The 60,948-nt window shown below is 43.8% G+C and overlaps 1 protein-coding gene across 2 annotated transcripts; it reads right to left on the bottom strand.

The window, feature by feature from the left end:
• Nucleotides 1-2,515: 2,515 nt before the first annotated feature.
• Nucleotides 2,516-49,944, bottom strand: E2F7 (E2F transcription factor 7). Of its 2 annotated transcripts, none has more exons than XM_033953487.1 (13): nucleotides 49,853-49,944; nucleotides 49,246-49,341; nucleotides 46,584-46,865; nucleotides 35,713-35,875; nucleotides 34,254-34,538; nucleotides 32,530-32,688; nucleotides 28,023-28,160; nucleotides 20,648-20,842; nucleotides 19,495-19,579; nucleotides 10,216-10,756; nucleotides 9,527-9,776; nucleotides 7,493-7,914; nucleotides 2,516-5,984 (listed from the first exon to the last, which is right to left on the bottom strand). In XM_033953487.1, the coding sequence occupies exons 2-13, from the start codon at nucleotides 49,339-49,341 to the stop codon at nucleotides 5,811-5,813; spliced, it is 2,790 nt and encodes a 929-aa protein (XP_033809378.1). In that variant the 5' UTR covers nucleotides 49,853-49,944; the 3' UTR covers nucleotides 2,516-5,810. The 2 variants fall into 2 exon arrangements, with proteins under 2 accessions (XP_033809378.1, XP_033809379.1); XM_033953488.1 differs by having other exon boundaries at nucleotides 20,648-20,839.
• Between the last annotated feature and the right edge of the window lie 11,004 nt (nucleotides 49,945-60,948).

Below are 60,948 nucleotides of genomic sequence, written 5' to 3'. Positions count from 1 at the left end.
CTTTCAGTTCTAGCCGGTTTACAACAAGAATTGACCTGGGCATTCCCAGGGAGATTACAAGGTTGATAGATATAGTATGTGTCAGGATCTGGGGAGGGTCGATTAGGTTTAGTTAGATCATTTGACAAATTTCTTGAATAGTGTAGTTTTCTGTTCTTTCCTGAATGTTTTGTAGTTGGGCGTCATGGTCAGCAGATTGGAGACAATGCTTCTAAGTCTCCCACCCTGCAACCTCATGAACTCTTTTCTGCCATTTCCCTATCTCTGACAAAGATTAGTTTGCATATTAATACCTTTTAAATAATCAATTATGTGCCACCCTCCCCCTAGGGGTGGCTCAAAGCCCTACCCTCACATAGTTAAGCACCTTCCTTTCTATGCGGTCAGCAGCTCATCACACCTGGAACTGGTTGCAGGCAGGAGTGATCTCCTGTGGCAGCCATTTTGTCTGCAGAGCTAATGATGGCAGGAGTGATTGATGTTTGCTCCTGCCCTGTAGAGGCTGACCACAGAGGTTTCTAAAGGTAAGCCCATAGATGGTGGGAGGTGAGACACTGTGGTTGTGTGTGTGTGTAGGAGGTGTTCCCTCCAAACCTGGATTTTTGGCCAGTTTTAGCATCGGAACCGACATTTGAAGATTGAAGGTACTAGATTCACTGGAACTGTAAACTGCCAGAATATAAAAGGAAAACTATTCTGAGGTTAAGAGGTTCAGGGACAAAAAGTGTTAAAACCCTTGAAAATATAGGCACACCAAAAGAGACTTTAAAAAAGGTCAGTTGAATGTATGTGTGTTTGTATTACTAAAACAGCAAAATAACTAAACCCTTTCAAAATATACAGCCAATATAAACCAGTTCCAGTGTCTTTGATTTTTGTACGCTGTGTAATTTTGATTCCTTACTTTTGACCGACAAGTTTAGAAATTACTGTTGGTTTCTCCACTTTTTTCATTGTTTCATTTGTATCCCGCTCCTGATGAAGACGCGAAACGGAGCTCTGTCGAGTGGTGATATTCTTACGTTTTGATTGAGTGGTGATGTGTGTGTGTGTTTGGGGTTTTAACATTTTGGGACCCTGGATGTATGTTGTAGTGCTTGTGCTTTATTATCTTTACCAGTTGATTATTAAGGTTTTGGGCATTTGCACTTTATATTTATTCTTATTAATGAATTCTTGGATTGGCACTTTATATACACTTTCATAGTTTGATTATTTAGTGTTTAGTTTGGCCTTTGTATATCAGCTCAGGCAACGTTATTTACTTTATTATGATAGGAACTTTTGCCCTTGCACTTTATATCAGCATGTTAACAATTCTCTCAGGGCTTTTTTAAGGTTTTTCATATACATGTTATTTATTCAGTAAGACTTATGTACTAATTTACAAATGTCAATGTATGTATTCACCAAAAAATTCAAAATTATGTGTGATTAATCTATTAATTTATTACTTCATTAATTTTCTCCTTCATTCCCACCCCACATACTTTACCTTATTCATTTTGTATTGGTTTAGTCTTTAGGGAGTGTATGTTGTTTACATGCCTTTATTTCCCTTCTTCCTGAGTGCTAAGCCTGGCACTTTTCTTTTGGGAGTGTTATTATTTTCACAGGTGATGAATTTTGTTATGGACTATATGATGTATGAGGCAACTCTCATTTAGACTGATGTCTGGTGCTGGTCACCTCTGAGATTTTGCCTGAGCCAGAGGTTTACGTTATCTGCGACGGGCTCGTACTGATGTCCACCACTTCAAACCCTGTTTCCTCCCATTGAGTAATTGTTTTGTCAGACTTACCACTTTAGGTTTAAGGCGTTTCAGCCAATTTCTCAGCAGTATCTCTGTTTGTATTACTGACATTCCAACAATAAATCAGGAATAAAAACAGTGCAACTCACTGGTTTTCCATGTTGAGTTTTTTATTGCTACTCAAATTCATTTTTTTTCTCAATATAGACAAAAAAAACCTCTCTCAAAATTGTAGTTATATGTAGACTGCTACAAATAGCCAAGTAGAAAAGTCATATCTAAAACAGCATACAAAAAAAAGGGTATAAGTAGCAATAAAATTAATACCTATATAAAAAACTAGCAGTGCAATGATACAACAAGAAGCAGCTTTACATAAAAATACATCTTTTTAAATATAGGAATAGCACCATTTTCTTTTGAGGACACAGATAATGTAAACTTAGGTAGATTCAAGTATGTAAACTTATACCAGAACATAAGTTTCAGAAAAATCAGAACAGCGTATGCACTTTCTTCAGTGCAAAACCCAAAAATTCCTTTTCCTTCCACCATCATAACCTTTTCTATATATAAAAATTAAGAGTGCCATTTGTATTCTCTGCCACCCAGAAAAAGTGTTAAGAAAGAAAAAGCATCAAGTTGCTGGCTTCTCACACTTTCCGAGGCAAGAGGATCCAACTTCCAGGTGTCCTATACTATTTAAGTGCAAGTTTTCATACTTTTGCTAAAGTAAAATAATTTACCACCCAAGAGTTTGCAACAATAAGAGGTCAAGTCACAGTACCATCATTTTTTTTTTTTAAATTGTAGTGTTTCATAATCATTTGTGGCTTTGTAGAATTTCCTCCTCTTGTTCTTGCCAATGTTTAATTACTGCTCAGATTATGACAGATGAAATAGTTTCATTGTACTCTCACCAGCAAAGATCTAGCTAGCCTATCTTCTGGCTCCATTAAAAAAAGCACCTGTATTAGAAAAATGACCTTCAATGAGCTCTGCAGGAGTATAGGTGGTCTTTCCACGACATGGGGGCCGGTAGACAAGAGTTCTCATTACATAAAACAGGCATTTTATCAGCTACCTTGGATTGAAACACACAGTCCTATTTGTAGTCTTTTTGCAAAAATGCAAGTCATGTATCAAATCCATATAGCAATGATGTAGGCAAAATTTATTGTGACAAATAAAATATATCTAAAGGGTCCCCTGTTTGGTAAAAAGGTTTTTAGATATATTTTATTTGTCACAATAAATTTTGCCTACATCGTTGCACATATCTGCAGTTTTGGTTTGTTTGTTCCTGGTTGGTTTTTTAACTGCAGACAAAGTTGGACCTTCCCTCTCCTTTGGTTTTGTTGCTTCAAATCCATATAGCCACAGAAATTAGATCCTATTATACACTTTCTATCAAAACACAATCATCAAAGTCTCCTACTTACCAAGCCAGCCTTTCATAGACTTGATGTCTATTGTTTGAGAGTTTGTTATAGGGTTGAATGTGGGAGAGGCAAAAAGACCAGGTAATAAGTTAAGCTTAACATTTATGTCAAAATTCAGCCATGTTTTATGTAATTATGCCTTTGGGCTGGCCAATCTTAATAACCAGAAGCATGCTCTAGTTCTCCGAGTACAACATGAAAAGCTCTGTTTTCTGTACTCCCACCGGCCTGCAACATACTTTTGGTTAATTCAATATAAGGCCAATATATTCAGCATGTACAGCACTTTCTATTCAGTCAGTAAAATCCTTTCCACTGCACTTTTCCAGGCTTGATTTTGTTTTCTTTTCATAAACCTAGAAAGCTATTGTTCCCCTTGTGGTTTCATGCCGGTCAAACTATCCAAAACAAGCATGTGCTCTTCTGTTATTTTCCTATTACTTTTGTCTTAAGAGATTAGGAGAAAATAAAGCAGTCCAACTGCCCTCCCCTCCCCTCCCTGGGAACAATTAGAGAACAATAAAACAAAACACCTCCCTGTCCTTATACACAGCACACAAACCGGGAGGCGGGGGTCTTCTACCATTCCAAGCAATAGACGTGCATTTTTCAATGAACATTCATATCAGATAAGCCAAATCAGGACTTGATTTACTAAGGGTTCTTGTTTTTCAAGTGTCTACGGAAAATGAATATAGATTTAGGAAACGAGGCCTAAGTTATCCCTACTCTTCAAGATCCCAGAAAGAACATCCCCCTCCTCCCAGTGAGTCTGCTTTAGAGGATTTCCATAGTGAATATATTAGATAACTGCCAACAAAGGCAATTTGAGACCCTTTGGGATTGCCGTGTACATACCTCTTTAAAGAAAAAGATTTAAAAAAATTTACCTACAATGTCCTCTTGGCTTTAATATCCTAGGTAAAATAGAAAAAAAAAAAAAAAAAGCAGCAGGAAAACGGGGTGCTGTATACTGAACTTGTCATGAGATCCTTCACAGTCAGGCTTCCAACCACATCCATCCAAATGTCAAAAAGCTGCCAGTCTTCTCACAGTTGAGAGAACAGCTCACTAGTTATCAGCATTCACTGATCCCACATGTTTCATAAAACATTTCTGAAGGGCACTTTTCATAGGTCAAGAAAAGGCTGGCTAAAGGCAAAAAGCAAGCAGTAGCAGATCACCTCCCCAAAATGGCACAACCGATTCCCAGCAGCAGGAAAGTAAAACATAGGAAGTGACTTGCAGTAAACATTATGAAGCTTCCAACTCTGCTTTTAAACAATTAACATTTGCAGCAATATTGGAATTGGAGGAGGGAATGCTAAACTTAATGTCTAGGAAGCCCTGGATTAGCTAAACACATCCTGCCGAACCCTCTGCCAGCTGAATTTTCAAGTCTCAATACTTGTAAATGTACTTCATGCATATTCACTGAGCATACTCTAAAATCCCAAGTGGTTCTGAGGTCACCAGACAGGTTTGGAAAGCCCCAGGTTCCAAGATATTGCTACTGCCAACCAACATTCAAGTGTATGTTCATGGCAGGGCCCTTTAGTTTGGCAATATAAGATTTCAGGTACTCAAACATGAAAAAAAGTAGTTTTCATTATTTTCCAAACTTGCTGGACTGCTGACCAGCATTTAAGTAGTGTCCTGCCCTGAGAGAGAAAAAAACCAGGTATATATAAAATGCTAGTTCTGTTGAATTTTGGTGGAACCCTACATTTTTCTTCTTTGCAATATAGCTCATTGACAAGGCGGTCCATGCCTCTTCAGGTAGGAATGCTGCATTGCAAAGAAAGAAGCTTGTGTAGAAAGGAATATGCTGGATCACTGGGGTCAGGGCTCTGTCAAGCCACAGTAGAGAAAGCAGTGCTGGTATCTGCATCACCATGGCACGCACAGTTTACTTTGAGGTCCTGATTTTATAAACGGCGCTACTGATAGATGCCTAGATCAGGACATCTACAGATGCAAGCACTTAACTTATTTTTTTTAATTGGTTCAATTGGCGCTGTTAATTGAACCCCATTTAAAAAAATTAAGTTTCAGGTAGGCACCTTTCTGAAAAGTAAGCATAGTTAGGGGGCAGAGTTTGGGTGTGGATTGCCTTAGGCACTGGTAGGTGTTGAGGTTAGGCACTGAGTAAATTGGACCAGAAAATCCCTGGCCTAATATGCCAGCACCTACCATTATGATGCATTCCAGTGCCAAAGTTGAGTTAGGTGCAATTCTACAAGCAGTGTCTAGTGGTTGATTGACAATAATCAGGGCCTCACCCTAGTTAAGTGTTAGATATATTACCTTATTCACACCATTATTCTCTTTGGAGTCTGCTTAGAAATTGCAAAGGAGGTGGTCATTGTTTATATATAAAAACTAAAAATTAAATGTTGTGACTACAACCCAACTCATACTTAAGCATTTAGCTACCTTAAGATCAACTTTACTGATAAATGATTCAGGGGTGAAAAAGAAAGTTATAAGGAGTAGTGGACAGGCAAGTGACAATAGTTTAAAGACTAAAGGATTATCATTTAACAATGATCATTTGTAAAAAGAAGAAAAAGGCAACTAGGAGTTTCAGTTCACACCATTTTCCAGAGCTAGCTCAGTCCATAGCACCATTGGGGATTTCCAATCTTCTCTGGGCAGAGCTGGTGTTTCTGTTCTGAATCCCTTCACTTTTTCTCCAAGGGATAGGACCGTCCAGGCTCCCAGGTGTTTTAAAAAAGGTTTCCCGAGGTGCAGAATGAGGATTCTTAGGTGTCTGAGGGGTGGGCGACTGTTTGAAAGAGAGAACACACAAGCCTAATTAGAGTCTGCTGTAGAGACAAATCCATAGGCACTATCACCCTCATGGTTACAACTCCAACTGTAATATCAGACCTAGGATGTAAGTTACCATTTTAATCAAACATTAGGATGAATGACTTGAGTTCATTAAAGCTGGATTTCCAGGTTCCATGTCCTAAGCAGGACCACTAATGGCCATCTTAGGCAGCAATTAGGAATGTTAAGGGAGGGGTAGGAGGACAGATGAGACATAAGAATGTGCCCTCTTCTGCCCTCTACAAGTAGCTTGTCAAAGATATTTCTACTTAGGTTTTGAAACAATTTCCAAAAATGATAATAACAGTAATTCTGAACTGATCACTTGGTTGTTTGAATTCATACTCTAATCCCAGCGAGACTTTAGTGTGTAGCTTCAGTAAGGTTTTTCCATCTAGACTCAGACCGCCTAATTCTCTAACCAGATGCCACATTTACATACCCCTTTGAACATGTAAGTTTTATAGAATACTTTAATACCAGGTGTACAATTAACCTGTGAAAGTGCTTAAGTGCTATTCTGTAAGGGCATGACCACATGGGTGCAGATGCCACTTAGAGAATACAGTAATTACATGCCCCCTTGCCCCATTCAGGTGCATGCAATTCCACCAAGTCTACAGCTGGCATTAACTACAGGTATGCCAATGCTGGGTTACACCAGTATTCTCTACAGCAGGGGTAGGCAATTCTGGTCCTCTAGAGCCAGAAGCAGGTCAGGTTTTCAGGATATCCACAATGAATATGTATGAGATGGATTTGCATGCATTGCCTCCTTGAGATGCAAATCTATCTCATGCATATTTATTGTGGATATCCTAAAAACCTGACCTTCCTGTGTACCCAGATACTGTTATACAATAGGCTCTCATTGCATGGCAGAAGGGCATCTAAACGGAACCATGTTGTCATAAAATTGCCTCCAAAATGGCCTTGATACCAAATATACTGTGCTAATCTATACAGAATTAGTTTCGCCCAACTTAAGAGAAGGTATGATCAAGAGTCATCTACTGACTAAAAAAAAATCATAAGAAACAAAAGCTCAAGAGGGAGGATGGTCAAAAGAGAAGGACAAGGATCCACATCTGAAAAGAATCAAGAGGCAGATCACTATTTTGAAGAATATAGCCAGTATAGAAACAGAAAATGACAGCAAATTAAAACACACATAGCATATCCAGTTTGGCTATCCAGCACTGTTGGTTTTAATATGCAAGTGTCCAGCATAAGGATAAAAATGACTCTAGTTGCTAAATGAGGCAGTGGGGACCTCTGAAGGCAGTCGGTGTACTTGCCTTGAGAATTGGTGCGTTTACATCTAGGGTAACTAAGCAGAAATCATTTTTATAGCAAGAATGGAAGCAACATGCCAACCTTGGAAGACACATGAATGTTTCTGATACATCGCCAATATTTCCCGGTCATTATGTAGAACTCCAGAAAACAGAGCAATTTTACCTGCTGTAATTTCAGGACTGCGACAGGCTGCCCCTGTGAGCACACTGGAGAATCAGGTTTAACAGACACACAAGACTTTTCCAGCCCAGGGCTTGAGCATATCGAGGACCAGGAATGTTGTTGATATGCTGGGGACAAATCCAGTGCTTGTGGAGTCATCATTGCTGCAGTGCCTATAAGGAGATGCGTTGCTGGTCCCAGAGTAGGCAGGCCATAGTTCAGGGGCCCAGCTTTTGGAACAGAGCCCAAAGGAGGAGGCAGCGGCCCTGTGACTTGTGAGGAGCAAAGGACAGGAAGCTGTGCCAGTGATGTGGATGGCACCACTACATAAGGAAGATTAAGTGAAGCCAACTGACTGGAAGAGAGGCCAACAGCACCAGGGGGCTGATTTGCTGACAGCAAGACATTAAAGCCTTTCAAGCCTAACAAGAAAGAGATGAAGGGAAAATAAAGACATGTTACTAATTAACTAAGTTTAATAGTTTTTATTTTTACATTATACCCATCTATTTCTGTTTATAGATACAACAGCTAAGGAAATCCTCCAATCCTGTCTGTGCTAACTTCAGTACATCTCCCTTGGTCTTCTTTTAAATTTGCAAGAGGGGGGGAGGGGGAAGGAAGGAAGCATGAAGAATTTCTCTCTGAACTCCTGTGAAGTCCTTCCTATACAATGATTATATTTTTACATAGTGCTTGCTGGTGAAAGATAAGATGTAAACCAAATCCACATTATCATGGGTGTACTTCCTGTATAGCTTGAGGTAAGTCTAAAAATATTTAAAAAGAAAATCCTTAAACTTCTTTTCCAGCTTCTCTTTCCAACAGAAAATGAAAGCTCAGTTACAGGGGGCATATGCTTAACTATGTAAGCTAGAGAAGTCAGAAACAAGTGTCTCTTAAAATGGGTATAATGTCAGCATATCTAGAGGCCTATTTCCTATGCCGCTTTAGCTATTGGCATGTTCATTTATGGCAGGGAATGAATTTAGCTTATGCCCCTTGTGGTAATATTTAACATGGCAGAGGGGATGGGGATGGGACTTGATATACCACTTTTTTGTGTGATTACATATTTTAGACCATTACTTATATTGTACCAGGGACAATGAAGTGTTAAGTGACTTGCCCAGGGTCCCAAGGTGCTGCAGTGGGAATCACTCACAACCTTGATGCTGAGGCAGCTGCTCTAATCACTGGGCCACTCCTCCACTCCCAGTGACCTATGTTGCTAACTTCCCCCCTTTAGTGTAGAGACCTTCAGTCTCTCGTAACCAGAGCTGAGACTGTGATGTCATAATGCTTCATTCCACTAATAAGAGTCAATCTCAATGATGTCTTGCTATTCTGCTTTTTCTATGTGGTTACAAACAAAGTGGTTTACATATTTTAGACCGACATATATTGTACATGGGGCAATGAATTGTTAAATGATTTGCCCATAATTAAAAGGAGCTACAGAGGGAATTGAACTCACAACCTCAGGGTGCTGAGGCAGCTACTCTAACCACTAGGCCACTTAGTCTGTACGCTTTACCTGTAAAGCTCAGTAATCACCCATTACCATGCTCCCAGTCCTAGTGTTAACTTGCGGTAATGACTCTGTATTAATTGCATAGCAAACTAGAAAATGACATGGGGACAAATTTATCCCCGTCGGAACTCAATTTCCTAGTCCTATCCCCGTGAGTTTTGTCACTGTCCCTGTCCAGTAAGCTCTACTTTAACCACACAAGCCTCAAACACTTATGATTTTAAAGTGTTTGAGGCTTGTGCAGATGAGGACAAAGCTTGCAGGAATGGGGCAGGGATAAGAAAAGAACTTGTGGGGATGGGAAAATGAGTTCCAACGGGGACAGAGAAAAATATGTCCCCCGTTCTCTATAGCAAACTTCCCAAAATACTAGGAACACCATGCTACTATTAAGTCAATTTTCAGTTACTGCATGTTAATTCTGGCTAATATCATCCAGCTACTGCAAAAAAAAAAAAAAAAAAAAATCTTTAGGGCACCAATGATTAATTAAAACTTACCAGAAGCAGAAGACGGCACATACAAGTACTGTGGAATGGATGTCTGCACCGCATTTTCTGGAGCACAACAGTTTTTGAACCCTTCCTTTAAGTCCCCATTTCTAGATGCATTTTGCTGCTCTACTGCATCCTTCTCTGTGGATGACAAAGAGCTAGGATTACCTAGCTCAAGGCAATGAGGTGTCCGAAGCACTAGGTTGGGGCACCTGCTTTCCTGAAGATATTCCCCATCTGCTTCTTCTAAGGATTTCTAAAAAGAAAGAGGAGGAGAGCTCAATTTAAGATGACGAATACAGTAACCAAAGAGCTCCCTCATGTGAAAAGTTGAAAAAGGACACTTCAGTAGCAAGAGAGGACTTAGTATGTGGAAGCATGCATTAACCAATTCTATTTACACAGTATCATTGTGAAAATGAGACAAAAAAGGAACCCGACAGAACCCAGGACCCAAAAATAAAATAGACAACACCAAACACAAAAGATTATAAATGTCATTTATTCAAAGGAACAAAGTAATCCAAATTATCTTTGTAGCATTTAGTGCACCTCAGTAAAAGGAGCCCTTAGATTTTGTGCCTATAGACATACATACATTTTCACAGGGTAAAAAACAGAACAGCAACAGTTATAGATATGAGCATTAATAGAATGTTTTCTACTCTTCTGCCTTGAAGTACTCTTTCTCCTACCTTGGTTAGAGCCAATGGCTGAGGACTGCTTGCTGGTTCAGTTTTCAGCTTTTTAGCTAGCACCAGTTCCTCATCTTCAGTAAGTACAGGTGGCAGCTGGGAGCTAGGCTCAGGAGGATCCTGCATGATCACAGATGAGATGGCTCGGGGAATTTCTGGCAAGACTTGTTGCTCAGCAATTCCATGGTGGTTTTCTACTGCTTGCGGACCATCATCTGTGAAATTCTCTGGCAGGCTGCTACACAGCATTAACACGGGAGCAGAACGAAGACAGACATAAGGCTGGTTGCTGATCAAGGCAGGCGCTGTGGTTTCTGCCTGGGACACAGATGTTGGTATGATGGTTACTTCTCTAGTCACACCACTCTGCAAAGAAGCCTGAGACACCATCTGTGATGGACCAACAGGAGGCACCAAATGCTGGAAGGATTTAAGACAATGATCAGAGTCCAAAGGAGCAGGAAGCATAACTGAGAATGGTGGCACAGATTCAGTATTCCCTGCTGGCTGTGTCCTTTTTTCTTGTGAAAATGTTCTACTCCTAAAAGAGAAGTGGTGGTGGGGGGGTGAGAAATCAATAAGGAGAAAAAAAAAACCCCTAAAAATAACTTTTTCTTACATCACTTTCAATTCACAAAAACTGAGTTCTAACAGCTGTACCAGATTTACAGACTGAGATACCCTTTATTGCTAAGCTGAAATAGAAATGCAGGAGAGTGGGGGAGGGAGCATTGATAGCAAACCATCGGGCACCCCCCCTGCCGTGATCGGGCACCCCCCGCCACGTCCTGAAGTCCCCCAGAGCCCTCTTCTTACTTTAATGTAGCACCGGCATGTCGGCCTCCTCTTCTGTGCTGGCCTTGTGCATGTGCGCATGCTCAAGGCCTGTGAGTTTACGTTCTCTCCGAGATTCTCCAAGATTTTTATTTCTCTTGATACTTATTTATTATCTCTATTTTTTTTAAATTTATTTTACTTATTTATTTTTAATTCTATCTTTAAATTTATTTATTAATTACTTGGTGGAATATTCATTTCTATCTCTATCTCTGCCTTTATATTTTATCTTTATTTTTCATAAATTGTCTCTTCAGGTACTTTAGTTAGATTGTGAGCCTTTGGGACAGTTAGGAAATTTCCAAGTACCTATCTTATTTATTTTTATTTATTGTATCTTTTAATGCATTCATTTTTGTAAACCGCTTAGAAACCTCACGGTTATTAGCGGTATATAAGAATTAAATTAAATTAAAATTAAATTAAATTAAAACATTCAACCTAGATAAAAAGTCATTCCAATTAATAAACCAGAAAGCTATGCCATCTTTCCTTCTTCCTCTTCATGACATACCAACAAAAGTAGCAAAGAAACATATCATAAAATACTACTTCACTATGCCAATAAAATACAGGAATGTGCAAAAGTGGCATTGAGACTCAAAGATGAAGGAGAGAAATATGCAGAAGCTGATAAATGTAAGATGGAATTGATAAAAAAATATTTCTTTTCTGTATTCACAGCTGAAGGGCTTAGAGCAGGACCACAGAACACACGCAAAATAGAAATGGAGGTGTGGTAGCCTCGGAATGATTTCCAGTGGACTGTATTCATGAAGCTAGTTAAACTCAAGTTGGACAAAGTGATGGGACCATAAGGCATACATCCAAGGAACTTAGGGAAGTCCTGGCAGCTCTGCTGGCTTACTTTTCAATGCTTCTTTAGAGCCAGTAGTGGTCCTGGAGAGCAGCAGAAGTAAGGAAGAAGTTGGGAACTACAGGCCAGAAAGTCTGACTTGTGTGTCAAGTAAACTGATGGAAATGCTTTTAAAAACAGAGAATAGAAAGGATTTTGGACTCCAGTGGATTACAGGACTTGAGGCAACATTGTTCCACTAGAGCAGTGGTAGGCAAACTCATTAGTCAAAAGAGCCAAAGATCAGCAGTACAACGATTAAGATTTCTTTTGAGAGCCATACCCCACGCCCGCTTGCGCTACGACGGCTACGTCAACCCGACTGACACCCCGCTCGCCCGTACATAGTCAAAATCGATTCGTGGCAGAGCCCAGAGAATGACACGGGGAAAAAAAATTTGTCTCCGTCCCCGCAAGCCTCGAATAGTTTTATACTGAAATTATATTAAAGTATAAAAAGGTACAATATTCTGTACAATTGTCATTTTATAAATCAGCGTCTTCTTCCCACTCTCTCTCCACTTCCCTTCAGCGCACGCACATAAAAACAAGCAAGCAATTTTATATCATTTTCATTCTATTCATTCATAGAAATTAAAGTCTAAAATAATGCAGTCACATAACAAAACATGATTTTACAAAAATAATTCCCTGCACAGTCACGCTTGTGAGGATTACTAGATGTCTTTCAGCAGCTCCCCTCCCTCCCCTTTACTTTCATGGCCAAGTCAAAATGATCTACCAAAAATAAAATAAAAAAACCCACCCCCCACAAAGCACACTGTACGCTGAGAAAGGAGAAATTAGGTTCTTACCTGCTAATTTACTTTCTTTTAGCTTCTCCAGACCAGTAGAGGTTAATCTTTACAAATGGGTATATATCCAATCATGACCAGCAGGTGGAGACTGAAAACAAAACTGTGGGACAGTATATAATATACTCCCTTCTCTATTTACCTCAGTCTGCCGAATAGCCAAGCAGAACCAAGAACTGGAAAACAGAAAGAAAACAATACTCCGAACAGGAGTAACAACTAACATACCCAAATGCTGTTGGAAAATGCAGAGGAGAAATACCCGAAGGAAAATGTTCCCACAGCTCGCCAGCTAAGCCAGCCAAGCCACAGCCGCTGTTCTTTAATTCTCCCCGGCCCTAGAAAAATACTAGAACCCGCAGCAAAAAACAAAAACTGCCCGCGAAACAGCCTCAACAACACAACAATAACAACAACAGACAGGGTGGGGACCTCTACTGGTCTGGAGAAGCTAAAAGAAAGTAAATTAGCAGGTAAGAACCTAATTTCTCCTTCTTTAGCACTCTCCAGACCAGTAGAGGTTAATCTTTACAAATGGGACGTACCAAAGCAGTCCCTCTCACGGGCGGGACCCCCGCAGGGCCGATACCAAAACACGCTCACCGAACACCGCGTCCCGACGCGCCTGAACATCTACCCGATAATGTCTAACAAAGGAATGCAAGGAGGACCAAACCGCAGCCTTACAAATATCCACTGGAGGCACGAGTGACGACTCAGCCCAAGAAGCTGCCTGACCTCGAGTGGAATGAGCCTTGAGAAACTCCGGAACAGGCTTCTGTCTCAGAAGATAAGCGGAAGCAATCGTCTCCTTGATCCAGCACGCAATAGTAGCCTTAGAAGCGCCAGCCCCCCGATGAGGACCCGCCAGAAGGACAAAGAGATGATCGGATTTCCGGACTTCCTGGGTCCGCTGCACATAAGAGTGAAGGACCCGACCGACATCCAACTTGCGCAGCTGCCGTTGCTCAGAAGAGCCCTCCCGACTACCCAAGACTGGGAGGACCACCGATTGATTGACATGAAAAGGAGAAACTACTTTCGGCAGAAAGGAAGGAACAGGCCGCAAGACAACCCGCTCCCTAGAAAAATCCAAGAAGGGAGCCCTACAAGAGAAAGCCTGTAGCTCAGAAACACGCCTAGCGGAAGTAATGGCCACCAAAAAGACCGCCTTCAGAGTAAGGTCCTTCAAAGAACAGCCATCCAACGGCTCGAAAGGCGGGCGCACCAAAACAGAGAGAACCAGATTGAGATCCCAAGAGGGAACAGAGAGCCGTAGGGGAGGCCTGAGCAACTTGGCCGCCCGCAAAAAGCAAATCACATCAGGAATTGCCGACAAACGCTGACCTGTCACCAACCCTCGAAAAGCCGACAGGGCCGCCAGTTGAACCCGGAGAGAAGACCAAGCCAGGCCTCTATCCAGGCCATCCTGCAAGAACTCTAGAATGGTAGGCAGGGAAGCACGAAAAGGGACCATTCCCCGCGCCCGGCACCACCCCTCAAAGAGACGCCAAACCCGCACATAAGCCTGAGAGGTAGAAAGCCTCCGGGACCCCAAGACCATAGAGATCACCTTATCTGAATATCCCTTCTTACTAAGGCGACTCCTTTCAAGAGCCAAGCCGTAAGACAGAAGGGAGACGGGTCGAACATGGGAATGGGACCCTGCGTCAGAAGATCGTCCAAGAGAGGCAGAGGAAGAGGATCCGCCACCAGATGCCTCATCAGATCCGCATACCACGGACGTCGAGGCCAATCTGGAGCCACCAGAACCACCAGACCCGGATGGTGAACAATGCGAAGAAGTACTCTGCCCACTAATGGCCAAGGAGGGAACACATACAACAGCCCCTCCGTTGGCCACGGTTGGACCAGAGCATCCAGACCCTCGGCCAGACTATCCCTGCGACGACTGAAGAAGCGGGGCACTTTGGCGTTGCCACTCGTGGCCATCAGGTCCATCAGGGGCTGCCCCCAAGCCTGCACTATCAACTGAAACGCCACGGAGCCGATACACCACTCTCCTGGATCCAAGAAGTGACGACTGAGGAAGTCCGCCTGAACATTTTCTACCCCGGCTATGTGAGAGGCCGAGAGGTCCAGAAGATGGGACTCCGCCCAAAGCATGAGCTGAGCCGCCTCCTGCGCCACCTGAGTGCTCTTGGTGCCCCCCTGACGATTGACATAAGCCACCGCCGTGGCATTGTCCGATAGGACTCTGACCGACTTGCCCAACAAAAGGGAGCGGAAAGCTAACAGCGCCAGACGGACCGCTCTGGTCTCCAACACGTTGATCGACCAGGAGGCCTCCTCCGTGGACCAGGTGCCCTGAGCTGAGTGACCCAAACACTGAACCCCCCAAACGAGGAGACTCGCATCCGTAAGGAGCACCGTCCACTGCGGGAGATCCAGACCCACCCCCTGAACCAGGTGAGGGGTCCGGAGCCACCAACGTAGACTGCAGTGCGCCACGCCTCGCAGGGGGACAGGAACCTCCAAACCGTGCCTCTGGGGTGACCACCTCCGGAGCAGAGCATACTGAAGAGGACGCATGTGGGCCCGCGCCCACCTCACCACGTCCAGGGACGCCGCCATCGACCCCAAGACTTGGAGGAAATCTCGCGCCCGAGGACACCGGGACGCCAAAAGCAGGCGAATCTGAGATTGCAATTTGCTCACCCAGGCCTCTGGAAGGAAGACCTTCCCCAAGGAGGTGTCGAACAGAACCCCAAGGTACTCTAGACGCTGAGCCGGGACCAACCGACTCTTGGAAAGGTTGATCACCCAGCCCAGCGACCGGAGAAACTCCACCACCCGAGCCGTAACCCGGGAGCTTTCCTGCAACGACTTTGCCCGAATCAACCAGTCGTCCAGGTAGGGGTGCACCAGAATGCCCTCCGAGCGCAAGGCCGCCGCGACGACCACCATCACCTTGGTGAACGTCCGGGGAGCCGTGGCCAGACCAAAGGGATGCGCACAGAACTGATAGTGCCGACCCAAGATCGCAAAGCGAAGGAAGCGCTGATGAGAGGCCCGAATGGGAACATGCAAGTAGGCCTCCGTCATATCGAGAGAAGTGAGAAACTCCCCCGGCTGAACCGCCAGAATGACCGACCGCAGAGTTTCCATGCGAAAAGAGGGAATCTTGAGAGCCCTGTTGACCCCCTTCAAATCCAGGATGGGCCGAAAGGTCCCCTCCTTCTTGGGCACCACAAAGAAAATGGAGTACCTGCCGGTGCCCCACTCCGGAGGGGGCACTGGAACAACTGCCTTGATATCTAGCAAGCGCTGAAGGGTCTGGCGAAAAGCCTGCGTCTTCCAAGGAGTCTGACATGGAGAGGCTAGGAAAAGGTCTGGCAGAGAGCGGGCGAACTCCAGGGCATAACCGTCCCGCACCACCTCCAGGACCCACTGATCGGACGTAATCTCGGCCCATTTGGGGAAAAATTTGCGCAGCCGGGCCCCCACCGGAACCAAAGGGGGCGCCGGCAAGGAGTCATTGTGCAGGATGGGAAGCGGGGGAACCGGCGGAGGGATTCCCTGCCCCCCGACGGGCCCCCCGAAAAGGCTGCATGCGCTGGAAGAACCGACCCCGGGAAAACCCTGGAGCTGGGAAAGAAGCAGCCCCACGCCCAGGGCGATACTTGCGAAACTCCCGCAAACGCCCCTGGGCAGTGCCACCCCGAGACGCAGGGCGGGCACGGTCCTCAGGCAGACGGGGCACCTTTGAGTCCGTCAGAGTCTGAAGCAACTTATCTAATTCCTCCCCAAACAAAAAAGACCCCCGGAAGGGAAATTTAGTAAGCTTAGCTTTGGACGCAGCATCCGCCGACCAAGCGCGCAGCCACAAAATACGCTGCGCGGACACGCCAAAGGCCATAGACTTAGCCGAGATCCGCACGAAGTCATAAAGAGCATCTGAGAGGAACGAGGCAGCCATCTCAATCTTCGCCACCTCCTGATCCACCAAAGACCAGTCAACAGACTCCCGATCCAGGACACGCTCAGCCCACCGAAACACGGCGCGAGCCACCAGCCCCCCACAAATAGCCGCCTGGACCCCAAAGGCAGAGACCTGAAAATTTTGCTTAAGAATGTTCTCCAACTTACGCTCCTCAGAGTCCTGCAAGGCAGAACCGCCCTCAACAGGCACGGTATGCCGCTTAGAAATCGCCGAGACAGCACAGTTACTTACCTTAACAGGTGTTATCCAGGGACAGCAGGCAGATATTCTTGACTGATGGGTGACAGCACCGACAGAGCCCCGGTACGGACAATTTTAGAGTGATTGCACTCTAAGAACTTGGAAAGTTCTAGCAGGCTGCACCGCGCACGCGCGAGTGCCTTCCCGCCCGACGGAGGCGCGCGGTCCCCAGTTAGGATAAGCCAGCTAAGAAGCCAACCCGGGGAGGTGGGTGGGACGCAGGAATATCTGCCTGCTGTCCCTGGATAACACCTGTTACGGTAAGTAACTGTGCTTTATCCCAGGACAAGCAGGCAGCATATTCTTGACTGATGGGTGACCTCCAAGCTAACAAAAGGAGGGATGGAGGGAAGGTTGGCCATTAGGAAAACAAATTTTGCAAAACAGATTGGCCGAAGTGTCCATCCCGTCTGGAGAATGCATCCAGACAATAATGAGATGTAAAAGTATGAACTGAGGACCAAGTAGCAGCCTTGCAGATTTCCTCAATAGGAGTTGAACAGAGGAAAGCTACAGATGCTGCCATAGCTCGAACTCTATGGGCCGTGACAGAACCTTCCAGTGTCAGTCCGGTCTGAGCATAACAGAAAGAAATGCACGCTGCCAGCCAATTAGACAACGTACGTTTAGAAACAGGACGTCCCAATTTATTCGGATCAAAGGACAGAAAGAGTTGGGGAGATGATCTGTGGGGCTTAGTACGGTCTAAATAGTAAGCCAAAGCCCGCTTACAGTCCAAAGTATGCAGAGCCTGTTCTCCAGAATGAGAGTGAGGTTTCGGAAAGAAGACAGGCAGAACAATAGATTGGTTGAGATGGAATTCAGAGACAACCTTAGGGAGAAACTTTGGATGTGTACGCAGAACCACCTTGTCATGAAGAAAGACTGTAAAAGGTGGATCAGCAACTAGTGCATGTAGCTCACTGACCCTCCTGGCAGAGGTAAGAGCAATAAGGAAAAGTACCTTCCAAGTGAGAAACTTGAAAGGAGCGGTAGCCAAAGGTTCAAATGGAGGCTTCATTAAGGCGGAAAGAACCACATTGAGATCCCAGATTACAGGAGGGGCTTTGAGCGGTGGTTTCACATTGAAAAGACCCCGCATGAATCTAGACACCAAGGGATGAGCCGAGAGAAGTTTTCCATGAACTGGCTCATGAAAAGCAGCAATAGCACTGAGGTGGACTCTGATGGAAGTAGACTTGAGGCCAGAGTCAGACAAAGAAAGAAGATAATCCAACAAGGTCTCCACTGCAAGGGAAGTGGGATCATGATGATGAAGAAGACACCAGGAAGAAAACCGTGTCCACTTCTGATGGTAACATTGCAGAGTGGCCGGTTTCCTGGAGGCATCCAGAATGGAACGAACGGGCTGAGACAGAAGAGTATCATGAGAAGTCAGCCCGAGAGAAACCAAACTGTCAGGTGCAGAGACGGAAGGTTGGGATGCAGAAGGGTCTCCTGATGTTGCGTAAGCAGAGAAGGAAACAGTGGAAGAAGAAAAGGCTCCCTGGAACTGAGTTGAAGTAGAAGGGAGAACCAATGTTGCCTGGGCCACCGTGGAGCAATCAGAATCATGGTGGCTCGTTCCCTCTTGAGCTTGAACAAGGTTCTTAACATGAGAGGCAGAGGAGGGAAAGCGTACAGGAACAGATTGGACCAATCGAGGAGAAATGCGTCCGCTGCCAGACGGTGAGGAGAGTAGAGTCTGGAGCAGAATAGGGGCAGCTGGTGATTGTGAGGAGCTGCAAAGAGGTCTATCTGAGGAGTGCCCCACTGAGCGAAGATGGACTGTAGAGTTAAAGGATCGAGTGTCCACTCGTGAGGCTGGAGAATTCTGCTGAGCTTGTCCGCTAAGGAATTCTGTTCTCCCTGAATGTAGATAGCTTTCAGGAATAGTTGGTGATCTGTGGCCCAAGCCCAAATCTTCTGGGCTTCCTGGCACAAGAGGCGAGAGCCTGTCCCACCCTGCTTGTTGATGTAGTACATCACAACTTGATTGTCTGTGCACAGCAGTAGGACCTGAGGAAAGAGAAGATGTTGGAAGGCCTTGAGGGCATAAAACATCGCTCTGAGTTCCAAGAAATTGATGTGATGTTTCATTTCCTGGGTTGTCCAAAGTCCTTGAGTTTGGAATTCGTTCAAATGAGCTCCCCAGGCATAAGGGGAGGCGTCGGTGGTGATGACAAGTTGCCCCCTGTGCCTCCTTCCCATGTCCTTAGTGCCCCCAGTGCCTCCTTCCCATGTCCTTAGTGCCCCCAGTGTCTTCTTCCCATGTCCCCCTCACTGCCTTCCAGCCTTTGTTCCACCCCTCCCCCGAAGCTAGCCAGCCTACTTCCCTCCCTTCCTCGCTAAAGCCAGCCTGCCTCCCTCCCTTCAGCGCCGAAGCCTGCCCCCCCCCGGACTAGCTCCCGCATCTGCTGCACCCTCTCCCCTGGTCTGCCGCTGCTGCTGACCGCCGCAACTAAAGCAAAGGAAGGTCCAGGCGCCTGCCCACAAACCTTCTTCCCGATGTCAATTCTGACGTCGGAGAGGAAGTTCTGGGCCAGCCAGGCAACAACTCCACTTACTTGGCATTTTCTTCTGTTTTCTCTCTGCAAACAGCTGCTAGATGTGTCATCTTTGCAGAATATTCTTCTGTATCCATGATAAATGCTGGAAACAAAAAAAACATTTACTAGAAATATGAATACTCTGATTACCTTTCAGGAAGCTATTAAGTAGAAAACAGCTCTCTCAATCCAATGCACTGTCTCAAAGACAGCCGTATGAAATAGCACCAATCTATTGAGTATTCCTTGAAAATTCAGTGAAAACAATCAGGTGTCAAAAAAATACACACACACTCATATATACTGAGTTCTGTAATAGACACTATGTGCAATTCCTGGTCATCATCCTACGAGTATCAATCAGGAATTAAAAGTTGGTGAGCGAGAACGAGACCAGATGTACAGCAGGAATAGGAAGGACACTCCCCCACACAGTCTATTGATCAGGATCAGATTATAACGTGCCTTAGACCCAGAGTGAACTCCAGCCATGAGTTCGTCTTTTCTTCCATTAGCCTTAATCCTTTATCTGAACATGATTCCCCTGTAGTTACAGGCAATCTTTCCTCAATCCCTTTAAATCCATCATTACTATTAACTTCCAATTGCTCTTACTTAAAACAGACAAAGAGGTAGGAGATGCAGTGGCTTCAGCCTATTCATCCTGTACCACCAGCACTAGGCAAGTAGGAAAGGGCATGAAGAGAATACAAAGGAAAGCATGCAAGGCAAGCTGTGCTGGAAGCCAGGACCTAGGGCAGGATGCTAAACACAGCACAAGTAGATTCAAATTAAAAAGGAGGGAGGAAAGAAGTTGGGCATTATTCCATATTTTCTCAGATGTGAGCATAGAACATGCATGTGAGGTGTATGTCTGCAAAAACTGCATGTAAGTATCATCTTCCTATTTTCTTTGATGGTTTCTACCTGTTTAAAGAGGTGCATCGGTGTCTGCACAGTAACAGAGATTACAAGCAAATGTACTTGAAAACAATGGAATTCTTGCTCCCTCCCTGCCAGCCAAACAAGTAACTAGTTTTACATTTATTACATCTGATCTATAATTTTATTTGCACGAATGTAATTGGCTCTTCTATCCTGATTGATCACACCATGGTCACGTGAACCTACAATGCTCACTGACAGCCAAAGAACTCCTGGTGGTAGTTACCTTTTCTCTCCCTCTGGGGGCTGTTTGGCTCAGAGTTCACTTTCCTCTTGACCCCTTCAGAAGATGAAGCAATATTGAAGGAGGCATGCCGTGACAGTCTCTGCTTCCCAGTCATGGTAACAGTTAGCTGGTTAGCTGCTTCACTTCTGAAATCCAGCAGAGCATTAGATGCCGGGGTGTCTACCTTCCTTTCTTCTTTAAGAGAAAAAAAAAGTCCAACATCAGTAGGTGCACTCTAAAAAGCTTCTGTGTTCAGTATTTTCAACTGTGTAACTAGTCGAACTCTTCCAATACCACCACATCACAAGAGGAGTCATTTAATTTATCCATTAAAGTTTTGTTTTACATAAGCAATAAGGCCCATATTCTATAAATGGTACCTTAAGATGCCAGTAGGCGCCCTGAGGGTGCCTGTGAAAAACACCATTTAAAGGACTTTTAAAATGAATTTTCAAGGCGCCAACCAGCACCTAAAAAATGGTGCCGGAATCACATCTACTTAGGTGCAATTTACGTCAAAGGTGGGCATGGGAAACGTAGGCCTTGAAGACTCTGGCCTAAATTTCCGGTGCCTACCTTTGCCAGAGGTGTGATTCTCTAAATGGCACCGTGATTGACATACGGTCAGCAACTGCTTTTAAAGGCGCTGTTTAGAGAATCTAGGCCTAAATGACCATCACTATGGGCTTACCATTACTCCCTTTCTGCAAGGTACCATAGTTAGAATAATGAGCTTCCTAGGACACATAAGGAGAAATTAGGTTCTTACCTGCTAATTTACTTTCTTTTAGCTTCTCCAGACCAGTAGAGGTTAATCTTTACGAATGGGTATATATCCAATCATGACCAGCAGGTGGAGACTGAAAACAAAACTGTGGGACAGTATATAATATACTCCCTTCTCTATTTACATCAGTCTGCCGAATAGCCAAGCAGAACTAAGAACTGGAAAACAGAAAGAAAACAATACTCCGAACAGGAGTAACAAATAACATACCCAAATGCTGTTGGAAAATGCAGAGGAGAAATACCAGAAGGAAAATGTCCCCACAGCTCGCCAGCTAAGCCAGCCGAGCCACAGCCGCTGTTCTTTAATTCTCCCCGGCCCTAGAAAAATACTAGAACCCGCAGCAAAAAACAAAAACTGCCCGCGAAACAGCCCCAACAACAACAACAACAACAGACAGGGTGGGGACCTCTACTGGTCTGGAGAAGCTAAAAGAAAGTAAATTAGCAGGTAAGAACCTAATTTCTCCTTCTTTAGCACTCTCCAGACCAGTAGAGGTTAATCTTTACGAATGGGACGTACCAAAGCAGTCCCTCACACGGGCGGACCCCCGAAGGGCTGACACCAGAACACACACACCGAACACCGCGTCCTGACGCGCCAGAACATCTACCCGAAATAGTCTGACAAAGGAATACAAGGAAGACCAAACCGCAGCCTTACAAATGTCCACTGGAGTCACGAGCGACAACTCAGCCCAAGAAGCCGCCTGACCCCGAGTAGAATGAGCTTTGAGAAACTCCGGAACGGGCTGCTGCCCCAGAAGAGAAGCGGAAGCAATAGTCTCCTTGATCTAGCATGCAATAGTAGCCCTAGAAGCGCCAGCCCCCCTAAGAGGACCAGTCAGAAGGACAAAGAGATGATTTTATTTCCTGATCTCCTGGGTCCGTTGCACATAAGAGCAAAGGACCCGACCAACATCCAACTTGCTCAGCTGTCTTTGCTCAGAAGAGCCCTCCCAACTACCCAAGACCGGGAGGACCACAGATTGATTGACATGAAAAGGAAAAACTACTTTTGGCAGAAAAGGAAGGAACAGGCCTCAAGACAACCTGCTCCCTAGAAAACTCCAAGAAGGGAGCCCTACAAGAGAAAACCTGTAGCTCAGAAACACGCCTAGCGGAAGAAATGTCCACCAAAAAGACCGTCTGCAGAGTAAGGTCCTTCAAAGAGCAGCCGCCCAACGGTTCGAAGGGCGGGTGCATCAGAATAGAGAGAACCAGACTGAGATTCCAAGAGGGAATAGAGGACCGCACGGGAGGCCTGAGAACCTTGGCCGCCCGCAAAAAGCGAATCGCATCAGGAATGGCTGTCAAACGCTGACCCGTCACAAACCCCCGAAAGGCTGACAAGGCCACAAGCTGAACCCGGAGAGAAGCCGAAGCCAGGCCTCTATCCAGGCCATCTTGCAAGAACTCTAGGATGTTAGGCACAGAAACGCGAAGAGAGACCACTCCCCGCACCTGGCACCACCCCTCAAAGAAGTGCCAAATCCACACAGAAGCCTGAGAGGTAGAAAGCCTCCAGGACCCCAAGAGTGTAAAAATCACCCTATCTGAATACCCCTTCTTACCAAGGCGACCCCTTTCAAAAGCCAAGCCGTAAGACAGAAGGGAGACGGGTCGAACATGGGAATGGGACCCTGCGTCAGAAGGTCGTCCAAGGGAGGCAGAGGAAGAGGATCCGCCACCAGAGTGTCACCAGATCTGCATATCACGGATGTCGAGGCCAATCTGGAGCCACCAGAACCACCAGACCCGGATGGCGAACAATGCGGAGAAGAACTCTGCCCACTAATGGTCACGGAGGGAACATGCACAACAGCCCCTCTGTTGGCCATGGTTGAACCAGAGCATCCAGACCCTCAGCCAGTCCATCCCTGCGACGACTGAAGAAGCGGAACACCTCAGCATTGCCACTCGTGGCCGTCAGGTCCATCAGGGACTGACCCCAAGCCTGCATTATCAACTGAAAAGCCACAGGGCTGAGACACCACTCTCTGTGATCTAAGATGTGACTGAGGAAGTTCACCTGAACATTCTCCACCCCAGCCATGTGAAAGGCCGAGAGGTCCAGAAGGCGTGACTCCGCCCCAAAGCATGAGCCGAGCCGCCTCCTCCGCCACCTGAGCGCTCTTGGTGCCTCAACGATTGACATAAGCCACTGCCGTGGCATTGTCAGACTGGACTCTGACCGACTTGCCCATCAAGAGGGAGCGGAAGGCTAACATCGCCAGAGGGACGGCTCTGGTCTCCAACATGTTGATCGACCAGGACGCCTCCTCCATGGACCAGGTGCCCTGAGCTGAATGACCTAGACACTGAGCCCCCCCAAACGAGGAGACTGGCATCCGTGAGAAGCACCGTCCACTGCGATAGATCCAGACTCATCCTCTGGATCAGATGAGAGGTCTGGAGCCACCAAAGAAGACTGCAGCACGCCAAGCCTCGCAGAGGGACAGGGACCTCCAAACTGAGCCTCTGGGGTGACCATCTACGGAGCAGAGCATACTGAAGAGACACATGTGGGCCCGCGCCCACCTCACAACATCCAGGAACGCTGCCATCGACCCCAAGACTTGGAGGAAATCCTGCGCCCGAGGACACCGGGACGCCAAAAGAAGGCGAATCTGAGATTGCAATTTGCTTACCCGGGCCTCTGGAAGGAAGACCTTCCCCAAGGAGGTGTCGAACAGAACCCCAAGGTACTCCAGATGCTGAGCGGGGACCAACCGACTCTTGGAAAGGTTGACCACCCAGCCCAGTGACCGGAGAAACTCAACCACCCGAGCCGTAACTTGGGCGCTCTCCTGCAACGACTTCGCCCGAAACAACCAGTCATCCCAGAAGGGGTGCACCAGAATGCCCTCTGACTGCAATGCCGCCGTGACGACCACCATCAACTTGGCGAACGTCCGGGGAGTCGTGGCCAGGCCCAAGGGAAGCACACAGAACTGATAGTGCAGACCCAATATCGCAAAGCAAAGAAAGAGCTGAGGAGAGGCCCGAATGGAAACAGGCAAGTAGCCTCTGCCAGAGCGAGAGAAGTCAGGAACTCCCCCGGCTGAACCGCCAGAAGGACAGACTGCAGTGTGTCCATGCGAATAAAAGGGAATTCTGAGAGACCTGTTGACCTCAGTTTAAACCAAGGATAGGCCGAAAGGTCCCCTCCCTTTAGGGCCCCATAAAGGAAATGGCGTACCAGCCGATACCGCACTCCTGAGGGGACACTGGGCAACTGCTTTGAGATCTAGCAAGCGCTGAAGGGTCTAGCGAAAGGCTAGCGTCTCCCATGCCACCTGACATGGATAGGCTAGATATGATCAGGCAGAGAGCGGGCAAACTTCAAGTACATAACCGTCCCGCACCACCACCAGGACCCACTGATCGGACATGATCTTGGCCCACTTGGGAAACAAGTTACGAAGCCGGGCACCCACGGGAACCAAAGGGGGCGCCGGCAAAGAGACATCGCGCAGGACGGGCAGCAGGGGAACCGGGGGGGAACTCCCAGCCCCCCGACGGGCCCCCTAAAAAGACTGCATGCGCTAAGCCAACCGACCCCGGGGAAAAACCGGAAGCCTGGAAAGAAGCAGTCCCATGCCCCAGGCGAAACTTGCGAAATTCCCGCAGACGCCCCCGGGCAATGCCAACCAGAGATGCCGGGCGGGCACGGTCCTCAGGCAGACGGGGCACCTCAGAGTCCGTCAGAGTCTGAACCACCGGATCTAAGTCCTCTCTAAACAAAAAACAACCCCCGAAAGGGAAATTTTGGGAAGTTCAGTTTTGGACGCGGCAACCGCCGACCAAGCGCGAAGCCACAAGGTACAGCGTGCGGCCACCAAAAGTCCCAGACTTAGCAGCACCAAGTCACAAAGAACAACCGAGAGGAACGAGGCAGTCATCTCAAACTTCACCACCTCCTGATCCACTAAGGACCAGTCATCAGACTCACGATCCAGGACATGCTCAGACCATCGAAACACGGTGCGAGCCACCAGCCCCACACAAATAGCCGCCTGGACCCCCAAGGCAGAGACATCAAAATTATACTTAAGAAGTGTCTCTAACGTACGCTCCTCAGAGACCCTAAGAGCAGCACCGTCCATAACAGGCACGGTATGCCGCTTAGGAAGTGCCGAGACTACCGCGTCCCCCATTGGCGAAATTAAGGTAGCCCTATCCCCCTCCGGGATGGGATACCCATGAGTCAAGGCGCACACCAAACGAAATGGCGCCCGTAGGCCACTGCGCCAACACAAAATCCCGAAAATCCTGACGCACAGGAAAAGAGCGGGAAACAGGACAGACCCCCTGAAGCAGAGGGGCCCCCATACGCGGGGTCTCCGGTGGCGCAACTTCAAAAATGCAGCACCAAGGAGACCTGCTACATCAGGTCTAAAAGCTCATCCCTCTGAATAAAAAGCGCACCAAGGACGCATCTGCTCTGGAAGACGGGAAACCCGCCGCCCCGCTGCCAGTGGGCGTCCCCTCTAGAGGATCCTGGAAGCCTGCCAAAGCAGCCAGGTCCTCAACCATGCCAACACCCTCCTCCGACCACCAATTCGCAATCCAAGCCCCACCGCGGGCGCTTGGATGAGGGAGGAGGAAGAGGGGACGCCAAACGAAAAGAGGGAGGCAAAGCCATAGGGGGCGCGGAGGGAAACCACCCCCGAAACCCCCCAAGTGCACGTGGGACCCCCAATTGTCTGCACAAAGAAAGAAATTAAATTGGGGACAAAAAACCCCTGGGGGTCCCCAGGGACTCCCTGCCCCAGCAGGGGTCCCTGCTGAAACCTGCCCCTGTGTTTGCAATACAGGGGGAAGGTCACCTGAGATTGCAGACAAAATGGAGGGGCCAGACAGAGAAAATGGCGAAGTTCCCGCCAAAAATGCTCCCTCCATGGCCTGTAGCGGCTGAGAAGGCTGAACAGTCCCAGCCGCTAAAACAGGCAAGTCGGCATCAGCTGTCAAAAAATCAGCTGAGAGGGAATCCTTCGGGGAATCCCTCCGTGGGCGGTTGGGGAAGACCGGGCTTCCCCACTGCTCCCAGCCGACTCGCGAGGCACCATCGGCGGGGAGCTCTGGACGCCTGCAGCCGCTGCTGACGGAGCTCCACCACCTCACCGGGCCAAACTACTGATTCCAGTCCGGCCGCGAGTGCCTCGCGGCTGGACCTAATTGTGTCCCACTCCCCCGGAGAAGGGCACAATTGCTCCATACGCGACCTAGCTAGAAACAAAGTGCCGGTTAGAAGAAAAAATACAGTAAAAAACATTAAACTGACAGGGAAGCAACCCTGCAGACTGGCACTACCTCAGGATTTTTTTTTTCAGAACAGACTCCACAGGCTCTCGAAGCAATATGCCTTGCTTGATTTAGGGGACAAGGCTTACTGCTGAGGCTCCTCTAAAAAAATGTGGGGAGGTGGAGGAAGTGGGGGGAGGGACCCCGCTCGAGACCCGCCGGGTTTGACACCCCCGAGGTCGGACGGACCCCCAAACAGGGCCCGCCCAAGCTCTGTCCGGCCAAAAACAGGGACTAGAAACCCCCTAAACAAATTCCAACAGCCCTACCAAGGGAGATGGGTACAGATCACTCAACACCTGCTGGAGACTGAAAGAAGACTGATGTAAATAGAGAAGGGAGTATATTATATACTGTCCCACAGTTTTGTTTTCAGTCTCCACCTGCTGGTCATGATTGGATATATACCCATTCGTAAAGATTAACCTCTACTGGTCTGGAGAGTGCTAAAGAAGGGAAAATGCTTAAGAGTACTGGATTAGATTGAGAACTGCTCAGATGGCTGTCGATGGCCGGTATATAAAATGCAAAATAAACCTGGACACTTGAAAGTTAGAAGAATATGTACCACAGTAGAAGGATCACAGAAAAAATCTAGAGTGGATTCCTTCTGCATGTGGCTCACGACCATGGGGAGATAACCTGCTTGTCCAGAATGACAAAATAGTTTGCACTGGAAAACTATTACAGGCATCACGGAGGTAGAAAGGTGTTATGGACTATCCCGAGAATGATTAACCAATGTGGTAACAATATGTGCTTTTCAAGTTCTACAGCTCTCCACCTTTATGAGAACATCAAAAATTATTGGGACTTTGGGAAGAGAGAAAAAAAAATTAAGATCTCATACAACTTATTTAGACATGGTTATGTCTCCTCAAATTAAGTTTTGTATTTGACTAAATTGAAGGGTGTCACATATTTCTAACATTACATTTTCCCATATTTACATCGACCAGTGTGTAACATACTGTTAGCTGGGTTCAAGTGACAAAAGCCAAGAGTCTTCTGTATGCCATTTCTGAACTGGAAATCTAGTTTATACCACGTTTCATTTACAGAACAGTTTTTGTGCAATTTGGAATTCCACTAGGAATAATTATTCTTTAGTCTAACTTTTAAAGTACTTATTTTGTTGTTGATACGGATTTGTAGCTTTATACAGCAGCCAGATGGGCTTTCTGGCTCAATTGGTGGTATATCAAGTTTGAAGAGAAAATAGAACCCAATATTAGCTGCAGTTCGGTTCCCGAAATGTAGTGTGTGTTACATATCTGCTTACCGTCACGAATGTTGAAATCAACTGGTCCAATCCATTTGAATGCAGGCTTGCGTCCTCTCTCCTCTATTACGTGCACTTTCTTTATAAGCGCCAAGCTGGTCAGAACATTTGCTATATCATATAACCGCCGCACTTTTGCTAGAAAAGGACACAGGTAGGTTATGGGTGGAAAAAAAAAAAGTTACTCTTATATGGTAATCTTGACTATTAATCTTTGTTGAACATACTTTGACTTTGGTTCAATCACTATTTTTTTCATTGATTACTGTAATATTATATATCTGAATTGCTCAAAATCCTCATAACATAGCTTGCAAACATTACAAAATACAGTTTGATTGATTTTTGGATTGAGAAAGAGAGTGATAGAATTTCATCATATCTGCTGATGTTATACTGGCTTCCTGTAGAAACTAAGATATGGTTTAAGTTCTTTGTTTTTTTATGGAAAGGCACCAAGTTATATGGGCTTGTTAATTTGTTTGTCAAAAAAAGATGTACAATCTAAGAATATCATCCCCATTTTAATTTCAGGTGGTCAGAGTTAAAAAAAAATATGGGCCTCTTATGAAACCGTTTAGCACAGGTCACTGCGGTAACTGCCACGAAGCCCATAGGGATTTAAAGGGCTTTGGGGCCACTGCCCCGTGGTGTTGTGTAAAAAAAAATGAAAAAATAAAAGGGGGATATTTAGAATATTTAAGTCAACTTTTGCCTATTAAGCTGTTAAATCTTGCAAAAACTTTACCAGCTCAAGTTACTTCTCAGACCAATTATAAGGGTTTTAGAAAATTTTTAAAAATGTTTCTTTTTACCAAAATTTGTATTAAAAGCAAAATATATGCATTTTATAGTTTTTCAGATTTTAATTGTTATTCTGGACATTGTCTCCACTTTTGCTGATTGTAAACTAGGAGCTCTGTAAAACCAAAAGCCAAGAAAATTAATCTACTGGGGTTCTGTGCGTAATTTGAATTTTGTAGGCTAATAGGTCGATTCTTATCTCCTTTTGAAGGGTTGTGCCTGCAATCTTTGTTTGTCGATATGTGCCTTCCCCCCCCCCTTTTTTTTGCTTTCATTTTATGTTATAGTTAAATATAAAAATTGTTCTAGCAAGAGGGCTCTTATAGGTTGGAGAACTGTGTATGTTGTATTATTGCTTGCGGTTTGCTTAATAAACACATCTTGTTTAAACTTTAAGAAAATGCATCTACTGATCAATATTAAACTAAATTTATGCAAGTTGGTATTTTCTATTGCCTTGGAGCCAGGGTACTTTTACTATGAATGATAAGATATTATATTCATGTGGTATATTTTTTCTTGTATATGGAAGTGGGAGGGGGTGGGGGTTATATCTTTTTGTTGTACGATGTAGATTTTCAAGTGATATTATATTCTAATTGTTTGATATTTACTGTACACTTGTTGTGAATTATAAAATGAATAAAGAATTTTAAAAAAAATTAAAAAAAAATTACAATATCAGTTTAATGATAAAAGGAATTTTTACTTGGCTGGAGAAAAAACAGGGTATGAAATTTTAAGCACCCTTTATGACATGACAGCAGCATGATTCATGCAGTGGATGCATACAAGCTATTCCCATGAAGGAAACTGAACAGCCATCTAGGGTGGCAGCTTTGGGAGTGGTGGTTGAGGATGTAATAAAGGCACAAAGAGCAACACCAGTCAAATACAAATGTTTACAGTCACATGAATTAATAAAAGCATTAGTGTGCACTATATTCCTACCTATTTCTCAAAATTAAGAAAATTTAGCAAGTAAAACCTTCAAGTTCACAGGACTAGTCCAATACTATAAATTGTGTCTTAACAGATTTATACTGTATTGTAAGGACCAACAGTTCAGCAGGCTTTGCTTTTATGTATATATATTGTGTTCAATTCTGGAGACCACACTACCGAAAAGATGTGTTGAGAATTGAGTCGGTTCAGCGAATGGCTACCAGGATGGTTTTGGGGCTCGGGGAACTCACGTATGAAGAAAGGTTAAAAAGACTGCGGATGTACTCACTGGAGGAGCGAAGAGAGAGAGGGGACATGATTGAGACCTTTAAGTATATTACTGGGCGTATAGAGGTGAAAGATGATATCTTCAGTCTTACAGGGCCCTCAGTAACCAGAGGACACTCGCTGAAAATCAGGGGAGGGAAATTTCAGGGTGATGCGAGGAAGTACTTCTTCACTGAAAGGGTGGTAGATCATTGGAACGAGCTGCCTCAGAGGGTGATTGAGGCCAGCAGCGTGTTAGATTTCAAGAGAAAATGGGATATTCATGTGGGATCTCTAGGAGAGTAAGAATCGGGGAGTGGGTCATTGGTATGGGCAGACTCGATGGGCTATAGCCCTTTTCTGCCGTCAATTTCTATGTTTCTATGTTAATATATATATATGTATATGTGTATATATATATTACATTACATTAGTGACTTATATTCCGCCTTTACCTTGCAGTTCTAAGTGGATTACAGTATAAGACAGCTGGACATTTCCAGGAAGTTACAATTTAGGGGATGCTTACATAATAGATGCAAGGAATTACAATTTAGGGGACGTTTACATAGTAGATACAGGGGGAGTACTGTATAGGGAAGGTTTAATAGAGGAGGCAGAGGGGAGAAGTTGGGGAAGGGAGGAGAATTGAGGAATACTAGTAGGGAAGAAGAGTTTAGGGTTGGTTACTTGTTAGGGTCGGTTGGGAGGTTGTATAGTTTTTTTGAATAGTAGGGTTTTGATTTCTTTTCGGAATGATTTAAAGTCACTTGTAGTTGTCACTTGTAGATAACAAGTTGGAGATAAAGGGGTCCAGTTTCGCTGCCTGCGTCGCTAGGAGGCCGTCATACATCTTCTTTCGCTGAGTTCCCTTGAGCGGAGGATAGGCGAATAGGTTCTGGGTTCTTCTTATTCTGGATGTGCAGTTGAAATTTAGACGGTTGTTGAGATAGGTGGGTGCAGATCCGTTTATTGCTTTGTATAGCAGACAGTAAAATTTGAATTGGATTTAAGCACGTATTGGTAGCCAGTGTGAGTCAAGGTAGGCATTAGTGATGTAGTCGAATTTTTCGAGTGAGTAGATCAACCTGAGGGCTGTGTTTTGAATGGTCTGCAGTTAGTTTATCAAGTTTGTGAGGCATGGAAGATAGAGGATATTGCAATAGTCCACTAATCCTAGGACAAGGGATTGAACTATGATCCTGTAGTGGTCTTTTTCGAAGAATTTTCTTATTTTTCGGAGGTTGCGCATGGTGAAAAATGCTTTTTGAGTGGTTTTGTTGATTTGTATCTGCATTGTGCAGCATCTATCTATCGTCACTCCAAGAATTTTGAGAGAGGGCTGTATGGGGTATTTGGTGACGTTAATTGCTAATTCTGTTATGGATGGGGTTTTGTCTTTTTCGAGTAGTAGGAATTTTGTTTTGTCCGAGTTCAGTTTCAGTTTGTGTTTTAGCATCCATCCTTCCACTACTTCCAGTGTTGTTTTTAGCTTGCCTAAAGAAATGGGGTCTTGGGTGTTGAAGGGGAGGAGTATGGTTATATCGTCTGCGTAGCTGAAAGATGTTGCGTTTAGGGTATCTAGAGTGAAGCCAAGGGAGGATATGAAGAGATTGAAGAGCATTGGCGATAGTGGTGATCCTTGTGGGACTCCACAGGGATTAGACCAGGGTTCCGATTTATGGTCGTTTGACTTGACTCTGTAGGTTCTTGATTTTAAGAATCCTTGGAACCAATTGTACACTGCTCCTGAGATCCCTATGGCGTCCAGTATCTGGAGTAGTATGGTGTGGTCTACCAGGTCGAATGCTGCTGAGAGATCGAGTTGAATTGGTAACATTCTTCCTCCTTTACTAAGGTGCTGTCTGGCTGTGTCCAACAGCGTTGCTAATAATGTCTTTGTACTGTAGCTGGATTTGAATCTTCATTGAGAGGGGTGAAGTATGTTATAGTCTTCTAGGTAGTTGGTGAGGTATTGCGCTACCAGTCCTTCTATTAATTTAGCGTATAGTGGGATTGAGGCGATGGGTCTGTAATAAGAGGGGGTATCTATTGGGCTTTTGAGATCTTTCAGTAGAGAGGTGATTATAATCTCACCTAGTTCGAATGGGAATTGACCTTCCGTGAGTGTGAATGGAATCCATTGCATGAGGTTGGCTCTGAATTTAGGGGTAGCATTTGTAAGGAGGTATGAGGGACAATTGTTTAGGCTTAGTGGGGATGGGCGGACCCGCTATGCCTAAGGCCTAATTGCCGCGATAAGTGTAGCGGCCGCGTCTACTCTAACCCGATTCTGTAACCGGCGTCTGTAACATGGACGCTGGTTACAGAATCAGGGTTTAGTGTAGGCCTGATTCTGTATAGGACGCCTCTCCTGGGCCATCCTATACAGAATCCGGGCCTAGATATCTAGCAAATAAAACCCTTGCATTATATTTGATATGCAGTCATTTCAAAAAAGGTTGGTACCCAGCCAACTCATAATACTTACTTTTAAACTTGCTATGATCATCAGCATCCTGACTTTCTTCTATGAGAATTTTTGCAGCAATGTCAAGGGTAACTATCTTTGTTGTGGATACCAGAAAAAGCATAACAAACTTCTGGCTCATGATACGCAGTGATTTGTCCTTTCTACTGTTTGCAGATGCTGAGAGGAGAGAAAACAAAATAAGAAAAAAAAAAAAAAAAAAGAGAAAGATTACAAGTTTCATAAAAAAAATTATGTTTCTAAAATGATATGTTTTTCAGTGAAATTTGATTAATTATCATTGCAGACAAGAAAAATGACAATATAGCATCTGTACGGTCAAACTAAAATACTGGCCTCGTACAATAGGTGTTTAAAGGCCTACTTCCAATCTGCTATTTCTAAGAACAGGAGTGTGCAGTCTTCAAGCAATTTTGCAAGATTTTGTGGATTGCTGTAAGATTCTTGTCAAGCCTCAGCTCAGGTTCAGATTCAGGCATATATTCTACTGTTAAGCCGAATTCTAAAATGTGTAACCTAATTATTTGCTGAGGGTGAGTTCAACAAGTTCACCTTGGTAATGAAATTCACTGTAGTGGGTCACAAGGATTGGAATTATCAGCCATGATATTTTGAGAAGTTGCAGATCATCTGATTTTGCTTTTTTCTCATTTGCATTATTTTTCCACCAGATTATGTGGTACTTTATTACTCATTTTCCACAGATTAGAATAGCATGGTATAAATGACAGCTCAACTCTTCTTTTGCTTATGCTGCTATTATTAATTTAGAATAATCTACCTGTTCACATTAAGACTGACATCACTTAAGGCTTCGCAAAAATTTGAAAACTTTTTTATGACTTGTACTATTCATGGTATGATGATATTTTAATTGATTGCTTTTGCATTCTCCTGTAGATTTTATGGCTTCTTTGGATGCAAATTGCCTTGAACTTTTTTGGTATAGTGCGATTAATAAGTTGTGTATTAGATTACATAAAAATAAACATTTGGTGTCTTATGGCTTCTGTGCTGATACCACATTAAGGGTCCCTTTTACAAAAGCCACAGTAGCGATTCCTACAAGGCAAATGCAACAAGGCCCATTCAATTCCTATGGGCTACGTTGGGACTTGCTACTGTGGCTTTGTAAAATGGGCCCTAAATCCCCCACCACTAGTGTCAATAGAGGCAACTGAAACAGATGATGCATTGTATGCCATTTTTAAGTTGGATTTCTCAAAATGGTTTAAACCTTAATCTTTGGAAACTATAAGAATTCTTCTTTTCTATTCCTTGCACTTATGAGATTGAGAATTTTATTTGATGCTGGGGATAAGATTATGGTTAACAGTTAGTATTCTCTCTGGTAGATTAAATATTAAAAAAGTTTAGCCCTTCCAGTTTAAATCAATGTGAGCAGCAATTCATATGTGGCCTGTATTATTTCCTCAATTGGTGAATAAAGTTCAAATGTGGTTACATTGGTTTTTCAAGATGGCAGTTTCTTTGCCAAATACAGTAGCAATCATCTTTTTTTCAGTTAGGAAGTGAGCAGAGAAACCAGGACTAGGGCAATTTAAATCAAGCAACTATGTTTTGTTTTCCCCTTGCATAACAGAAATTTATAGAAGTTAACAATACCTATTAATTACACAAAAAGTGATTTTAAAAAATTGATCATTTTTAAAATCAATCAAGTATATATGTTTTCACACAAAGCAAGCAGAATATAATCTTACCAGATGAGCAATCTGTTTCTGAAAATTCTAGAAGTCTGCCCTGGGCATCCAGGAAGCCATCCCTTTTTCGATCTCCAGACCTGTATTCCAGGTCTTGTTCTTTGTGCTGAAAGTAGACCATCTGCTCATCATATTTTTGGCTCTCCCCTATCTGCTGCAAGTTTTTCAGCGTTTGGTTCAGGTTGCGTTTTCCGTGCCAGCAATACTGATTTTTGGCCACACGGCTTACCAGATGCAGAGACTCCAACACATTCACAATGTCATATATCCGCCTCCGTTCAACTCCTGGTTGAAATAAACACACAGGAAAAAAATTAATATTTTCTTATGTTTCACAGAAAGAACAGAAGTCTAAATGTTTTAATTTGCCACAATTTCAGGCAGTAAGGCACAAATACGAACGATTAATCAAACCCCTTAAAGGATTTCATTCAAGAGCTACCTCTGGGGAAATTCTGCCCAAGAAAATTACAAATAAAGTGTGCAGAAGTCCCCTCCAGGCATGAAATACTCTGCCCCCCTCCCGCCAGTTTCCCCCATACTCCTCCCCCATTCTTATGGCATGCACGCACCCTCCCCTCATCCATTTTTTCTTCCAGCCCTTCTACCTACATATCAGCCTCCACCCCCCGCATACAAAATCTGCTTCATCTTGGTAAGAGGAGGAACTGTGCACCAGGGACTAAAGCAGCAAGGAGGAAGCAGTCTGACTTGCGGATGTGGAGCTCCTCTTCTTGCCATGCTAGAGCAGCAAGTGTGCAGGGAGGGAGAGAGGCAGCAGGAGAGCAGACTGCATAGAATTTTGCATGAGAAAAAAATAATTCTGCCTAAGTTCTGCACTGCACAGTAGCACAGAATTCATCCAGGAGTAAAGAGACATTCTAACAAAACGTTAGTACATCCATAATTCCAGTATAAGTCAAATATCTGCTTCAGATGATCAATTTTCTCACAGATGTACAGCAAGTAAGCAAAGGGCAATGAAGTCTAGAGTACAAAGGGAAAAAAATAGTTCAAATCCTTCTCTGGCAAATTTCCTCACAGTTGATAACTGTTTCCTCTAACATCTTGAATGCAGCATTTCCTCTCTCCTGTACCTGGCTGGTATTCCCCACATAACTGAGTAGCTGTTTCTATGGCAACCTTTTCCCAGGTTTAAATCCTATACGACCTCCAAATGAGATTTTTATGGAGAGTTAGCAAATATTGCCTAAAGCAGTAAACAGCATTGAGATAATCAATAACAATGATAAGTGAAAATATTTCAGTTTTCACTCTTGACCTTTTACAGCAAACTGGTATAATAGTTTACCATTTTTCTTTAAGAAGCAGAGTAATTTTTAATGGTTATACTATCCCTAAAATATGGTGAATAGCTACACATACCAAATCATGCCATTAATACTCTGCTTTTTAGCATGGAACCCCTCGTACAGGCAGTTGCTCCAAATATACCTACCAAGACTTGTGACCACTTCATCCAAAGAAATGGTAGTTTTTTCTGTCGATATGGGATAACTTTGATAGCGAGCTAGAAACTTCTGACAGAGCAACCCCAAACTCTTCTGTTTTCTGCTTGGTCGCTTTTCAAATTCATCCACTGTTCCATCATCAACATCAAACTGTCCAGAGAAATTAGGAAAGAAAGAGACCTATCATTTTGCAGAACCATTCTGGATGCATGCAACTGGAGCCCAGACCCAACAAGATGATCACACCTCGGGGGTTGGGGGGAGCATATGTATCTTTAGCTAGCTGTGAACATAGTTAATACACCCGGGGTCCTTCTCTGCAAGGTTTCTCATTGATTCCATAAAGAAACTGCTTTGAACACAAAAAGGACGGCATTTTCTCCTTTGCTAATGACTTTATAGAGTTTCAGGTTCTGAAAGCGGTGATTATTAATGTGAGACAAGAAGAGTTTTGTTAAACATACTCTTCCCTTCATGCATTTATCAAGTGTTGGGTAAGTTCTCTCTTTCTCCAACTTTCCTGAGATGTGCTGGAACTTAGAGGGAAAGGGCCCCTGGGACAATAAGGACAACACAGCTATCAAATTTTATAAATTTGTTAAATTTTGGCTGCTGAGGCTGCTCTAGCACACTCTGGAGGATTTCAACATCCATGATGACCTTCCAGATATTGAGAGTGCCCAGCGGCTGCTTCTCTGAGTTGACTGCTTTGGATTTTGAGCACTCTATGAATGTTCCTATGCACCTGATAAGCCGTGGGCTAGATTTACTCAAGTTTCAACATTTTCTAAACATTTAAGTGTTTTGGATAGGTCACTTTGTGGTCCAATATATGGTGCACTGCAGGTCCTGGTTGATGGACTGTGCAATCCTATTCAATTAAATTATAGCAGAATATTTGTTAACTGATTTTCTGTCTAAACTCACTAAGGTCTTTATGTGCTCTTATGAGGACCTCATAACAGGAACTGTAATTCTTAAAGTGAAGGTTTGTCTAATAAGACAACTACAGTCATCCCCATATTATGGAATGACCTGTATGCTTTTTAAAAACATAACTGTCTTCTAGAGCAGTGTTTTTCAACCTTTTTTGGGCAAAGGCACACTTGTTTCATGAAAAAAATCACGAGGCACACCACCATTAGAAAATGTTAAAAAATTTAACTCTGTGCCTATATTGACTATATATAAAGTAATTCTCTTGAATAGGAATCAAATAAACACAAAGAAAGTATTTTATAATTACTTTATTATGAAATATTAAGTAAATAGAATAGTGAAAAATTATAAAATACTTTATTCAGTGCGAAACCTGGGCCTGTTTGGCTGAACACAAAGCTGATATTCTGGCTGGAATCGAAGAAAGACACACACGTAGCTCTTCGTCAACAGCTCTCAGTCTCTCTTGTATTTGGTTTTTATAGCATACAAAAATAGACAAATATACCCTCCATCCTTTTTATTAAACCACAATAGCAGTTTTTAGCGCAGGGAGCTGCGCTGAATGCCCAGCGCTGCTCTTGACGCTCATAGGCTCCCTGCGCTAAAAACCACTATTGCGGTTTAGTAAAAGGTGACCATATTGTAAAATATAGACAGCAGATATAAATTCAGAACTGTGCATAGTAAGTGAAGGGAAGTTTTCATCTCTGGGAATTTACCCAGTTAACTATTAAGTTATTTGGGCAAATTCCTTGAAAACTGTGGTAATACTGCCTCCACTTTGCTAAATTTAAAATAAAATCATTTTTCCTACCTTGTCTGGTGATTTCTGGTTGCACTTTCTTCTTCTGACTGTGCATCCAATCTTTCTTCCCTTCTATCAGCCTGTATGCTTTCTCTCCTCCACACCTCATTCCCTCCCCCAACTTTTTCTTCCTCTCTCCCTGACCTTTCTTTCTTTTTTTCTGTTTCTCTTCTTTCCTTCTGTTTCCCTGCCTGCCCCCTTTCTTTCTTTCTCCCTGCCATTCCCCAAGCCACTGCCGCTGCCATCGGGGAACAGGACCCACCAATGGATAACAGGCCCCCAAAGCCGACGCCGACGCATGCTCTCCCTGATGTCAATTCTGCAATCGGAGAGGAAGTTCCGCCCAGCCAGGCAGCGATTGGCTGGCCCGAACTTCCTCTCCGACTGCAGAATTGACGTCGGGGAGAAGAAGACTTATCGGCTCGATAGATTAGATCGCCAAGACAAAGTGAGTCCTGGGTGATCGACTCACTTTGCCTTGGCGAGCTACTGGCGCCCCTGCCTCGGGCCCCCTGTCAGCTCCGGGCCCCTGAATGCAGGACTGGTAGTACTGCCCTGATGGCGGCCCTGCGGCACACCAGGCAACATCTCGCGGCACACTAGTGTGCCGCGGAACAGCGGTTGAAAAACACTGTTCTAGAGAGATTATTCTTGAAAGCCCATCTCAATTATGATATCATGGGCTCCTTTTACTAAGCAGCGATAGCGTTTTTAGCACACGCTGATTTGCCGCATGTGCTAGACCTTAACACCAGCACTGAGCTGGCGTTAGTTCTAGCTGCGTAGCACAGGTTTAGCATGCGCTAAAATCCTCCGTGCGCTAAAAACGCTATTGCAGCTTAGTAAAAGGAGCCCCAGTTTCTTGACCACATTATTTATCAAGCAACTATAATCAAGCAAAAATGTATGCCTGTATCAAAGGCCAACTGAATTTTGGTTTTGGTGCCAAAACTGCTGAAAATCCTTTCTGAAAACAAACATAGAAAATGATGGCAGATAAAGGCCTTATGACCCATCCATATCACCTGCCATTTCCTCCTACCCTAAGAGATCCTACATGCCTGTCCCATGCTTTCTTGAATTCAGATACAGTGTTTGTCTCTACCACATCCACCAAGAGTTTATTCCATGCATCTACCACCCTGTTCTCAGTGGAAACTGAACATCTGTTGTTTCCTCCCCTCCAAAAGGCCAATCTTACTATCCCTGATGGTCTAGGGCAGGGGTGCCCACACTTTATGAGCTTGCGAGCTACTTTTATAATGACTAAGTCAAAATGATCTACCAACAATAAAATAAAAAAAAAAACCACAAAGCACACTGAAAGGCAGAGAAAATGTTAATTATTCATATTCCGGGTTTTTTCAAAGAGGTCACGGCAGATGACTCTATGCAATGTCACCTCAGTAACAAAATACAAAAATAGACAAATACACCCCCTCCCTTTTTACTAAACCACAATAGTAGGTTTTAGCACAGGGAGTTACGCTGAATGCCTCGTGCTGCTCTCAATGCTCATAGGCTCCCTGCGCTAAAAAATGCTATTGCGGTTTAGTAAAAGGAGCCATAGTGCAAAATATAGACAGCAGATATAAATTCTCAAAACCGACACATTTTGATCACTAAATTGAAAATAAAATCATTTTTCCTACCTTTGCTGTTTGGTGATTTCATGAGTCTCTGGTTGCACTTTCTTCTTCTGACTGTGCATCCAATCTTTCTTCCTTTCTTTCAGCCTCCTGTATGTTTCCTCTCCTCCAGACCTCATTCTCTCCCCCAACTTTTTCTTTCTGTCTCCCTGTTCCCCCTTCTTTCTGTCTCCCTGTCTGCCCCCTTTCTTTCTTTCTCTGTGCCCTCCTCCAAGCCACTCGGTTTGCTGCCACCGCCATCGGGGAACAGCCCCCAAGCCACCGCCGTCCCAAGCTTTCCCTGCAGAAGCGTTGCGCTGACCAGCATTCCGCTCCCTGACGTCAATTCTGATGTAGGAGAGGAAGTTCCGGGCCAACAAGGCATTTCTCCTCATTCCATCCAGCCTGAGCCCCATCTCTCCTTGATCCAGCATTTCCCTTCTGTGTCTGTCAGAATTACCATTCCACCTATTTTCCAGCATCACCCTTCTTTGTGTCCATCTCACCTATATCCTTATCTCACCACTTTTTCAGAATCTTCATTTGTCTCTTTCCTTGTCTTTACCCCATGTTCACTATTTGCCCTTTCAATGTCTTTATCTCCCCCCCCACACACTTTTTCAGCATTACTTCTATGTCTCTATTTCACCTCCTCTTCATGTCCCCTCTGTATCTCTATCCTTATTCAGTAGGTCCTGCTTACTCTTTCTCTTTTTTGTGTCACTATCTCCATTTTCAGCTTTCCCCCCTTTTCCTTTGTTAATGCACCCTGTAGCCAGAATCTTTCCACCCTCCCTCCACTCCAGCCCAGCCCAGTATGAAATATTTCCTTTTGTTTCCCTTCCCTCTCTCTTTCTCTCTCTCTTCTGCTCCCTCACCCACGAGTCCTGCATCTGGCCCTCTCCCTTCTACCTGCACCTGGCAAAACCCCCCTGCTCCGCGGCTCTCTTAAGCAACTCGTCAGCAGCGGTGATCAAGACAAACTGCCGACATCGAGGCCTTCCCTCTATGAGTCCCGCCTTTGTGGAAAAAGGAAGTTGAAACAAGCGGGACTCGCAGAGGGTAGGCCCCGACGTCAGAAGCTTGTGTCGATCGCTGCTGCTGAGTTGCCGAAGAGAGCCGCGGAGCAGGGGGTGTGGCCGGAAGCAGGTAGAAGGGAGAGGGCTGCTGGAAGAGGTAGAAGTTCCGGAGTATGACACCGACCCGGGCCAGGATGATTTCTTTTTCAGGCTGTTGCTGTTGCTGCCGCCGCCACGCCACCACGCCCCCTTCCCCCCCACCCGAAATGACAAAAACAGCCTAATGCCCGGCGTCGGCGTCTTTGATGTCGGGGAGAGGAAGGCTGATAGGCCCGGTAGATCGGGACGGCAACACGAGTCTATCACAGAGCCCGGGATGGGCTCTGCGATCGACTTACGTTGCCTTCCTGAGCTACTGGTCGATCGCGATCGATGCGTTGGGCACCCCTGGTCTAGGGGTATTGTTGAGGGCAGGAGCAATTTCAGTACACCTGGCCATTTCAGCTTTGCTCTTAAAACAGCTGTAAGGTAGAGCCGCTTGTTGCGGTGGTGGTGGGGTGGAGGGAAAGAGGGGCTACTCTTTATATTTTTTGTACTGTGATTGCAAGTAATGCAGTCATGATATTGCACATTAGTTTATATGGTACAGTGATTCAAATAAATACTTTTGATAATTTTAGGAGGAGTTTAAGTCAGTAAATTTGGGGAATTAGGAATCAGTGACATCATCATAAACTTCAATGAGGCTAAGTGTGGCAAACAGTGGTTTAGAGTTTCAGTTTGTATTAACCGCAGGCTGTGTGTGAAGGTTATTTTGCTTGGAAGTAAAATACAGTCTTTCATTATTTTAAAATTATAATCTGCTATGAATTTAGCAGACGGATGCAAACTGCAAGCTCTTATTGGTTCACATTCACACATCCAACCTTAAGTTTAACTTTTTAGTTTTAGTTTTGGCCAAAATTGTGGTGGAGGTGGGGGAAGCAGTTTTGATTGGCCTCTAGTATATATTTCCAAAGAATAAATTAAATTAGCATATGAAGTCCATATAACTTTGGTGGTTCACGAGCTGTCTACTATTGCTTTCTCTTCCCTGCCATCTGCACAAGTCAGATTATTAAACAGCACATCCAAGATTCATTCAGCTGTGCCTGATGCACTGTTGATAAGAGGTGTCGGTTAATGAGATAAGAGTCCAGATTAGAACAATGTCTTGGGTTGTTTCCAATACTCTTTTGCGGTTATGAATATTTCTTCTCCAGTATCTCATGCCCTCTTGATCCTCAGTCCAATGAGTCAGCTGAGTGTGCTTTGGTACCCATTTGTTGTCTAATGAACCTCTCTTTTCTTCTTGATAATTGCCATTACTGCAGAAGCTCTTGTTGAATTTACATTATGTGACATGCTATTTTTGAACAGGTTACATTTACCCCCTCCCAAAAAAACAAACAAACAAACAAAAAAAACCTCAACCCAACTGACTGAAGCTTTTTTTTTTTTACACTCAAAACTGCTTAGGAGTTACTTTTGACAATAAATTTTCTTATCATTTTCACATTAGCACAGTTGTTCAGAAATGCTTCTATCGACTCAGAATGATACGTTCCCTTGCTAAGTTACTTGAACCGGCCTCCTTGAACACATTGATCCACTCTCTAGTAATCTTTTGTATAGACTACTGCAATGCCCTGTATAAGGGCATTACTAAAAAGGAAATTAGACGGCTTCAGATTGTACAAAACACAGCTATTAAAATCATTTGTGGCGCAAAGAAATACGATCACGTTTTACCCCTTTTGATTAGCGCACATTGGTTACCAGTTGAACACAGAATCAGTTATAAAATTCTACTTTTAACATTCACAACAAAATCAACCAACCAACCAGATTTTATCAACAGACTTAATTCCCTATAATACATTAAATTCTCTTTGTTCAACGTCTCAGAATCTTCTCGTTATACCTTTTTTAAATTGATTAATACGTTGCGCTCCAATAATTTTGCCATCACTGCCTCTACTCTCTGGAATTCGCTGCCTAACCACTTGCGTGGTGAATCCGATTTAAAACGATTTAAAGTAAAACTAAAAACATTCTTGTTCCAGGACGCCTTTGGATAACAACTGTCCTTTTAAGGACAAAATTAAAGCAAACTGTTACTTTTTACCCTAACCTATTGTACTTTCATTTTATGTTGCACTTTTCTATAACGATTGTAGTTCTTCCCCACTTTCCTATTGTTTGAAGTAGGTCCAAACGTTTTATCTGTGCTTTATTATGACACTTGGATTTTATCCAGTATACCTTGTTTTAATATGTGTTTACGTTTTAATATGTTTTTATGTAATTTTATATTGTACACCACTTTAAAAACCTGATTAAGCGGTTTAAAAAAATCTTTTAATAAACTTGAAACTAGATTGTTACCGGCTAGGATTTTTGAGGAGGAGGGGGGGCGGGAGAGCGAGCTTCAGTTCTAAAACAAAACAAAAACTATCACTGATCTAGGACTTTTGAATCAAAGTGCTTCTGTCTAGATTTTGCTGCCACCTTTTATACTGGACCATAACATTCCACCACCTATGATACTGGTGTTAGGGAGCAGGATCCCTCAATGGTTTCAAAGTTTTCGTTCTGGCCTTTTCCAGGTTGTATCATGGAAAGAGATAACCTGCTTGCTTTTCTTCATTTTGGGCAGTTCTGGAAGGGGCCATTGTGTCTTCAGCTTATACTACCTTCAATCTTTGAGTTTGTCAGATGTTTTTGTTTTCATTGTAAGTTTTGTGAGAATGATCTTCAAGTTTATTTTTTCTCAGTTTGAAGATCTCCGACTTTCTTCATTAAGGTGGCAATTTCCTTCCAAATGACATGTAATAAAGTTGGCTTTTACTCAAAGAATTTCAATTTTAGAGGTGTTGAGTAGAGCAGTGGTTCCCAACCCTGTCCTAGAGGACCACCAGGCCAATCGGGTTTTCAGGCTAGCCCTAATGAAAATGCATGAAAGAGATTTGCAAATAATGGAAGTGACAGGCTTGCAAATCTGCTCCATGCATATTCATTAGGGCTAGCCGGAAAACCCGATTGGCCTGGTGGTCCTCCAGGACAGGGTTGGGAACCACTGGAGTAGAGCACCTCTCACCTTTGTTGATCTTCAACTTAATTTAAATGAGATTCCACATTCTTAAGCTTTGTGCATGTTTAGGCTTTTTTTTTAAGATTCTACCTTAAAATAAGAAGTGGCACAGTGATGACTATAGAAGAGCTTGCAATACTTCGACAATGTCCACTTAAGTCTTTTCATCTTCGGTTTTCTCAAATATCAATTATTGGTAACTCGCTCTTGCTGGAATTGCTGAAGAATTAACATAGTTTACCACTCTTGTAATATAGTAACATAGTAATATAGTAGATAACAGCAGATAAAGACCTGAATGGTCCATCCAGTCTGCCCAACCTGATTCAATTTAAATTTACATTTTTTCTTCTTAGATATTTCTGGGCAAGAATCCAAAGCTCTACTCGGTACTGTGCTTGGGTTCCCACTGCCGAAATCTCCATCAAAACCTACTCCAGCCCGTCTACACCCTCCAAGCCATTGAAGCCCTCTCCAGCCCATCCTCCCCCAAATGACCATATACAGACCGTGCAAGTCTGCCCAGTACTGGCCTTAGTTCAATATTTAATATTATTTTCTAATTCTAGATCCTCTGTGTTTATCCCACACTTCTTTGAACTCCATCATCGTTTTTTTCTCCACCATCTCTCTCGGGAGCGCATTCCAGGCATCCACCACCCTCTCCGTAAAGTAGAATTTCCTAACATTGCTCTTGAATCTACCACCCCTCAACCTCAAATTATGTCCTCTGGTTTTACCATTTTCCTTTCTCTGGAAAAGATTTTGTTCTACATTAATACCCTTCAAGTATTTGAACGTCCAAATCATATCCCTCCTGTCCCTCCTTTCCTCTAGGGTGGTGGTCTCAAACTTGCGGCCCCCCAGGTACTATTTTGAGGCCCTCGGTATGTTTATCGTAATCACAAAAGTAAAATAAAACATTTTCTTGATCATATGTCTCTTTAGCTATAAATGACAATATTATTATTAAGACTTAGCCAAAAGGAAAGATTTATAAACTATAAAGAGTTTTACCTCATGCAAAATTGTTATTTCTTTAATAAGACATTAACTATTTTTTCTGCGGCCCTCCATGTACCTACAAATACAAAATGTGGCCCTGCAAAGGGTTTGAGTTTGAGACCACTGCTCTAGGGTATACATATTCAGGGCTTCCAGTCTCTCCTCATACATCTTCTGGTGCAAGCTTCCTATCATTTTGGTCGCCCTCTTCTGGACTGCTTCAAGTCTCCTTATGTCCTTCGCCAGAAACGGTCTCCAAAACTGAACACAATACTCCAAGTGGGGCCTCACCAATGACCTGTACAGGGGCATCAACACCTTCTTCTCTCTACTGGCTACGCCTCTCTTTATACAGCCCAGCATCCTTCTGGCAGCAGCCACCGCCTTGTCACAGTTTTTTTGCCTTTAGATCTACGGACACTATCACCCCAAGGTCCCTCTTCCCGTCCGTGCATATCAGCTTCTCACCTCCCAGCATATACAGTTCCTTCCGATTATTAATCCCCAAATGCATTACTCTGCATTTCTTTGCATTGAATTTTAGTTGCCAGGCATTAGACCATTCCTCTAACTTTTGCAGATCCTTTTTCATATTTTCCACACCCTCTTCGGTGTCTACTCTGTTACAAATCTTGGTATCATCTGCAAAAAGGCACACTTTTCCTTCTAACCCTTCAGCAATGCTGCTGTTCATTTAATTTCATGCTATTCTTTCCTTGAATGTGTATCCCCATGTTGGTTAATGTTCATTAGCTTCTTCTCCCATTTAAGACCTTGATCAATGTTCCTTTTGGCCCCTGTCTGGGGCTGAGCCTGGGTATTTTGACTAACAAGTTTCATTTCTATGTACAGATTTCTACTGTTCATCAGGTGCCGATATAATTTGGTGCACTCTTCCCTAAAGATTATGGGATGATTTGTACAATGAATTAAGACTTTTTAAAATTTATTTATTATGCTACCATTTTTCATGGACCACTATAGCTGAAGAACTGCAGCTGTAAGAGGATTATTTATGTTTTTGAAAGTTGCTGAAGTTTTGCCTACTTAAGCTTTTAATTTTAACAACGACTTCTGTGTTGGGAAGAAAAAAAGGAGCAGAAACCATAAACAAATTATTAGACTGGATAGGCCTTATTTGTTATCAACTGTCTTGACCAACTTATTCTGCTTTATCCTATAATTCTATTTATTACCGGGATGTTTTATCTATGCTTGTGTACTTTTTTCTATTTGTTGTATAAATCGCCTTCAGTTACAGTTAAATTTAAGTTAGAATAAATAAGGATCTTGGAGTACTGGAACTGTTCCATAATTCCATTTTAGGGAGAAGAGAGGAAGTGAGTGATATAAGAGGTCAGTCTAATGGAGAAGTCAGTATGATTCAAAAGATAAGACATTTGGGAATCACACTTCTGGAGCCTTTTCCCAGCTAACAAAGAAGATGGAGGACTTCTAAAGAATAGAAAATGAGGATCCAGAGTTCATTCCTTCAGGCTAAAGACTCCAAATTAGCCTGGATATTGGTCAATTCTGAATTGTTCTGATCTGTTGGATTTTATTTCTTCAAGAATTCTTCTGTAAAGCAATTTGAACAATCCAAATTTGTTTGCCTAGGCTCCAACTTTGTTTCAATGCTAGGTTGGCCCTACTGCACAGGTGTCAAAGTCAGTCCTCGAGGGCCGCAATCCAGTCAGGTTTTCCCAAATAAATATGCATGAAATCTATTAGCATACAATAAAAGCAGTGCATGCAAACAGATCTCATGCATATTTATTGGGGACATCCTGAAAACCTGGCAGGATTGTGGGCCTCGAGGACCGACTTTGACACCCCTGCCCTACTGCATGCATTTCTGATTTCCCAGTTGTATTCTTGATTCTCTTACGGAATTGCAAGTTCCTGCATGCAATGCAAAGGGATATATGTCAGACTGTATTAACCCCCTGTTGGGTGAAATCTGGAGCCATTTGGCATTCCTGTGTTTTCCTGGATTTTTTTTTGCTTTATGATATGCTATGCAGCTCAGGAAGTAGTATTGGCGAGATCCACAGAATCAATGTCCTGGAAGAATGCTTCCTCCAGCAGTACAGGGTATGTGATAGATGCCTACACAACTATCCAAGCCAAGTGCCACAGAAATAAACATATCAATACAGGGAGTTAACAATAGTCATCACATGTCATATGGAAACAATAAAAGATGTCCTGGTTTAGAACATCTCATGCAAAGTGGCATTATTAATACATCACTAAGACATTCCCTGCACCAGCATTTGTAAGCTGAAGTGAACAAATAATACTGTCACTGAACTGTTTGCTGTACCTGTAGTGCATCACATATGCCATCTTCCAACTTGTTGTTTTCAATGGGTCTGAAGAGCTCTTTCTTTTTCTCCCGGTCACGGATGTCAGGACTAGCAGCACTAATAAGCATCTTCAGGTTAGCAGTGGGAGTCCATGGGTCAGCCTGTGACCTATCGGCTAGTTTAACCGGTGTAATAGGATTCTTCTCCGGCGTGCAGACTCTCTGTTTTGATAAATCCATTGGCTCATTTTTCAGTGGTGTCTTTGGGGTTGTTCTTGATCGATCCACAAATATATTTTCCTATTTAAAACAAAGGAATTTAAACCCTGATTTTAAAAATCTTTGCCCTTTCATTCAACTTCATATTAACCTCATTAGTCATATTTCTACTTGAGCTCTTAAGTAAGGAATCAGTTTTTCCTTTTCTGCAATTACTAACACTAGTGACATCTCTGCTTCATAGGCCAACAACTAAAGGTTAAAAGGACCCAATACACATTCATATAATAGAGAAACCCAAACAAAATATAGTTACAGAAGTAAACAGGATACACTGCCTGTGCTATAAATTAGAGAATATATGGACTCTGGGCCCAATAGCCAAGGTTTAGAATACCTTTGTAAATAGCTCCTACTCACCCCATTCTATTGTCATGTGCTACAACTGGACATTTTAGTTACAAAAATATGGCACACATTCGAGATAATTTGAACTTAAGTGCATTACCATGTGGACATTCTGGCAGACTTCTGATTTGTGGATTTAAAAGGCTTGATAAAAATAGCCTACTGGATGCTTTGAGGGGGTTACAAAAATGTTGATCATGGAGAATATTTTCTTACAAGAAAGTGGAATATCTTCAGTTGTACACAGAAATGTCAGGAGTACTATATACTGTTGACGTTTTGAGTTCTGTCTCCACTAACAATAAGGCTCTCTTTTACTAAGCAGCAGTCCGGAGTGCTACATGCTCCGACTCTCATAGAAATTCTATGAGCATTGGAGCAGCATGGGAGCACAGTAGAAACCTCTGCCGCAGCTTAGTAAAAAGGAGGGGCGGGGGGTAAATCTCAGTGGAACAAAATTCATAAATGCAAAGAAGTCCTGTTATCAATCTGCAGTAAAAATTGGCTTTGGCATGCAGGAAAAACCTGTATAAGGGCGTGTTAAGGCCATTTTTACCACAACACAAAAAATGGCAGATTTTCTACTTGTTCCATTGATGGCCAGTAGTGTATAGCCATTAAATATTGTTAGTGCATGAGCAGTTATTGACATCTATTTTGTAGGCAGTAAGGACTCATGTGTAGAAAAGAACACTCTCATCCTCCCAAACACACCTCCTCCAAGAAAAAAAGTTTTAACATTTTTAGTTTGCAAGGTACTGATTTAAGATACTGAAATGCAGCTCACCAGTTAGTTCAGCTATACTGTGGCTTTTGCATTGTAGTGTAGGGGTAAATTCACAGATTAAGCATGTTCCATATTTACTCACAAATAACATTGGGGTGCTTTTATTAAGCTTAACAAAGGATCCCACGTTATTTGTGAATTTACCCCTACACTACCTTGCAAAAGCCACAGTAGAGCTTAAGTAACTGGTGAGCTGCATTTCAGCATCTTAAATCAGTACCTTGCCTAGATTTTATTTTGATAATAATAGCTTTTTAGAATCAATCTGGAAGAACAGGCTATGACAATAAGCAGAGATAAAGCAGAGAAGCCTTTATCTGCTTGCTGAACTGTGCATATTTTGGCCCAGATTCTATAAATGGCACCTAAGGACAGGAGCCTAGATCGACATACCTAGCTAATCATCTAAACGCCTAACATTTAATCGATGCCTCATAATTGGCTTAAATGTAAAATGAAATTGTGTGGTAGGTGCCTAGTCCAGAAAGTAGATATGCTTTGCATGTATGCACTTAAAGTGGACTTAGGTGATGGTATTTAGGCCTGAGAGCCCTGGCATAAATAGGGTGCTCCTAAGGTTAGGTACATGGGCTTGTTGTGCCACTGGGGCTTGCGTGCATCTGAGAAGCTGAAAGCTACGCCGTCGGTAGTTTGTTTGATGCGACATCAAATTTATATACTACGCAGAAGAAAGGCCTGGAAATCTACTTCTGTATTCTGCCACGAAAACTTGATGATGTTCATTAAGTTGCTAGGCCTCAAACACGAGTCTAACAAGGTTAGGATACCTACTAGCGCCTCTAAGTGTAATTCTAAAAATGGTGCCTAACTTAGGATTGGCATACACTAAGTCTTTGAGCAGTGACGTAGAGAGGGTGAGAGGCACCAACCCGCCCTCTTCTCCCCCCCCTTCCCACACCCCACAGTACCTCTAACATTCCCAACCTGCTGTTCACGCCAGCGTCGGCTCTTCTCCCGACATCACTTTCTCAGCGTGGGTCCAGGAAGTTTCGACGCTGGCATGAGCAGCGGGTAGGGAGAGGGTTGCTGCTCGCGCTGGGAATGTTAAAGAGGTACCATGGGAGTGGGAAGGGGTACAGGTGGTAGTTGGGGGGGCAGGGAAGGAGTGAGGGGGGCACCCCCACCAAGACCCCCCTTTCTATACCACCGTCTTTGGGCCCAATTTACTTAAGGGTATTATTTTCCTAGTTGGAGTCTATAGCAATAAAACACGTCTGCCCCCTCCCCAGCCAAGTTCAGACTCACCTTTTGTGCACGTCTCCCGTCCTCAGCTTCGATCCCCATCTTCGGCCTTCGTGTACCGATCAGATCCTTCAAAGTTAAGCAACTGGTGACCTCCATCTGCAGATTAAAACAGCGTTTTGTTTTAAGCGACCCAGAACCATTACATCCGAACCCCCCCCCCCAAAGGCCAACCTGTTTAACGAGTTATACGACGTGAATTTTATTTTATTTTTTTACCAAAGCAGCAGAAACGTCAAAGAGAGAGAATTTTACAAGCAGAGCTGCCAAAGCGCCCCAAAGTGTAAAAATCACAGTTTTGATTGGGGGGAGGGAAGGGAGGGGACCGTCCGGGGTCAGTTAGTTTTGGCGCAAAGGAGGGAATCCGGCTTTTCCGCGCCCCTCACCTACCCGAGCCGAGAACTTCGCGCTTTAGCGGCCACTTGAAATAAACAAATAATAATAATATTAATATAAAAAACCCGACCAAACTGTAAAATAAAAACATTATTCCGAGCACCAGAGCGAGGGGGGAGGGAGGCAACGCAGCCCAGGTTTCAAGGGGGAAGGATTTTTTCCCCGACCCCCCCTCGCTCGGTAGAAACGAGGAGGAGGCGGGAGCGGCACTCACCTCAGCTCGCGCCACAGCCCCGACCCTGACTGGAGGCGCCCGAGCCCCGCCGGCCGCTTTCCCAACCGACCCCGCTCAAGCTTCCCCTCTCTGGCGCCTCCACGCCCCCCGCCGGCCTCGGCGGCCAATCGGCGGCGGCCGCGCGACCCGCCCTCCTCCCAGGCTCCACCCCCCTCCTCCCTCGCGCCCGGCTTTTGGCGCTAGACTCGGCGCGTTCCGTGCCCGCCTGTACCTGCGGCACCTGGGGAGCGAGGCCCCGGGGGGAGGGGCCGGGGCCGCCGCCGTCCGCCTCTCCTTTCCCGCTTCTGCCCTTTTGTCCCTGGGAACAGATGGGGCGCCCCCTGTGCACATGGTAACCTGCCAGAGCGGGCTGTCAGCGCACGCAGTCCCTTGCCGTGCTCCGGGGGAGGGGGGCCCGAGTTACGCGCGCCTGGGTTCCCAGGGGATGCCTCGTTTTTGCCTCTTGCCAGCTCCTCGTTTGCATGGGCGCAGCGCTCTTTCAAGTCGGTGTGTGCATGCAAAACAAACGTAACTTTTAATGTAGATGGTGGCAGATGGTGAAAATGGCTGCTATAAAGCAAGTGCCAAGTAAACAGGCTTCTGTGCAACAATGTCAAATAAAGGGTTAATGCAGTTTATGATTAGGTTTTGAAGGTAACCCCTTCTTCCTCAGATCAGAGGATGAAAGGGTTACCTTGGAACCCTAAAAACTACATTAAGGGGGTCTTTTTACTAAGGCGCACTAAATCAGCCAGCGCAACTTAGTAAAAGACCCTTTAAGTTAGTCTAATAAAAAAGGTATTTTCTTTTTTCCCTTTATGTTTTTGTTTTATTTCTACATATTACCTTGAAGGGTGGGGTAACACGGCCACCACACCTTTTCACTCCAATAGTTTCAGAAAGTTGGTTCCTATGCTGACTTTCGGACTGTTTTATGTATTTGTTATGAATTTTATGTATGTTTTTGTGTAACCCACACAGAGTTTGGGATAAATATTTTAAATAAATAACATTACTGATTTCTATTCTGCCATTACCTTGCGGTTCAAGGTGGATTACATAAGAAATTAGAAATACATTAGGAGTAGTCTGGACAGTTTCTAAGTTGCGAGGGTTGGAGAGTATTGCAGGTGATGCTTGGGATAGATCTGACTGTTAAGTTTGGTTTAATGTATTTTTTAAAAAGTAGGGTTTTTGTTTCTTTTTTGAAGGTTTTGTAGTCTTTGGTCGAGGTCAGTAAATTGGAAAGTTGGTGGTCCAGTTTTGCTGCTCTAGTGGCTAGGAGGTTATCCAGAGAAAACCAAAAAAAACCTCTGTGGAGTGACGATGTTCCTAAATGGACTTTATTTGAAAGTGTCAAAGTTCCAAAAGTACACTGAAATCATCCACATAAAATAATTCCATCCACATAAGAGCCTTAAAGGATCTAGTCCGCTAGGGATACAGGACCCAACACGGTCTGCGTTTCGACAAAAAGTCTTCTTCAGGGGTCCCTGGAGGTCCTATAAAGATGAGTACGTGGGAAACAATTGAGATTCCAAAGTTCTGTTCCAGGACAGTGGAAGCTTTGAATCAGTCCCTCTGACAGTCATGCTGCATAGCGTACCAACATTTAAAATTGCCTTTATGAAAGCAGTTAATACATCCAAATAAATAAACACATAAAATGATTGATTGTAGATGTCAAACTCCATACAAATGACCCCTTTCTAGATACAACAAAGGAGCTTACACAGTATTAAAGGTGCCCAGCACCCACAGAATTGGTTCTTATAATCATGACATGTATTCAAAATTCTGTAATAAATACATCTATAGACTTGTTTTGTCATAACTAGAGGAACTCAATTTCTCCATCCCGTCCCCTTGAGTTTTGTCGCTGTTGCTGCCCCACAAGCCTCGAACACATGGTTTTAAAGTGTTTGAGGCTTGTGCAGATGAGGACAAAGCTTGTAGGAATGGGGCAAGGACAGGAAAAGAACTCGCCGGGATGGGAAAATGAGTTCCCACGGGGATGGAGGAAAAATTTGTCCCTGTGTCATTCTTTACTTAGGAGAACAGTATAGAAAATTGACTAAATAAATAGTGTGAAAAGTTTCAGCCTCTGATAAGCAGAGCTGGTATTGTGACATCACAATGCCTCATTCCACCAATAAGAGCAAACCTCATCAGTGATGTCACAATGGCTTGATTGTCCTATACTTGGCTCACTTTCACTACATTATGATTTCTAGAGTGGTGCAGTGTAGAGAATGACATGAGGATAAATTTGTCCCTGTCCTCCGCAGGAACTCAATTTCCCAGTCCCATCCCCGCACATTTTGTCGCTTTTCCTGCCCCATTCCTGTAAGCTCTGCCTTAACCGCACAAGCCTCAAACACTTATGGTTTTAAACTGTTTGAGGCTTGTGCAGATGAGGACAGAACTTGCAGGAATGGGGCAGGGACAGGAAAAGAACTCGCCGGAATATAATGGGATAATGAGTTCCCGCGAGGATGGGGAAAAATTTGTCCCCGTGTCATTTTCTAGTCATAATCTTCTCAGTTTAGAGCATAAGCTTTAATGGGGCTGGATTTGTTGTCTCATGTATCTGTACAGTACTGCACATGTCTAGTAGCAGTTCAGAAATAAGGAATAGTGATATTACAAAGCATGGCAGCCTGTATGACCACATAGGGTGCTATACTGGTGTCCCCAGGTCCTTCCACAGCATGTGGACAAGGGAAAGAGAGGGGTGGAGGTGGGAGTAATGGTGCAGGACAAAGAAGGGAATGCTGGGCTGAAGAAGATAGAACTGCTTGGATACTACTTCTGTTATATGCATCTCCATGTGTGTCAGGCAGTAAAAACTCTTATGATGTGCCTTCCTTTAATATTTGTAATCCTAGGGGTTCTCAAACCTGTCCACGGGACACACCAAGTCAATCAGGTTTTTCAGGATATCCACAGTGAATATTCATGAGATACATTTGCATATAATGGAGGCAATGCATTATGCCTAAAAGGAGTGAGCACGTGTGCAAGTTACAGAACTGGTGTAAATGCTTGAGCTTAAGTACCTTGATTTGCACAAGTTATGTATGTAAATTTGTTCCCCACCCAAATTCTGCCCGTGTGCACACACTCCTAGCAAATACACACAAGGTAAATTAAGTGAGTTTTGGAGAAAAGCACTCAGGCACAGTTTTGGCACTCATCCTTGTATGTGCACACATGCACACTGCCATGATTCTAAACATTTACACAGTTATATCATGCATTTTTATTCTGGGCATCCTGAAAACTTAACTGATGTGTCTTGAAAACTGGGTAAAAAAAACCCTGAACTATGTAGACCACCTTTTGGTAAAACACAGCAAAACAGTATTATAATATGTAAAATTTTAAGTACTGTAGAAAATGAAAAGGACCAAAGGTCAAGAGAGTCTTTAGAGCAGTGAGAACCTCATCCCAAACTTTCTCAAAGCCTGCTCAAAGAATAAAAGGAGTGATATTCAAAGCAATTTAGTTGGCCACTGACTGGTTAAATTTCTTAGTTGAGGCTAGCCGCAAATTTGCTAATTTTCAGTGACACCAAACTCAAAGTTGGCTCTTGCTGGTGACATTCTGGGGCTACAGGCAGCACTTGTCAGTGGTTGTGGTATGAGTGGATAGCGTAGCTGGTTTTAAGAAAGGTTTGGAAATTTCTGTTATTTAGAGGGACAAGGGGGAAGCCACTGCTTGCCCTGGATCGGTAGCATGGGATGTTTGCTACTCTTTGAGATTCTAGAATCTTATTACTCGTTGGGATTCCAAAATCTTGCTGTTCTTTGGGATTCTACATGTAATCATTCTACTATTTGGAGATTCTGCATGAAATATTGCTTACTCCTTGGGTTTTGGCAGTTATTTGGGACCTGGATTGGCCACCATGAGAACGGGCTACTGGGGTTTTAGTGTATAAATGGGACCACATAAAAGTCGGTCCTATTTCTATGCACTGACCCATGACTGCTTAAGTGCTGAATGTTGACTTAAGCAGCTATGTGTTAGCTCACAAATAACCAGATATTCAAAGTTGAAGCCCAGACAAGGCCTGGCTTTGAATATCTGGGAACAACTCTGTTACCGGTGAGCAAAACACTCACAGCCACCGGCTTAATATTGTCCTATTGCACTTTAATGTTTAGGTAAAAACAGTAAAAAAAAAAAAATCTACCAAACACATTTTAGCATTTCCAACTCTTACCACTAGTGCTGAATGGCACATTTTACTATTCAGCCGAATACAAATAATGAAAAAATATTATTTGGACGAAAACGAATACCGAATAAAAATAAATGAGCATTGAGCTTTAACATAACAAATAGTAAATAAGCCATGTGAAGTCAGAGATCAAGCGTTTATTTCAGTAGGATTTAGCATAGTAAAGCCCTGTATTATTCATATTTAAATTGCTATTCAGATGAATATGAATGTATTCAGGGCCAAATCAAATCGAATATGAATATTTGGTGCAATCCTACTTATCACAATAGGTAACTAATGAAGCTTGGTGTTTCATTTCTTCTTTATGTATAGAATATATTAAATTCTGAACTCTATATAGTTTCTTAATTATAGTTTTGGTGCAGCACCTGTAAAAAAAAAATCACATTACAATAATCTATCCTAGACAGTAGTAACAATAACCTATCTAGAAAGTAGTAGTTGCTATCAGAATATTTTTTAATAGATCTCAATTTCCTTAACAGCAGGAAAGAAGTTTTTAATGTCTTATCTACTTGCTTTGATATTAAAAGTTAATTATCTACCTCTACACCAAGAATATGGAAAGAAAGCTCAACATTGAACTTATTGTTTCCTCTTTACCCTGAATATCTTTGAGTCTGGTCATAAGGTGTCACCATTGAGTGATGATTGGGACGCCCTCTCCGTAAGGATGACTCTGTCGAATTCCTAGTTAGAGAATGACACGGGGACAAATTTTTCCCCATCCCCATGGGAACTCATTTGCCTGTCCTGTCCCTGCCCCATTTCTGAAAGCCACGTCCTCATCTGCACAAGCCTCAAACACTTAAAAATCATAAGTGTTTGAGGCTCGTGCAGTTAAGGTAGAGCTTACAGGAATGGAGCAGGGACAGTGACAAAACTCACAGGGATGGGATGGGGAAATTGAGTTCCTGCAGGGACAGGGACAAATTTGTCCCCGTGTCATTCTCTATTCCCAGTCCCAGAAAGCCCAGGGAAGTAAGTCATGGCCAGGGAAATGAACCCCATGTCTCCGCATGCGCAGCGTTATCACAGAGTCACACCAGCCTAGAGAGGTCTAATTTTCTCACAAGTGGAACAAATTTAATTTGAGTCTTGATGATCCGTTGCTGTGATCACTTTCAGATTAGGACCGAGGAGAAGAGGCATTGCGGTACTTCCCAGGTATGGATGCAGCACAGATGGCGACAGGAGCTACCGAGTGGCAGTGCATAGACCTTTTTGTGAAGAGGTATGCACCCACACTGCTGCTGCATTCATTCAATGACAGCTCGATTAACTGCAAGCCAGTCACAGGTTGTCTCAGGTTCAAGTGCATCAGGTTCCATCAACTAATCCCCTATTATGCTGAAGCCACTTAACTGATTCCCAATCTGTGCTGTTGTGTTACAGGCACGCAGAGTATAAATCTGGATAGTTTTTCTGTCTCAGAAATATAAAAGAACAAAATTATTTGGCGTAAAATGTGTTGTTGGGGTTTTTTTTTTTAGGTATGAGTTGTATTTGGTACTTTGTGGGTGAATCACATTGTCAAGCTATTTGATCGACACACTTCATATAGATTGCTTAGCTTGTCACTCTGTCCAGCAGAGAATACAAGTCCTTATTTCTGCCCCATGCAAGTATCGGGCAGCAGAGGTTTTAATTGTGAAGAGATTATGCTTTTTGTTATATTATTTTGAACTATATGGCTGCAATTCCATAACACAGGAATTGATATTCAACGCAATCTAACTGTCCAGAAATGGCTCCTGACTGGTTAAATCACCTGTTTGGGACAGGTATAGGATGAATAATTGCAGTTGTTTCATCACAGCTGTTTCAGTGTGATGAACTGGCCGCAATGAGTTTTCCAATTTTGCAATTTGGGGGGGGGGGGGCAGTTCCCCACCTCCCAAATTTCAAGCATTTACATCAGTTCTGTAACTTGCACAAGTGCTTACTCCTTTTAGGCATATACATACCTGGTTCTGCTAGTATTCTGTACAGCAGGGGTGTCAAAGTCCCTCCTTGAGGGCCACAATCCAGTCGGGTTTTCAGGATTTCCCCAATGAATATGCATGAGATCTATTTGCCTGCACTGCGTTCATTGTATGCTAATAGATCTCATGCATTTTCATTGGGGAAATCCTGAAAATCCAACTGGATTGCAGTCCTCGAGGAGGGACTTTAACACCCCTGCTGTACAGGAATGTAGACCCCTATATTCCCTTATAGAATAAGCTCCTACTAAGTGCCCTCTGAAGCCCAGATTCTATAAATGGCGCCTAAAGTTACGCACCTAGGTCGGTGCAGTGAGCCGATCTAGCCGCCTAACATAATTGTTTACAAGACTTAATCAGTGCTGAGAATTGGCAATTAAGAACACATAATTGATGTTAATTGCTCTTAATTGGATGGTAGGCACCTAACTTGGTAGGTGCCTACCACTTTGAGGTAGACGGCCAGTCCAAGATGCCTACCAGAAAGTAGGCGTAGTTTGGGGGAAGATCACAGGTGTGTTTTAGATGTAGGCGCCTGTTTTGGACAGGCATGCGCATTTAGAACAAGAAAACCCTGGCGTAAATAGTGTGCGCCTATGGTTAGGATGCCTACTGATGCCTAAGCCCACTTTAGGTGCCACTACGGCATAGGGAGGGAGGGAGGACCCGTCAGAGTTAAATCATGAGCCATAACCTATGTTGAGACTAAGGCCCTCTTTTACAAAGGTGTGCTAAGCATTTTAGTGCACGTTTAGTGTGCACTAAATCAATGCGTGCACTAACCGCTAACACGTCCATAGGGTAACATGCACACGTGCGCGTGCGCTAATATTTACCATGTGCTAAAAAGCATAGCACACCTTTGTAAAAGAGGGGGTAAAAGTGACAAAACTTTATTATTTCATAAGCTAAGAAGATAGCCTGGAGGTTAGGGTAGCTGTCTTGGGCACCGCTGATCTGGGTTCAAGACCGGGTTGAGTCAAACAAAAATACATTTTCCTGCCGCAGCTCTGGGGTAAAACGCAGACCTCTCTTAGCTGAATTGTTTCCTCAAATTCGTTTTTATTAATAAGACTGTCAGCACAAATCCATGGGGTCAGAAGTGGCAACATGAGGGGCTAAAATGCGGACCTGTAGACATGAAATCTGAAACCTCAGCTGTCAATAAATGAAGATTTTTATGGATGTGCGAGATCCACAAGGTCCAGGTTTTACCCCTTCCCCAATTTGTTGCATGAGTGGAACAAGGCGATAACCAGTAGCTCATTTGCACATGAGTCCAACATAATCACCCACATCCCTGGAATCTTTGGAAACAAAGCAGTGCCTTAAATGGCCATATAGAAACATAGAAATAGATGGCAGATAAGGGCCAAGGCCCATCTAGTCTGCCCACCCTAATGTCCCTCCCCTACCTTCGCCCTGTGAATAGATCCCTCCCCTACCTTCGCCCTGTGAATAGATCCCTTGTGACGATCCCATTTGGCCTTAAAATCAGGCACGCTGCTGGCCTCGATCACATGCAGTGGAAGACTATTCCAGCGATCAACCACCCTTTCTGTGAAAAAGAATTTCCTGGTGTCAGCTCGTAGTTTCTCTCCCCTAATTTTCCACGGATGCCCTCTTTTGTCGTGGGACCCTTGAAAAGGAAGATATCTTCCTCCGTCTCTATGCGGCCCGAGAGATACTTGAACGTCTCGATCATGTCCCCCCTCTCTCTGCGCTCCTCGAGTGAGTATAGCTGCAATTTGTTTAGCCATTCCTCGTACGGGAGATCTTTGAGTCCTGAGACCATCCGGGTGGCCATTCTCTGAACCGACTCCAGTCTCAGCACATCCTTGCGATAATGCGGCCTCCAGAATTGCACACAGTATTCCAGATGGGGCCTCACCATGGATCTATACAATGGCATAATGACTTCCGGCTTTTGGCTGATGAAACCTCTGCGTATGCAACCTATGACTTGTCTTGCTTTGGATGAAGCTTGCTCCACTTGATGGCAGCTTTCATGTCCTCACTGACGATCACCCCTAGGTCACGTTCTGCTTCAGTTCTTGTTAGGATCTCGCCATTTAGGGTGTAAGTCTTACATGGATTTTGGCTGCCCAGGTGCATAACTTTGCATTTTTTGGCATTGAAGCTGAGTTGCCAGGACCTAGACCAGCGCTCCAATAGGAGTAGGTCGTGCATCATGTTGTCGGGCATTGAAACATCATCTATTGTGCATTTGCCCACTACATTACTTAGTTTGGCGTCATCGGCGAATAATGTTATTTTACCCCGAAGCCCTTCTGCCAAGTCCCTTATAAAGATGTTGAATAGGATTGGGCCCAAGACCGAGCCCTGTGGCACTCCACTGATCACCTCCGTCATTTCAGAGGGTGTGCCGTTCACCACCACCCTTTGAAGCCTACCTCCAAGCCAGTTCCCAATCCATTTCGTCAATGTGTCACCTAATCCTATAGAACTCATCTTGCTCAGCAACCTGCGGTGTGGTACGCTATCGAATGCTTTGCTAAAGTCCAGGTACACGATGTCCAGGGACTCCCCAATATCTAGCTTCCCCGTCACCCAGTCAAAGAAGCTGATCAGGTTGGATTGGCACGATCTCCCTTTTGTAAATCCATGTTGACGGGGATCCCGTAGATTCTCCTCATCCAGGATCTTATCCAATTGGTGTTTTATTAGAGTTTCCATTAGTCTGCTTACTATCGATGTTAGACTCACTGGTCTGTAGTTTGCTGTCTCCATCTTGGAGCCTTTCTTGTGGAGTGGAATGACGTTAGCCGTCCTCCAGTCCGACGGGACGCTGCCTTTCCTAAGGGAGAGGTTGAAGAGCTTGGACAGTGGCTCCGCCAGGACATCACACAGCTCCCTTAGCACTCTGGGGTGTAGGTTGTCAGGCCCCATTGCCTTGTTAACCTTGAGCCTTGATAGCTCACTGTAGACACTGCTGGGCGTAAACTCGAAGTTACTGAACGGGTCAACTGAGTCAACCCTTGTCTGTAGCTGAGGGCCAAGCCCCGGCACTTCTCGGGTGAATACTGAGCTGAAGTATTCATTTAATAGTTGGCTTTTTCCGAATCCTTTTCCACATAGTCTCCGTCTGGTTTCCTAAGACGTACAATCCCGCCTGAGTTTTTACTTCTGTCACTGATATACCTAAAGAAGGATTTATCTCCCTTCTTGATGTTTTTTGCCAGAGACTCCTCCATGTGAAACTTAGCCTCCCTGACTGCCGTTTTGATGGCTTTTGATTTGGTCATGTATTCTGCTCTAGAGACCTGTTTCCCTGATTGTTTGTAAGAGATGAATGCTTTTTTCTTCTCCATGTCGGGTTTACATGAAACAGGCTTTACAACCAGCTGGTTAGCAATTTACCCCGAGCTACCTTAACTCTTCCCTCTGTCAGATCTGAATGCACTGCTCATTAAACAATCTCGATGACAAACCCGTAGACAAAGATAAAACAACTGAAGTCTTGACGCCATCCTTGCTCTCAACAGAATTAACAAAGCCCATTTACCCAGGGCTGCAATGGTTCTATAATTAGGATAAGACACATAGGGAAGATAGCTAGAGCTCTGAAATACAAGTGGTTTGATGATGCTCTGAGAGAAGAGCAAAAGGTATTTTTAGAAATACTCTTCTTGGATGTTGTCTTTCCACTTTAATTTTCACAAGAGAAAAGAAACTCTTGATCACTCTAGGTCGAGAAAGTAATGAAGAAACCTCTGGAAAATGCTAAAGTGATAATGAGCTGTTAACATTCTAAAAAAAAACCTCAAAAAAACCAAACCTAACCATACCCACGCTGCAATACACAGCCTGGAAGTGAGAAACAAGAAGAATGCAAATAGGTTTTATTATATAATAATGCTTTTCATTTTCTGCCCATTGTTAGGGAATCGGGTTCTGGGAAGCCACAGGGGCTCATTTTCCAAAAGAGAAAAGATCCCAAAAGTGGCATAAAGTGCCAGATGGACGTTTTTATTGCCAAACCGTCCAAATTACTATTTTCAAAACCTAATCTCTAGACAGATTTCCAATGCTGTTCATCTGCAGTTCATCTAAATCTCAAGGGAATGGGTTAGGGTTATGTTTTGGGTGGGACTAGGACAGGCTTATGACTTGGATGTTTTTCTGTCAGACTCACAATCAAACATTTTATAAAACATCCAGGGCACAATCTGGACACTTGGGGCTAGATCTGTTTTAAAAATGAATAAGTGCCATAAAGGTGTTCAAACTGAACAAATGACCACTGGAGGGATGGAAGCATAACTCCCCCAAGGGTCATTGAACCCCCTCACATCCCCAAAGGTGCGATGAAGGCTCTGCTCCGCTCTAACGCTCATGGGAAATCTGACTGACGGAGCAGAGCATTCAGCGTGCAGGCCAGCGCTAAAAACCTCTAGCGCAGTTTTGTAAAAGGGGGTTACTTATTCCAGGCTGCCTTTGGTACTAATTATGAACAGAAGTCTTAAACCAGCGATGGCATGAATGATGTCAGTTTGAATTGTTTTGTGGTTGGTTTTCATGTTTTGGAATTTGTATGTTTTAATTGTACACCGCCTAGAACGTTAGATGGTGTGGTGCAAAAATATGTAAATTAATTAATTAATGAAAAGAAATATATATTTCATTTATTGTGATTGGTCTCCAATGCATGAGGCCTATTGTTCATTTTATAAATGCAAATTATGATCAAATACATATTTTAAACCACAAAAAGTTCACCAATGTTCTTGTGAAAAGCAATAAAATTCTAGATGCTAAAATACAGGGATTTGACAAGCCTCTCTTCATGGTTTAGGGACTGCTGTAGGCAGTGGCTTAATAAAGGAGATGCAAGAGGGGAG

The sequence above is a fragment of the Geotrypetes seraphini genome, chromosome 7, assembly GCF_902459505.1.
Source record: "Geotrypetes seraphini chromosome 7, aGeoSer1.1, whole genome shotgun sequence".
NCBI classification, from domain to species: Eukaryota; Metazoa; Chordata; class Amphibia; order Gymnophiona; family Dermophiidae; genus Geotrypetes; species Geotrypetes seraphini.
Note: the sequence above shows the minus strand (reverse complement) of the source record. Positions and strands in the feature narration are given on the sequence as shown.

Bases quoted from the DNA above. Each gene is read 5' to 3' on its own strand.
- E2F7 (XM_033953487.1), bottom strand. From the start codon at position 49,341: ATGGAGGTCACCAGTTGCTTAACTTTGAAGGATCTGATCGGTACACGA. The intron at 19,580-20,647 runs GTAACTACCACC...TTTTGTTTCCAG, and splicing joins CCCCCAGAGGGAGAGAAAAG to CATTTATCATGGATACAGAA. The intron at 10,757-19,494 runs GTAAGTGGAGTT...CTTCTCTTTTAG, and splicing joins AAAACAGAAGAAAATGCCAA to GAGTAGAACATTTTCACAAG.